The 72,089-nt window shown below is 44.0% G+C and overlaps 2 protein-coding genes and 3 pseudogenes across 2 annotated transcripts; 1 reads left to right on the plus strand and 4 right to left on the minus strand.

The window, feature by feature from the left end:
• The first annotated feature begins 7,922 nt into the window (after positions 1–7,922).
• Positions 7,923–9,206, plus strand: LOC115122950 (cytochrome c oxidase assembly factor 4 homolog, mitochondrial). The gene is made up of 2 exons (XM_065023999.1): positions 7,923–8,012; positions 8,754–9,206. The coding sequence occupies exon 2, from the start codon at positions 8,772–8,774 to the stop codon at positions 9,024–9,026; it is 255 nt and encodes an 84-aa protein (XP_064880071.1). The 5' UTR covers positions 7,923–8,012; positions 8,754–8,771; the 3' UTR covers positions 9,027–9,206.
• A 455-nt stretch (positions 9,207–9,661) lies between these two features.
• Positions 9,662–28,190, minus strand: LOC115122949 (uncharacterized; annotated as a pseudogene).
• On the minus strand, positions 24,937–25,067 carry LOC115122953 (U1 spliceosomal RNA; annotated as a pseudogene).
• Positions 28,191–39,441: 11,251 nt separating the features above from the next.
• Positions 39,442–48,181, minus strand: LOC115122951 (olfactory receptor 8G17-like). The gene is made up of 7 exons (XM_029652230.2): positions 48,155–48,181; positions 47,620–47,805; positions 47,113–47,165; positions 45,287–45,508; positions 44,693–44,809; positions 40,874–41,071; positions 39,442–40,296 (listed from the first exon to the last, which is right to left on the minus strand). The coding sequence occupies exons 2-7, from the start codon at positions 47,761–47,763 to the stop codon at positions 40,041–40,043; spliced, it is 990 nt and encodes a 329-aa protein (XP_029508090.1). The 5' UTR covers positions 47,764–47,805; positions 48,155–48,181; the 3' UTR covers positions 39,442–40,040.
• On the minus strand, positions 44,960–45,090 carry LOC135573824 (U1 spliceosomal RNA; annotated as a pseudogene).
• Positions 48,182–72,089: the final 23,908 nt, after the last annotated feature.

Below are 72,089 nucleotides of genomic sequence, written 5' to 3' on the forward strand. Positions count from 1 at the left end.
CCCCTACACTCTAACCACTAGGCTACCTGACCCCCTACACTCTAGCCACTAGGCTACCTAACCCCTCTACACTCTAACCACTAGGGTACCTAACCCCCTACACTCTAACCACTAGGCTACCTAACCCCCTACACTCTAACCACTAGGCTACCTGCCTCCTCTACACTCTAACCACTAGGCTACCTAACCCCCTACACTCTAACCACTAGGCTACCTAACCCCCTACACTCTAATCACTAGGCTACCTAACCCCCCTACACTCTAACCACCAGGCTACCCTGCCACCTCTACACTCTAACCACTAGGCTACCTAACCCCCCTAAACTCTAACCACTAGGCTACCTAACCCCCTACACTCTAATCACTAGGCTACCTAACCCCTACACTCTAACCACTAGGCTACCTAACCCCTACACTCTAACCACTAGGCTACCTAACCCCCTACACTCTAACCACTAGGCTACCTAACCCCCTACACTCTAACCACTAGGCTACCTAACCCCCTACACTCTAACCACTAGGCTACCTAACCCCTACACTCTAACCACTAGGCTACCTAACCCCCTACACTCTAACACTAGGCTATCTAACCCCCTACACTCTAACCACTAGGCTACCTAACCCCCTACACTCTAACCACTAGGCTACCTAACCCCCTACACTCTAACCACTAGGCTACCTAACCCCTACACTCTAACCACTAGGCTACCTAACCCCCTACACTCTAACCACTAGGCTACCCTAACCCCTACACTCTAACCACTAGGCTACCTAACCCCCTACACTCTAACCACTAGGCTACCTAACCCCCTACACTCTAACCACTAGGCTACCTAACCCCTACACTCTAACCACCAGGCTACCCTGCCACCTCTACACTCTAACCACTAGGCTACCTAACCCCCTACACTCTAACCACTAGGCTACCTAACCCCCTACACTCTAACCACTAGGCTACCTAACCCCTACACTCTAACCACTAGGCTACCTAACCCCTACACTCTAACCACTAGGCTACCTAACCCCCTACACTCTAACCACTAGGCTACCTAACCCCCCTACACTCTAACCACTAGGCTACCTAACCCCCTACACTCTAACCACTAGGCTACCTAACCCCCTACACTCTAACCACTAGCTACCTAACCCCCTAACACTAGGCTACCTAACCCTAAGGCTATCTAACCCCCTACACTCTAACCACTAGGCTACCTGCCCCTCTACACTCTAACCACTAGGCTACCTAACCCCCTACATTCTAACCACTAGGCTACCTAACCCCCTACACTCTAACCACTAGGCTACCTACACTCTAGCCACTAGGCTACCTAACCCCTCTACACTCTAACCACTAGGCTACCTAACCCCTACACTCTAACCACTAGGCTACCTAACCCCCTACACTCTAACCACTAGGCTACCTAACCTCCCTACACTCTAACCACTAGGCTACCTAACCCCCTACACTCTAACCACTAGGCTACCTAACCCCCTACACTCTAACCACTAGGCTACCTAACCCCCTACACTCTAACCACTAGGCTACCTAACCCCCTACACTCTAACCACTAGGCTACCTAACCCCCTACACTCTAACCACTAGGCTACCTAACCCCCTACACTCTAACCACTAGGCTATCTAACCCCTCTACACTCTAACCACTAGGGTACCTGCCCTCTCTACACTCTAACCACTAGGCTACCTAACCCCCTACATTCTAACCACTAGGCTACCTAACCCCCTACACTCTAACCACTAGGCTACCTGACCCCTACACTCTAGCCACTAGGCTACCTAACCCCCTACACTCTAACCACTAGGTACCTAACCCCCTACACTCTAACCACTAGGCTACCTAACCCCCTACACTCTAACCACTAGGCTACCTAACCCCCCCTCTAACCACACTCTAACCACTAGGCTACCTAACCCCTACACTCTAACCACTAGGCTACCTAACCCCCTACACTCTAACCACTAGGCTACCTGACCCCCTACACTCTAACCACTAGGCTACCTAACCCCCTACACTCTAACCACTAGGCTACCTAACCCCCTACACTCTAACCACTAGGCTACCTAACCCCCTACACTCTAACCACTAGGCTATCTAACCCCTCTACACTCTAACCACTAGGTACCTGCCCCTCTACACTCTAACCACTAGGCTACCTAACCCCCTACATTCTAACCACTAGGCTACCTAACCCCCTACACTCTAACCACTAGGCTACCTGACCCCCACACTCTAACCAGCCACTAGGCTACCTAACCCCCCTACACTCTAACCACCAGGCTACCTAACCCCCTACACTCTAACCACTAGGCTAACCCTAACCCCCTACACTCTAACCACTAGGCTACCTGCCTCCTCTACACTCTAACCACTAGGCTACCTAACCCCTACACTCTAACCACTAGGCTACCTGCCCCCTACACTCTAATCACTAGGCTACCTAACCCCCTACACTCTAACCACCAGGCTACCCTGCCACCTCTACACTCTAACCACTAGGCTACCTGCCCCCCTACACTCTAACCACTAGGCTACCTAACCCTCTACACTCTAATCACTAGGCTACCTAACCCCCTACACTCTAACCACTAGGCTACCTAACCCCTACACTCTAATCACTAGGCTACCTAACCCCCTACACTCTAACCACTAGGATACCTAACCCCTACACTCTAACCACTAGGCTACCTAACCCCCTACACTCTAACCACTAGGCTACCTGACCCCCTACACTCTAACCACTAGGCTACCTAACCCCCCCCCCTACACTCTAACCACTAGGCTACCTAACCCCCTACACTCTAACCACTAGGCTACCTAACCCCCCTACACTCTAACCACTAGGCTACCTAACCCCCTACACTCTAACCACTAGGCTATCTAACCCCTCTACACTCTAACCACTAGGTACCTGCCCCCTCTACACTCTAACCACTAGGCTACCTAACCCCCTACATTCTAACCACTAGGCTACCTAACCCCCTACACTCTAATCACTAGGCTACCTAACCCCCTACACTCTAACCACTAGGCTACCTAACCCCTACACTCTAACCACTAGGCTACCTGCCCTCTACACTCTAACCACTAGTCTACCTAACCCCCTACACTCTAACCACTAGTCTACCTAACCCCCTACACTCTAACCACTAGACTACCTAACCCCTCTACACTCTAACCACTAGGCTACCTAACCCCCTACACTCTAACCACTAGACTACCTAACCCCTCTACACTCTAACCACTAGGCTATCTAACCCCTCTACACTCTAACCACTAGGCTATCTAACCCCTCTACACTCTAACCACTAGGCTACCTGCCCCCTACACTCTAACCACCAGGCTACCCTGCCGCCCCTACACTCTAACCACTAGGCTACCTGCCCCCTACACTCTAACCACCAGGCTACCCTGCCGCCCCTACACTCTAACCACTAGGCTACCCTGCCACCCCTACACTCTAACCACCAGGCTACCCTGCCGCCCCTACACTCTAACCACTAGACTACCTGCCACCCCTACACTCTAACCACTAGGCTACCTGCCCCCTACACTCTAACCACTAGTCTACCCTGCCGCCCCTACACTCTAACCACTAGTCTACCTGGCGCCCTACACTCTAACTACTAGGGTACCTGCCCCCTCTACACTCTAACCACTAGTCTACCTGCCCCCTACACTCTAACCACTAGGGTACCTGCCCCCCTACACTCTAACCACTAGACTGCCTGCCCCCTCTACACTCTAACCACTAGGCTACCTAACCCCTCTACACTCTAACCACTAGGCTATCTAACCCCTCTACACTCTAACCACTAGTCTACCTGCCCCCTACACTCTAACCACTAGACTGCCTGCCCCTCTACACTCTAACCACTAGGCTACCTAACCCTCTACACTCTAACCACTAGGCTATCTAACCCCCTACACTCTAACCACTAGACTACCTGCCACCCCTACACTCTAACCACTAGGCTACCTAACCCCCCCTACACTCTAACCACTAGGCTACCTAACCCCCCTACACTCTAACCACTGGGCTATCTAACCCCTCTACACTCTAACCACTAGGCTACCTGCCCCCTCTACACTCTAACCACTAGGCTACCTAACCCCCCTACACTCTAACCACTAGGCTACCTAACCCCTCTACACTCTAACCACTAGGCTACCTAACCCCTCTACACTCTAACCACTAGGCTACCTAACCCCTCTACACTCTAACCACCAGGCTACCCTGCCGCCCCTACACTCTAACCACTAGGCTACCCTGCCACCCCTACACTCTAACCACCAGGCTACCCTGCCGCCCCTACACTCTAACCACTAGACTACCTGCCACCCCTACACTCTAACCACTAGGCTACCTGCCCCCCCTACACTCTAACCACTAGTCTACCCTGCCGCCCCTACACTCTAACCACTAGTCTACCTGGCGCCCCTACACTCTAACCACTAGGGTACCTGCCCCCTCTACACTCTAACCACTAGTCTACCTGCCCCCCCTACACTCTAACCACTAGGGTACCTGCCCCCCCTACACTCTAACCACTAGACTGCCTGCCCCCTCTACACTCTAACCACTAGGCTACCTAACCCCTCTACACTCTAACCACTAGGCTATCTAACCCCTCTACACTCTAACCACTAGTCTACCTGCCCCCCCTACACTCTAACCACTAGACTGCCTGCCCCCTCTACACTCTAACCACTAGGCTACCTAACCCCTCTACACTCTAACCACTAGGCTATCTAACCCCCTACACTCTAACCACTAGACTACCTGCCACCCCTACACTCTAACCACTAGGCTACCTAACCCCCTACACTCTAACCACTAGGCTACCTAACCCCCTACACTCTAACCACTGGGCTATCTAACCCCCCCCTCTAACCACACTCTAACCACTAGGCTACCTGCCCCCTCTACACTCTAACCACTAGGCTACCTAACCCCCTACACTCTAACCACTAGGCTACCTAACCCCTCTACACTCTAACCACTAGGCTACCTAACCCCTCTACACTCTAACCACTAGGCTACCTAACCCCTCTACACTCTAACCACTAGGCTACCTAACCCCTACACCCCCTCTACACTCTAACCACTAGGCTACCTAACCCCCTACACTCTAACCACTAGGCTACCTAACCCCTCTACACTCTAACCACTAGGCTACCTAACCCCTCTACACTCTAACCACTAGGCTACCTAACCCACCTACATTCTAACCACTAGGCTACCTAACCCCCTACACTCTAATCACTAGGCTACCTAACCCCTACACTCTAACCACTAGGCTACCTAACCCCTACACTCTAACCACTAGGCTACCTGCCCCTCTACACTCTAACCACTAGTCTACCTAACCCCTACACTCTAACCACTAGTCTACCTAACCCCTACACTCTAACCACTAGACTACCTAACCCCTCTACACTCTAACCACTAGGCTACCTAACCCCCCTACACTCTAACCACTAGACTACCTAACCCCTCTACACTCTAACCACTAGGCTATCTAACCCCTCTACACTCTAACCACTAGGCTATCTAACCCCTCTACACTCTAACCACTAGGCTACCTGCCCCCCCTACACTCTAACCACCAGGCTACCCTGCCGCCCCTACACTCTAACCACTAGGCTACCTGCCCCCCCTACACTCTAACCACCAGGCTACCCTGCCGCCCCTACACTCTAACCACTAGGCTACCCTGCCACCCCTACACTCTAACCACCAGGCTACCCTGCCGCCCCTACACTCTAACCACTAGACTACCTGCCACCCCTACACTCTAACCACTAGGCTACCTGCCCCCTACACTCTAACCACTAGTCTACCCTGCCGCCCCTACACTCTAACCACTAGTCTACCTGGCGCCCCCTACACTCTAACTACTAGGTACCTGCCCCCTCTACACTCTAACCACTAGTCTACCTGCCCCCTACACTCTAACCACTAGGGTACCTGCCCCCCTACACTCTAACCACTAGACTGCCTGCCCCCTCTACACTCTAACCACTAGGCTACCTAACCCCTCTACACTCTAACCACTAGGCTATCTAACCCCTCTACACTCTAACCACTAGTCTACCTGCCCCCCCTACACTCTAACCACTAGACTGCCTGCCCCCTCTACACTCTAACCACTAGGCTACCTAACCCCTCTACACTCTAACCACTAGGCTATCTAACCCCCTACACTCTAACCACTAGACTACCTGCCACCCCTACACTCTAACCACTAGGCTACCTAACCCCCTACACTCTAACCACTAGGCTACCTAACCCCCTAACACTCTAACCACTGGGCTATCTAACCCCTCTACACTCTAACCACTAGGCTACCTGCCCCTCTACACTCTAACCACTAGGCTACCTAACCCCCTACACTCTAACCACTAGGCTACCTAACCCCTCTACACTCTAACCACTAGGCTACCTAACCCCTCTAACACTCTAACCACTAGGCTACCTAACCCCTCTACACTCTAACCACCAGGCTACCCTGCCGCCCTACACTCTAACCACTAGGCTACCCTGCCACCCCCTACACTCTAACCACCAACCACCAGGCTACCCTAACCCGCCCCTACACTCTAACCACTAGACTACCTGCCACCCCTACACTCTAACCACTAGGCTACCTGCCCCCCTACCCTAACCACTACACTCTAACCACTAGTCTACCCTGCGCCCCCTACACTCTAACCACTACAGTCTAGGCCCCTACACTCTAACCACTAGGTACCTGCCCCCTCTACACTCTAACCACTAGTCTACCTGCCCCCTACACTCTAACCACTAGGTACCTGCCCCCTACACTCTAACCACTAGACTGCCTGCCCCCTCTACACTCTAACCACTAGGCTACCTAACCCCTCTACACTCTAACCACTAGGCTATCTAACCCCTCTACACTCTAACCACTAGGTCTACCTGCCCCCCTACACTCTAACCACTAGACTGCCTGCCCCTCTACACTCTAACCACTAGGCTACCTAACCCCTCTACACTCTAACCACTAGGCTATCTAACCCCCTACACTCTAACCACTAGACTACCTGCCACCCCTACACTCTAACCACTAGGCTACCTAACCCCCTACACTCTAACCACTAGGCTACCTAACCCCCTACACTCTAACCACTGGGCTATCTAACCCCTCTACACTCTAACCACTAGGCTACCTAACCCCTACACTCTAACCACTAGGCTACCTAACCCCTACACTCTAACCACTAGGCTACCTAACCCCTCTACACTCTAACCACTAGGCTACCTAACCCCCCTACACTCTAACCACTAGGCTACCTAACCCCTCTACACTCTAACCACTAGGCTACCTAACCCCTCTACACTCTAACCACTAGGCTACCTAACCCCTCTACACTCTAACCACTAGGCTATCTAACCCCTCTACACTCTAACCACTAGTCTACCTGCCGAATAGAGCTAATATTATTGTCAGTTCTTCCTGGCAGACAATACTATATTTTTTAAATAACACATTTATTTAGTTTTTTCATGTAAAAACATTGTGTTTTTAAACTAGTGTTTCTGAGTACAGGGACTGGAACATTCTTATTGAGCCTACTTTGCTTTACCTTGTGTTTATGGATATTAGTTGAGAATCACATTAGATTGCACTTCACTGCCCTCAAGTGCTTATAGGCCTATATTTCACACTTTGTTTGAAAAAATACCTCAGAATATGACAATTGCATGTTTTTTATCCACACAGAAATAAAATATATAATTTATATTTTACAAAGTTAATTCATTTATTTCCACAAACGAGACACAGTGTAGGTCTCGTGAGCAGTAGGTAGGTGTAGGTCTTCTACGCGGAACAGAAATGATGCTCGTCCTAAGTAGGCCGTGCACATTTAAATGTAACCCTTTCCTGTCCGTTCTTTACATACGTCCCCCATGTTATGAAATTCACGGGGGTAATGTGAATGTATTCAACTCTAGGAAAAACATTCCAGGTACTGCTTTCAAGAGAGACAACGATTATGATTATATATTATATATTATGTCTGAATGTTTAACTTCAGGCTAATATTGGCTGTTGCTTGTGATCTTTGCGTTAGCTTTCCGATTTTGTTTAGTGATTTGCTTCAATATACTTTCGTTACTCACCGAAGTATAGATGTGACTCGTGTGATGACGGAACTTTTCTCCGTTTGTGTAAACAGTCGTCGTTTCTCCAAAATACGAAAGACACGACTTTTGAGTATTTTATCTACGAAATGCGTATCCAAAAGAGGGGAATATAGACCAGACGCAGACTTTTTTTTATCTTCTTGGTTTAGAAACATATCAGTGAGAAATAATTACAAATCAATTACTACACACCTTTACAGGCACAGGGTTAGTGTTCCCCCACACACCATGTTACAGCGCTTGTTTACCAGTGAAGCTGGGGGGGGCGATTGTTAATTATCGTGATATTGTTTTTGATTATATATTGTTTTGGTAATATTGAAGTATTTTTTTTTGCGCGAGATCTGTCATGATGTGCTGGTGTGTTTCCGTTGCACAGTAATGAGTCTATTGCCCAAATTCAGTTAGGTCCACCCCCTGTTTGTTCCATCTGCTAAACACGTGTATGTGACAAATACAATTTGACTTTGGTTCCTAGTAAATACACCCCTGATCTCTTTCAAGACAGCCTCTGTCTCTAATCCCATTAACCCCTCTATGCTCTATCCCCTACACCCTCCCAGACAGAACTGCCTTAGGCAATGGCCTCCCCTTCACCCCACGACCGGAGTCATCGCCCCAGCGAGGACCAGGATGAGGAGGACCCAGTGGACCAGATGATCAGCAGGACAGGATGTGGGGAGCTGCACTACGCCGTACAGGAGTGTATGGCCGAGCACCAGGACTGGAGGAAGTGTCAGACTCAGGTCCAGACCTTTAAAGAATGTATGATGACCTTCCAGAAGGCCCGGAAGGAACAGCTGAGGAAGCAGAGGTCGTCTACAGAGTCGGCCTAGAAGAGCATCGGGTGGTTTGGGTGTTTTCTTATCTGGACTGATAACTGAGATATCAACGTTTTAGTTTCGCCGCTGACATTATAATTGGTTAACGTGTCTAAAACAAATGGTGGATCGCAACTGAGATTTTTTGGGCTACAGCCCAAGACTGGATCCGTGCTGACTGGGTCCCGTGCTGACTGGGTGCTGACTGGGTCCGTGCTGACTGGTGGTTCATAAGATCACACATAAAGCTGTAGGTCTCAACTCATCAAGTTGTGGGAAAAGAGAACGTTAAAACACCGTCACACTGCTTAGAGCACAGACTGTTTGTCACAGTATTTGGTATGACAGCAGAACCTTTTCTCAGACTGTTTTCCCTCTGGGCTTTCCTGATGCGTCAAGATTAATAACTGACGATTCTCTTCTCTAAATCAATCATGTGGTTTAGGGCTGTGTGTGTGTATGTGTTGAAAAGCTACAACATTCACAGCTTATCATTGGTTAAAGGGTGGATGGGTGTGTTCTTGCCCTAGAGAGAGAGATCAGTTTCTGTAGTGGCAGAGTTAAGAGGCACATTTTAATGTGCTTGTATTCATTTTGACATTAAAAAAAAAGTATATGTCCCCATCGTTGGTTTTCTTCGTCTTATTTTTATTTATTTGTACTTTTTTTTAAACTTCCATCACATTCAACCTTGTAGTTCAACACTGGGCCTTTTGTTTACAGTACCGCGTGTTACAGACTTTAACCACCGGGTGGCAGTATAACCTTTATTTTCCTTTTGTTTACAGTACCACATGTTACAGATTTTAACCACCGGGTGGCAGTATAACCTTTATTTTCCTTTTGTTTACAGTACCACATGTTACAGACTTTAACCACCGGGTGGCAGTATAACCTTTATTTTCCTTTTGTTTACAGTACCACGTGTTACAGACTTTAACCACAGGGTGGCAGTATAACCTCAATGTTCCTCTCTAAATTGAAGGAAACTCATCAATCGCAGCCACAGTAAAATGAGACTAGGATTGAAAGGAGGGGGGGGATGTAAATTAAATGAGATATATTTTCAGACTAGAAACTATTTACACACTTAAGTGATTTATTCATTTGTATTTTTTTTATTGTGACAGGTCAACTTCTTATTGTGCTCCGTTTGTATAGTTTTCTGATGGCGTCCATGACCTCCTCTGTCCTCAGTGAGTATATGATGGGGTTCAACATAGAAGGCAAGGTCTGGGTCAATGAGTTGTTGATGATCCTGGCATTAGGATGTATGTAGCTGACTACTGCAGCTATGTTATTACCCACCATGGGCAGATAGAAGATGGCCACCAGAATTAGGTGAGAGGTGCATGTTCTCATGGCTTTACCCCTCTCCTCCCCCGTGGCAATCCTGATCAACGCGATGGCAATGCAGAAATACGTGAGGACTATCAGTACGATGGGGACACACATTACCACCAGGAAACAGACCCAAGCCATGATGTTGTTGAGAGAGTTGTTGTTGCAGGACAGTGTATAGGTTGGGCCGTGGTCGCAGAAGAAGCTCTTTATCGCCAGAGAGCCACAGAAGGAGAGGCGAGTTATGAGGCTAACAGTGAAGGATATCAAAGCCAGTGTGAACAGCCACAGTACTACTAGGATCACCAACATGGCCGTTCTGGTCACAATAACATGGTACCTGAGAGAAGAAAAATTAAATAATATATGTCATTTGGTAGAAGCTTGTATCCGAAGCAACTTACAACAGTGATGGGTGGCCCCAGTGGGGAATCGAACTCACAACCCTGTCATCGCTAGCGCCAATGATAAAAATACGAATTTAAAAAATGAAGAAAGCTTTGTCTTTTGAAACATTTATGCTTACCTGAGAGGAAAGACGATGGCAACGAACCTGTCATAGGCCAGGGTGAGGAGAGAGAGAGACTGCATGGTCATGAAGACATAGACAAAGAACATGCTGCTGAGACAGGCCTCGTAGGAGATGTACTGCTTCTCAAACAGAAAAGTCTCTATGAGCTTAGGGATGAGAGCCGTGCTCCCACACAGGTCTGTCACAGCCAGGTTGAAGACTACGACGTACCTAGGTTAAAGATGGGGGGGAGGGGTGGTTAGGAAAATGTCCAATTCTTGTGCGATGCTCAGGCTTTCGAATGTAAACAGATTGCTAAGATGTTGCCAAGATAGAATCACTGGTCCCTTTGTTTATAAAATCAAATGCAAAGATGTATGTGATATTAGAATACTCTTGACCAAACCTTGTGTTGGAGCTAACAACATACTTGGCCGTGTGGAGGTTCCTGGCCAGGTAGATAACTGTCATGATGAAGGAGTTAGCCAGGACTGTCACGGCGTAGACCAGACCCAGGAACACATAGTAGTATTTGATGTGAGGGATGTTCTCAAAACCATTAATGTAGAAATATGACGGACGGACGAATGTGGCATTGGAAGAGACAAGGACTGACTGCTTGTGAGCCATGCTGCAGGAATCAGGATGAACGGTCCTGGTCTGCTGTCTTAACTTGGGCTGTTTGCAGGAACATGCAGAGAGAACAATGAAAGGTCTGTTTGCAGGAACATGCAGAGAGAACATGTAGAGAAAACAATGAAAGGTCTGTTTGCAGGAACATGCAGAGAGAACAATGAAAGGTCTGTTTGCAGGAACATGCAGAGAGAACAATGAAAGGTCTGTTTGCAGGAACATGCAGAGAGAACAATGAAAGGTCTGTTTGCAGGAACATGCAGAGAGAACAATGAAAGGTCTGTTTGCAGGAACATGCAGAGAAAACAATGAAAGGTCTGTTTGCAGGAACATGCAGAGAGAACAATGAAAGGTCTGTTTGCAGGAACATGCAGAGAAAACATGTAGAGAAAACAATGAAAGGTCTGTTTGCAGGAACATGCAGAGAGAACAATGAAAGGTCTGTTTGCAGGAACATGCAGAGAGAACAATGAAAGGTCTGTTTGCAGGAACATGCAGAGAGAACATGTAGAGAAAACAATGAAAGGTCTGTTTGCAGGAACATGCAGAGAGAACAATGAAAGGTCTGTTTGCAGGAACATGCAGAGAGAACAATGAAATGTCTGTTTGCAGGAACATGCAGAGAGAACAATGAAAGGTCTGTTTGCAGGAACATGCAGAGAGAACAATGAAAGGTCTGTTTGCAGGAACATGCAGAGAGAACAATGAAAGGTCTGTTTGCAGGAACATGCAGAGAAAACAATGAAAGGTCTGTTTGCAGGAACATGCAGAGAGAACAATGAAAGAAGAATGTGCAAATGGTGTCGTAGTAAAATAACTCCCTATATCAAGATCCAGGGAGAGATGAACGAGTGTAAATTAAGAATACAACAACTAAACAAGTTACGACTACAAAAGACAAGTAAATTAATAACGCTAATTTATTTTAAGGCATTTTTTCTTTTACATAATGTAGCATAAAACTTCTGATAGAGTAAGCTTCAGCCAGCAAGATCTTGAATCAACAAGCCAACAAAGTCCTCTTCATACTGTGATGCTGCTGACACAACTGACAACACCGAGGAAGACAGTAGCATCATCATCGTCAACCAGTCATTATTCAAATAGTAAAATAAATGGAACCTAACTAATTATTCATTTTCAAGATAAAGAAGTGGGAGAAGCGTAAAACACATAAAATTCATTTTATATATTTTATATATTTATTACTAGAAGAAATTCTCCCCAACATCAGACATCAAACTAAATACCAGAATGTTAACACCTCCATCAACTACTAAAGCCACTGTTTATCATGTAAATGGAAAGTTGAACCCACCTCCTCAGGTGATATGGTGGACCTGACAGCCCAGGTCTAGTGTGAGTACCTGGGCAGAGACAACAGGCTTATATACTGTATCATCATTACCTGCTGGTTATTAGTACAACACATAGAGTTACATCACTGGTTCCCAATCCTGGTCCTGGGAACCCAAAGGGATTCACATTTTAGTTACTGCACCAACACACCTGATTCAGCTAATCGACTCATCATCAAGCCTTTGATTAGATGACAACAACCTAAATGTGGGAAACACTGAAACACTGAATGACACGAATAATAATGTATAACTATAGAATCTAATACTAGGATCTCCATGGTGATCATGGAGGTGTGGATTAACATTCAGCTGTCCATGTCCAGATGTAGGATCTTCATTTGATCACCCTGGAGAACTTTCCTGCAACTCAGGAAATGTAAAACTTGTAGTGTTTTTGAGGTTAAAAAAAGGCTTCTGAAGTTTGATATTTTCAAATTCATATTTCGTACTTCCCTGAAGAGAAATGTATCAACTGCATCCCAAAAAAATCCATTAGTTATATTATAATCCACAAAATGATTTTCCTGCTGTAGGGGACTAGCTCAAATTAGAATCCTACATCTGTAGTAGCATTCCCCAGGCGCTCTCTTTTGATGACTTCTGTAACCGTAATAGCCTTGGTTTTATGCATGTTAACATTAGAAGCCTCCTCCCTAAGTTTGTTCTATTCACTGCTTTAGCACACTCTGCCAACCCAGATGTTCTAGCTGTGTATGAATCCTGGTTAAGGAAGACCACCAAAAATTCTGAAATTATCATCCCTAACTACAACATTTTCAGACACGATAGAACTGCCAAAGGGGGCGGTGTTGCAATCTACTGCAAAGATAGCTTGCAGAGTTCTGTCCTACTATCCAGGTCTGTACCCAAACAATTTGAACTTCTACTTTAAAAAATCCACCTCTCTAAAAACAAGTCTCTCACCGTTGCCGCCTGCTATAGACCACCCTCTGCCCCCAGCTGGACACCAAATGTGAACTGACTAACTTACCCTAGTAAAACTGACTATCCTACCGATCCTCGACTTCGGCGATGTCATCTACAAAATTGCTTCCAACACTCTACTCAGCAAACTGGATGCAGTTTATCACAGTGCCATCCGTTTTGTCACTAAAGCACCTTATACCACCCACCACTGCAACTTGTATGCTCTAGTCGGCTGGCCCTCGCTACATATTAGTCGCCAGACCCACTGGCTCCAGGTCATCTACAAGTCCATGCTAGGTAAAGCTCCGCCTTATCTCAGTTCATGTTATGTTTCTGTGTTATTGACTTGTTAACTGTTTACTCCATGTGTAACTCTGTGTTGTTGTTTGTTCACACTGCTATGCTTTATCTTGGCCAGGTCGCAGTTGCAAATGAGAACTTGTTCTCAACTAGCCTACCTGGTTAAATAAAGGTGTTCTCAACTAGCCTACCTGGTTAAATAAAGGTGTTCTCAACTAGCCTACCTGGTTAAATAAAGGTGTTCTCAACTAGCCTACCTGGTTAAATAAAGGTGTTCTCAACTAGCCTACCTGGTTAAATAAAGGTGTTCTCAACTGGCCTACCTGGTTAAATAAAGGTGTTCTCTACTAGCCTACCTGGTTAAATAAAGGTGTTCTCAACTAGCCTACCTGGTTAAATAAAGGTGTTCTCAACTAGCCTACCTGGTTAAATAAAGGTGTTCTCAACTAGCCTACCTGGTTAAATAAAGGTGTTCTCAACTAGCCTACCTGGTTAAATAAAGGTGTTCTCAACTAGCCTACCTGGTTAAATAAAGGTGTTCTCAACTAGCCTACCTGGTTAAATAAAGGTGTTCTCAACTGGCCTACCTGGTTAAATAAAGGTGTTCTCAACTAGCCTACCTGGTTAAATAAAGGTGTTCTCAACTAGCCTACCTGGTTAAATAAAGGTGTTCTCAACTAGCCTACCTGGTTAAATAAAGGTGTTCTCAACTAGCCTACCTGGTTAAATAAAGGTGTTCTCAACTAGCCTACCTGGTTAAATAAAGGTGTTCTCAACTAGCCTACCTGGTTAAATAAAGGTGTTCTCAACTAGCCTACCTGGTTAAATAAAGGTGTTCTCAACTAGCCTACCTGGTTAAATAAAGGTGTTCTCAACTAGCCTACCTGGTTAAATAAAGGTGTTCTCAACTAGCCTACCTGGTTAAATAAAGGTGTTCTCAACTAGCCTACCTGGTTAAATAAAGGTGTTCTCAACTAGCCTACCTGGTTAAATAAAGGTGTTCTCAACTAGCCTACCTGGTTAAATAAAGGTGTTCTCAACTATCCTACCTGGTTAAATAAAGGTGTTCTCAACTATCCTACCTGGTTAAATAAAGGTGTTCTCAACTAGCCTACCTGGTTAAATAAAGGTGTTCTCAACTAGCCTACCTGGTTAAATAAAGGTGTTCTCTACTAGCCTACCTGGTTAAATAAAGGTGTTCTCAACTAGCCTACCTGGTTAAATAAAGGTGTTCTCAACTAGCCTACCTGGTTAAATAAAGGTGTTCTCAACTAGCCTACCTGGTTAAATAAAGGTGTTCTCAACTGGCCAACCTGGTTAAATAAAGGTGTTCTCAACTAGCCTACCTGGTTAAATAAAGGTGTTCTCAACTAGCCTACCTGGTTAAATAAAGGTGTTCTCAACTAGCCTACCTGGTTAAATAAAGGTGTTCTCAACTAGCCTACCTGGTTAAATAAAGGTGTTCTCAACTAGCCTACCTGGTTAAATAAAGGTTTTCTCAACTAGCCTACCTGGTTAAATAAAGGTGTTCTCAACTAGCCTACCTGGTTAAATAAAGGTGTTCTCAACTAGCCTACCTGGTTAAATAAAGGTGTTCTCAACTAGCCTACCTGGTTAAATAAAGGTGTTCTCAACTAGCCTACCTGGTTAAATAAAGGTGTTCTCAACTAGCCTACCTGGTTAAATAAAGGTGTTCTCAACTAGCCTACCTGGTTAAATAAAAGGTGTTCTCAACTAGCCTACCTGGTTAAATAAAGGTGTTCTCAACTAGCCTACCTGGTTAAATAAAGGTGTTCTCAACTAGCCTACCTGGTTAAATAAAGGTGTTCTCAACTAGCCTACCTGGTTAAATAAAGGTGTTCTCAACTAGCCTACCTGGTTAAATAAAAGGTGTTCTCAACTAGCCTACCTGGTTAAATAAAGGTGTTCTCAACTAGCCTACCTGGTTAAATAAAGGTGTTCTCAACTAGCCTACCTGGTTAAATAAAGGTGTTCTCTACTAGCCTACCTGGTTAAATAAAGGTGTTCTCAACTAGCCTACCTGGTTAAATAAAGGTGTTCTCAACTAGCCTACCTGGTTAAATAAAGGTGTTCTCAACTAGCCTACCTGGTTAAATAAAGGTGTTCTCAACTAGCCTACCTGGTTAAATAAAGGTGTTCTCTACTAGCCTACCTGGTTAAATAAAGGTGTTCTCAACTAGCCTACCTGGTTAAATAAAGGTGTTCTCAACTAGCCTACCTGGTTAAATAAAGGTGTTCTCTACTAGCCTACCTGGTTAAATAAAGGTGTTCTCAACTAGCCTACCTGGTTAAATAAAGGTGTTCTCTACTAGCCTACCTGGTTAAATAAAGGTGTTCTCAACTAGCCTACCTGGTTAAATAAAGGTGTTCTCTACTAGCCTACCTGGTTAAATAAAGGTGTTCTCAACTAGCCTACCTGGTTAAATAAAGGTGTTCTCAACTAGCCTACCTGGTTAAATAAAGGTGTTCTCAACTAGCCTACCTGGTTAAATAAAGGTGTTCTCAACTAGCCTACCTGGTTAAATAAAGGTGAAAAATAAAAATAAAAATACATTTAAAAACCCCATAGAGAGTGCCAGAGGTCCGGACAACAGACCCTCCGATTTGACACACTGAACTCTATCAGAGAAGTAGTTGGTGAACCAGGCAAGGCAATCATTTGAGAAACCAAGGTTGTCGATTCTGCCGATGAGGATGTGGTGATTGACAGAGTCGAAAGCCTTGGCCAGATCAATGAATACGGCTGCACAGTAATGTTTCTTATCAATGGCGGTTAAGATATTGTTTAGGACCTTGAGAGTGGCTGAGGTGCACCCATGACCAGCTCTAAAACCAGATTGCATAGCAGAGAGGGTATGGTGAGATTCGAAATGGTCGGTAATCTGTTTGTTGACTTGGCTTTCGAAGAACTTAGAAAGGCATGTTAGGATAGATATAGGTCTGTAGCAGTTTGGGTCAAGAGTGTCCCCCCCTTTGAAGAGGGGGATAACCACAGCTGCTTTCCAATCTTTGGGAATCTCAGACGACACGAAACAGAGGTTGAACAGGCTAGTAATAGGGGTTGCAACAATGTTGGCAGATAATTTTAGAAAGAGAGGGTTCAGATTGTCTAGCCCGGCTGATTTGTAGGGGTCCAGATTTTTCAGCTCTTTCAGAACATCAGCTGACTGGATTTGGGAGAAGGAGAAATGGGGAAGGCTTGGGCGAGTTGCTGTGGGGGGTGCAGTGCTGTTGACCGGGGTAGGAGTAGCCAGGTGGAAGCATAGCCAGCTGTAGAAAAATGCTTATTGAAATTCTCAATTATAGTGGATTTATCGGTGGTGACAGTGTTTCCTATCTTCAGTGCAAATTTCTGCTTGAAAAAGCTAGCCTTGGCTTTTCAAAATGCCTGTGTATAATGGTTTCTAGCTTGAACAGCTGCATATCACGGGGGCTGTTCGATGCTAATGCAGAACGCCATAGGATGTTTTTGTGTTGGTTAAGGGCAGTCAGGTCTGGGGAGAACCAAGGGCTATATCTGTTCCTGGTTCTACATTTCTTGAATGGGGCATGCTTATTTTAAGATGGTTAGGAAGGCATTTAAAAAAAACAGGCATCCTCTACTGACGGGATGAGGTCAATGTCCTTCCAGGATACCCGGGCCAGGTCGATTAGAAAGGCCTGCTCACAGAAGTGTTTTAGGGAGCGTTTGACAGTGATGAGGGGTGGTCGTTTGACTGCGGCTCTGTAGCGGATACAGGCAATGAGGCAGTGATCGCTGAGATCCTGGTTGAAGACAGCGGAGGTGTATTTGGAGGGCCAGTTGGTCAGGATGACGTCTATGACGGTGCCCTTGCTTACAGAGTTAGGGTTGTACCTGGTGGGTTCCTTGATGATTTGTGTGAGATTGAGGGCATCTAGCTTAGATTGTAGGACTGCCAGGGTGTTAAGCATATCCCAGTTTAGGTCACCTAACAGAACAAACTCTGAAGCTAGATGGGGGGCGATCAATTCACAAATGGTGTCCAGGGCACAGCTGGGAGCTGAGGGGGGTCGGTAGCAGGCGGCAACAGTGAGAGACTTATTTCTGGAGAGAGTAATTTTCAAAATTAGTAGTTCGAACTGTTTGGGTATGGACCTGGAAAGTATGACATTACTTTGCAGGCTATCTTTGCAGTAGACTGCAACTCCTCCCCCTTTGGCAGTTCTATCTTGACGGAAGATGGTATAGTTGGGTATGGAAATCTCAGAATTTTTGGTGGCCTTCCTGAGCCAGGATTCAGACACGGCAAGGACATCAGGGTTAGCAGTGAGTAAAACAAACTTAGGGAGGAGGCTTCTAATGTTGACATGCATGAAACCAAGGCTTTTTCGATCACAGAAGTCAACAAATGAGGGTGCCTGGGGACATGCAGGGCCTGGGTTTACATCCACATCACCCGCGGAACCGAGGAGGAGTAGTATGAGGGTGCAGCTAAAGGCTATCAAAAATGGTCGCCTAGAGCGTTGGGGACAGAGAATAAAAGGAGCAGATTTCTGGGCATGGTAGAATATATTCAGGGCATAATGCGCAGACAGGGGTATGGTGGGGTGCGGGTACAGCGGAGGTAAGCCCAGGCACTGGGTGATGATGAGAGAGGTTGTATCTCTGGACATGCTGGTTGTAATGGGTGAGGTCACCGCATGTGTGGGAGGTGGGACAAAGGAGGTATCAGGGGTATGAAGAGTGGAACTAGGGGATCCATTGTAAACTAAAACAATGATAACTAACCTGAACAACAGTATACAAGGCATATTGACATTTGAGAGAGGCATACAGCGAGGCATACAGTAATCACAGGTGTTGAATCGGGAGAGCTAGCTAAAACAGTAGGTGAGACAACAACAGCTAATCAGCTAGCACAACAACAGCAGGTAAAATGGCGTTGACTAGGCAGGGAGGGTCGGATTAACTACACACAGAGCCTGAGTGTGGCTGGGGCCGACAGATAAAACATAAACAAGCAGAATGGAGTACCGTGATTAATGGACAGTCCAGCATGCATCAGCTATGTAGCCAAGTGATCAGTGTCCAGGGGGGAGCGGTGGATGGGGCAGGGAAGCTGGACTGGCGAGTGTTATCCAGTTTTTTTTTTAAACTGTCTGGCTGTGCAAAAGGTAAAAGCCGCTAGCAGTGGCTAACAATGACTAAATAGCTTGTACCTAGTTAGCTGGTTAGCTTCTGAAATAATATCGATTCCGTATCACATTGGGTGAGGCAGGTTACCGGAAGGTATAAACAAAATAAAAATCAAAAAGAGATAGAAAGTAAATATGGGGTCCAGTGAGTGTTTGGGACGCGGAGATTCAGACGGTTAGCAGGCCTGTGCTAACAAGCTAACAGTTAGTAGGCCGGGGCTAAACAAGGTAGCAGTTAGCGGACCGGGGCTAAACAAGGTAGCAGTTAGCGGACCGGGGCTAAACAAGGTAGCAGTTAGCAGGCCGAATTAGCAAGCAAGGAGATAGCAAGGGCTAGAAAGTTAGCCTTTGGGGGACGTCGCGATGGGGTGAGTCTGTTTATTCCTCTTCATGCGGTGACATCGATAGACCGGTCGTGGGTCCGGATATTGTAGCCCAGGAGTATGCTTTGGTGGTAGCACAGGAGCTCTGGCCGGGCTAGCTTCAAGCTAAGTGGGTGGAAACGCTAGCCAGGAGTAATCATCCGTTAGCTAGATAGCTAGTTGTGAAGATCCAGCTGAAAATGTTCCGTTTGCGGTGGGAATCCGGTGGGAATCCGGGGATAAAAAATAATAGGTCCGTTATGCTCTGGTTAGAGTCGCGTTGTTTGAACTGGCGAGAGCTTTCCGAGCTAAAGGTTAGCTGATGACCGGTTAGCTGAAGACCGCTAGGAATGTTTTGCTTACTGATAGCTGGTAGCTAGCTGGCTAGCTTCAGTTGAGGGGTTCCGGATCCAAAGTAGATATAAATACTTTAGAAGAAGATAGCTACATTTGGGTGAGGAGGTGAGGCGGGTTGCAGGAGAGTATTTACAAGTTGAGGTTTAGCAAAATGTTTTAAAAGATATGCGAAGAAAAATATGTTAAAAAAACAAACAATATATACAAGGGACACGACACGACGTCTGACTGCTACGCCATCTTGGATTAGGGGTTCAATTCTTGGACCGACTCTCTTCTCTGTATACATCAATGATGTCACTCTTACTGCTGGTGAGTCTCTGATCCACCTCTACGCAGATGACACCATTCTGTATACTTCTGGCCCTTCTTTGGACACTGTGTTAACAACCCTCTAGGCAAGCTTCAATGCCATACAACTCTCCTTCCATGTCCTCCAATTGTTCTTAAATACCTACCCGCCTGTCCAACATCACTACTCTGGACGGCTCTGACTTATACGTGGACAACTACAAATACCTAGGTGTCTGGTTAGACTGTAAACTCTCCTTCCAGACCCACATCAAACATCTCCAATCCAAAGTTAAATCTAGAATTGGCGTCCTATTTCGCAACAAAGCATCCTTCACTCATGCTGCCAAACATACCCTTGTAAAACTGACCATCCTACCAATCCCGGACTTCGGCGATGTCATTTACAAAATAGCCTCCAACACTCTACAGGTAATGAGTGGAGAACAGGAGGGCTTCTTAAACTAACAGGTCTGTGAGAGCCGGAATTCTTACTGGTTGGTAGGTGATCAAATACTTATGTCATGCAATAAAATGCAAATGTATTACTCAAAAATCATACAATGTGATTGTCTGGATTGTTGTTTTAGATTCCGTCTCTCACAGTTGAAGTGTACCTATGATAAAAATTACAGACCTCCACATGCTTTGTAAGTAGGAAAACCTGAAAAATCAGCAGTGTATCAAATACTTGTTCTCCCCATTGTATTTTATTTAACTAGGCAAGTCAGTTAAGAACAAATTCTTATTTACAATGACGGCCTACCGGGGAACAGTGGGGTAAACCGCCTTGTTTAGAGGCAGAACCTCAGATTTTTACCTTGTCAGCTCAGGGATTCGATCCGGCAACCTTTCAGGCCCAATGCTCTAACCACTAGGCTACCTGCCAACCCCAATTGCTAATAGAGTCGTTTATTAGTAGCATATGGCTGTACGGACATAAAGAATATGTTTAATGTCATTGTAGTATGATAAACACCCAAACAACAACCCTGGGCCTCCATTCTGAGCCTGGTATCTCTATAGGTTAGGGAATTGTTACAGTGTTCATGTTTCTGCTCTTTGGGGTCTAGGTCAGGTTACTGGAAAAGTCGTTTTTTTTAACAAATGCTGATTATAAATAAATGTAGTAGGTTTTATGCTTTTTAACTATGACATTTTCTGTAAAAGTTTAAAAAGGGAAAGTGAACCCCCCCCAAAAAAATATATAATTCCAGTGCCAAAATTGACTAAAAAACTTTTAAGTAGGATAATTTTTTATTGAAATTTCCAGTATATTGCCAGTATATTCCAAAACAGAGATTTTAAAGATTTGTTTAACTGAGGTCGTGGCGATTTTACATGAGGGTTGGGTTTATAATGCCTAGGGAGAATTGTCATGCTCGGAGAAACAGCTGCGCTGATTGCGCTCTATCCAATCATAGCAGGGAACCGTCAGACAATGAGACAGACATATACATTAAATACATTAAACCGTGATATCACACTGATATATGTTATTTATTGAATGGCTATAAAGGCTTATAGACATAATATACAGAGCCTTCAGAATGTATTCACACCTCTTGAATTACCACACAGGTTGTTGTGTTACAGCCTGAATTTCAAATGGATTCCAATTCAGAGGTTTGGGTCACTGGCCTCCACACAATACCCCATAATGTCAACGTGGAATTATGTTTTTAGAAATGTTTACAAATGAATTCAAAATTAAAAGCTGAAATGTCTTGAGTTAAATAAGTATTCAACTCCTTTATAATGGCAAGTCCAAATACGTTCAGGAGGGAAAATGTGCTTAACTTCTTAAGGTGTAGGGGGCAGCATTTTCACTTTTGGATAAATAGCCCAATTTGAACTTTCAACGTGGAGATACAGTAATACCAAATCTCTCTACCGACATGGTAAGGTTCGTTAGTCGAGCAGTGCATTTCAAACACAGACTCAACCACTAAGACCAGGGAGGTTTTCCAATGCCTTGCAGAAAAAAAGGCCACCTATTAGTTGATGGGTAAAATCAATAACAAAAAAAAAAGCAGACATTGAATATTCATATATATCCAATTACACTTTGGATGGTGTATCAATACACCCAGTCACTACAAAGATACAGGCGTCCTTCCTAACTCAGTGTATCAATACACCCAGTCACTACAAAGATACAGGCGTCCTTCCTGACTCAGTGTATCAATACACCCAGTCACTACAAAGATACAGCTGTTCTTCCTAACTCAGTGTATCAATACACCCAGTCACTACAAAGATACAGCTGTTCTTCCTAACTCAGTTGCCGGAGAGGAAGGAAACTGCTCAGGGATTTCACCATGAGGCCAATGGTGACTTTAAAACAGTTAGAGTTTAATAGCTGTGATAGGAGACAACTGAGGATGGATAAAAACCTGTGTAGTTACACCACAATACAACCTAAATGACAGAGAGAAAAGAAGGAAGTACAGAATTCAAATATACCCAAACATGCATCCTGTTTTCAATAAGGCACTAAAGTAAAACTACTAAAAAAGTGGCAAAGAAATACAAATACAAAGAAATACAAAGCATTATGGTTGAGGCAAATCCAACACAACACTCTTCCTATTTCCAACATGGTGGTGGCTGCAACACGTTATGGGTATGCTTGTCATCGCCAAGGACTAGAGAGTTTTTAGGATAAAGATGAAGCGGCATAAAACTAAGTAAAATCCTAGAGGACCCTGCTTCAGTCTGACTTCCAACACTGGGAGACAAATTCACCTTTCAGCTGGACAATAAAACACAAGATCAAATATACACTGGGTGGCAGGTAGCCTAGTGGTTAGAGTGTAGTGGGGTTAGGTAGCCTAGTGGTTAGAGTGTAGGGGGGTAGGTAGCCTAGTGGTTAGAGTGTAGGGGGGTTAGGTAGTCTTCAGTCTGACTTCCAACAGACACTGGGAGACAAATTCACCTTTCAACAATATCCATAAAACACAAGTTCAAATATACACTGGCATTGCTTATCAAAATGACATTGAATGTTCCTGAGTGGCTTAGTTACAGTTTTGACTTAAATAGCCTTGAAAATCTATGCCAAGACTTGAAAATGGCTGTTAGGTGTGAATACTTTCAGAAGGCACTGGAAATATATGATTTTTAAGATAAATAATTCAAGAACTTTATGTTGGTTTGACCTGCGTCACAGCTCTTTGGGCCCCTCTTCTGAGCATCTTCTTGACCGATACCTTAAACTCCTCCGTCTTCAGAACGTATACGATGGGATTGAGCATTGGTGGCAGTATCGAGGTCAGGGAGAGGTTGATGATCCGGGCGTTGGTTGGTATGAGGGATTGGAGGAGGTATGTTAAAATAACAGGCAGGTAGAATATGGCCACCAGTATTAGGTGTGAGGTACATGTCTTAATGGCTCTGAGTCTGAGAGAGAGAGAGAGAGAGAGACAGAGAGAGACAGAGAGAGAGAGAGAGAGAGAGAAAGACAGAGAGAGAGAGAGAGAGAGAGACAGAGAGAGAGAGAGAGAGAGAGATAGAGAGACACAGAGAGAGAGAGAGACAGAGAGAGAGAGAGAGAGAGAGAGAGAGAGAGAGAGAGAGAATTTATCCAGTTGAATTGCATTCTCAATATTTCCCAGCATTTATCATTCCTGTAACAAGCCCATAACTAAAAACATATTTCTGAGGCCTCACACCAATCAGCATATGGGCCGTTCTGGCTTGGACAAGTCTACTTACTGACTTGACTTGACTTACTTATTCCAATCAGTATTACTTCTCACCTGTCCTGGGGCAGTGTGATGGTGAACAGGGCGTGTGTTATACAGATGTATGATGATATGATGAAGATCATTGGGAGATAGAGAACCATACAGGGGTTGAGATACGCCATCATCTGATTGGGGACCACGTTAGAACAGGGGACCGCCAGACGGAACAGGGGACCGTGGTCACAGAAGTAGCTGTTGATCACCAGAGACCTACAATACAATACATTATATACCAGAGAGCTACAATACAATACATTATATACCATTGTCTTCTATTCCAGGGTTTTTAGAAACCTTTTTAGAGACGCTATACCTCCTTATCTGTTGGAGTTAGTTAGTTAGTTAGTTAGTTAATTAGTTAGTCAGTAAGTTAGAATTAGTTACTGTTGAATTAGCATTCAAGAGGAACTGAGTTCATGACAACATTGAGCTTTTACAAGAACCTGACAGATGACAACGACAACGTAACATTCTGTTTGTTTATCTCCTTTGTGTTATTGGTTTACTGTAAAGTAAAATTTGAAATGCCCTTAATGAATTAATTAAACCAATAGTTTGACGTGATTTAATTAACAGATAAATCTATACTTCACAGAAGCTAAGCTTTTGCGGTGTAGTCGGTGCACTACAACACGATACATACTAACCTACAGAAAGAGAGCCGGGTGATGAGACACACAGAGATCAACACCATCAACACAGCAAACGCCCAGGCGGCCCCCGTCAGCTGGAGCATGGACCTGTGAGTGATCATCATGTGGTACCTGGAAAGAACATTACAATGGAACTTTGAGAGTTGATGACACAGCACCTCTGGTCATTTAATAGCATCTCTGTGGGGGGAAAAGATGTTCAACTTTATCGTGTTATTATCGCCAATGTTTTAATTGATTTGTCTTTATATGTTTTTCATATATATAATTATTCAGTCGAGTTTCCCACATTTGGAGAACTTGCAGGGGTCAGCACGACCAGAGTGCATTGGCCGAACCTCACCCTGGAAATCCTCCTTTGTGATCAAGGTGTTTCCCCTGTCAGGTAACTATATCCTTATATATGATTTTTAAAGAAGTTAAATCTTATTTTTTATATATAATACATTTAATAAATACATTTTAATAAATTGTCAAATCAAATTATTCAATTCAACATTTTTATAAATTATCCCAGAAGGGTCAAATTAAATAGGGTTTCTGAAGGTTGTTTTAATTGAGTTAATAATATGATATATTATCTGAGACCTGAGCGGGTAGCAGATGGCCACCAGTCTGTCATAGGACAGGATGGTGAGGTTGAAGGACTGCATGGTGATGAAGAGGAAGACGAAGAAGAGGCTCGTGAGACACTGGTCGTAGGAGATGAGCTGTCTGCTGAACAGAAACATGTCCAGCAGCTTTGGGACCAGGGCCGTGCTTTCACACACGTCTGTGAAGGCCAGGTTGAACACAGCGATGTACTTGGGGCTGCAAGGTCAGAACATAGATATCTTTTAATATTAATGTAAATATCACGTAACAGAGATCGGGGAGCAGGGCAGGCTCCCAGACACATGTCTCTGAGGTCCAGGTTGAACACAGCAATGTACCCTTCACGTGCTGGGCGTCACTAATTTAAGTAATATAATAATAATATAAGTATTATGTAATGGAGGGGCCCCACAAGGGTGTTCTGAGCCCTCTCCTGTACTCCCTGTTCATGACTGCGTGGCCACGCACGCCTCCAACTCAATTTCAAGTTTGCGGACGACACAACAGTGGTAGGCTTGATTACCAACAACGACGAGACGGCCTACAGGGAGGAGGTGAGGGCCCTCGGAGTGTGGTGTCAGGAAAATAACCTCACACTCAACGTCAACAAAACTATGGAGATGATTGGGACTTCAGGAAACAGCAGAGGGAACACCCCTATCCACATCGATGGAACAGTAGTGGAGAGGGTGGTAAGTTTTAAGTTCCTCACACACACATCACAGACAAACTGAATTGGTCCACCCACACAGACAGCATCGTGAAGGCGCAGCAGCGCCTCTTCAACCTCAGGAGGCTGAAGAAATTTGGCTTGTCACCAAAAGCACTCACAGATGCACAATCGAGAGCATCCTGTCGGGCTGTATCACCGCCTGGTACGGCAACTGCTCCGCCCACAACCGTAAGGCTCTCCAGAGGGTAGTGAGGTCTGCACAACGCATCACCGAGGGGCAAACTACCTGCCCTCCAGGACACCTACACCACCCGATGTCACAGGAAGGCCATAAAGATCATCAAGGACAACAACCACCCGAGCTACTGCCTGTTCACCCCGCTATCATCCAGAAGGCGAGGTCAGTACAGGTGCATCAAAGCTGGGACCGAGAGACTGAAAAACAGATTCTATCTCAAGGCCATCAGACTGTTAAACAGCCACCACTAACATTGAGTGGCTGCTGCCAACACACTGACTCTACTCCAGCCACTTTAATTATGGGAATTGATGGGAAATGATGTAAAATATATCACTAGCCACTTTAAACAATGCTACCTAATATAATGTTTACATACCCTATATTATTCATCTCATATGTATATGTATATACTGTACTCTATACCATCTACTGCATCTTTATGTAATACATGTATCACTAGCCACTTTGAACTATGCCACTTTGTTTACATACTCATCTCATATGTATATACTGTACACAGATACCATCTACTGTATCTCGCCTATGCCGCTCTGTACCATCACTCATTCATATATCTTCATGTACATATTCTTTATCCCCTTACACTGTGTATAAGACAGTAGTTTTGGAATTGTTAGCTAGATTACTTGTTGGTTATTACTGCATTGTCGGAACTAGAAGCACAAGCATTTCGCTACACTCGCATTAACATCTGCTAACCATGTGTATGTGACAAATAAAATTTGATTTGGAGATCGGGGAGCAGCGCAGGCTCCCACACACATGTCTGTGAGGTCCAGGGGAATGGGGAGCAGGGCAGGCTCCCACACACATGTCTATGAGGTCCAGGGGAACTGGGACTTCAACAAGATAAACTGTCCAATCAAGGCTGTTATACACTGTTATACACTGTATTGTGTGAATGAGATTAAAGAGGTCTGATTACCTGTGGAGACTGCGGTCCACGTAGATGCCAGTCATGACGAAGGTGTTGCCCACCTAGACCACACACACACACACACACAGACACACACACACACACACACACACACACACACACACACACACACACACACACACACACACAGAATTGATGGAAGTTGGAAGTTGAAAACAAAATGGAACCATTAGCACAGTTAGTAACACCCTTGACCAGAGCTGGTTAGTTGAACACCCTGGACCAGAAGTTAACACCCTTATTAACCCTTAGTAACACCCTGGACCAGAGTAGTTAGTAACACCCTGGACCAGAGCTAGTTAGTAACACCCTGGACCAGAGCTAGTTAGTAACACCCTGGACCAGAACTAGTTAGTAACACCCTGGACCAGAAGTAGTTGGTAACACCCTGGACCAGAGCTAGTTAGTAACACCCTGGACCAGAAGTAGTTAGTAACACCCTGGAACAGAAGTAGTTAGTAACACCCTGGATCAGAGCTACAGCCTTACCAGAGAGATGATGTAAACAAAACAGAGGAAGATGTAGTAGTATTTCATGTGGGGGATGGCTCTGAAACCACTGATGAAGAAGTAAGGGGGTCGGATGATGGTGTTGACGTCTGTCTGGTTAGGGTCAGAGGTCAGGGAACTCATCCTGACTGGAGGTGTTAACGTCTCCCTCTGGCTGGTGATAATCTGTGGAAATACATTATCCATGAGTACATTATTACAAATAAAGATATATTCAAAACTGTACATTACTTCACCTGTTGACAAAAACATAATTGAAGCATCGTTAGTGGAAAGGAAATTATCCAAGTTCATCAAAATTGTAAATTGCAAACAATTTATAATAATTAATTAATTAATATTATATTTAAATTGTATTTATTTATGTATTCAATGTTACTGCATTTGATACCAGTTGCTAAAAAATAGTTAATTAAACCTCTCACTTCAGACATCAAACTAAATACCAGAATGTCAACTTCTCCATCAACTACTAAAGCCACTGTTTATCATGTAAATGTAAAGTTGAACCCACCTCCTCAGGTGATATGGTGGACCTGACAGCCCAGGTCTAGTGTGAGTACCTGGGCAGAGACAACAGGCTTATATACTGTATCATCATTACCTGTTGGTCATTAGTACAACACATAGAGTTACATCACCGGTTCCCAATCCTGGTCCTGGGAACCCAAAGGGATTCACGTTTTAGTTACTGCACCAACACACCTGATTCAGCTAATCAACTCATCATCAAGCCTTTGATTAGATGTATCAGGATAACATAGGACACAGATAATAAAGGACACAGATAATAAAGGACACAGATAATAAAGGACACAGATAATAAAGGACACAGATAATATAGGACACAGATAATAAAGGACACAGATAATAAAGGACACAGATAATAAAGGACACAGATAATATAGGACAAAGATAATATAGGACACAGATAATATAGGACAGAGATAATATAGGACACAGAAAAATAGGACACAGATAATATAGGACAAAGATAATATAGGACACAGATAATATAGGACAAAGATAATATAGGACACAGATAATATAGGACAGAGATAATATAGGACACAGATAATATAGGACAAAGATAATATAGGACACAGATAATATAGGACACAGATAATATAGGACAAAGATAATATAGGACACAGATAATATAGGACAGAGATAATATAGGACACAGAAAAATAGGACACAGATAATATAGGACAAAGATAATATAGGACACAGATAATATAGGACAGAGATAATATAGGACACAGAAAAATAGGACACAGATAATATAGGACACATATAATATATCAAGCCTTTGATTAGATGTATCAGGACAACAACCTAAATGTTGTTGACCCTTTGGGAAACACTGAAACACTGAATGACACAAATAATAATGTATAACTATAGAATCTAATACTAGGATCTCCATGGTGATCATGGAGGTGCGGGATAACATTCAGCTGTCCATGTCCAGATGTAGGATCTTCATTTGATCACCCTGGAGAACTTTCCTGCAACTCAGGAAATGTAAAACTTGTAGTGTTTTTGAGGTTAAAAAAAGGCTTCTGAAGTTTGATATTTTCAAATTCATATTTCGTATTTCCCTGAAGAAAAATGTATCAACTGCATCAAAAAAAGTTTTATTATAATCCACACAATGATTTTCCTGCTGTGGGGGACTTGCTCAAATTAGAATCTTACATCTGTAGTAGCATTTCCCTTGTAGTCCACAGCATCACTCCCTGCAGTGCCTAGCTCCACTCCTATTCCCCAGGTGCTCTCTTTTGATGACTTCTGTAACCGTAAAAGCCTTGGTTTCATGCATGTTAACATTAGAAGCCTCCTCCCTAAGTTTGTTTTATTCACTGATTTAGCACACTCTGCCAACCCGGATGTTCTAGCTGTGTCTGAATCCTGGCTTAGGAAGACCACCAAAAATTCTGAAATTTTCATCCCTAACTACAACATTTTCAGACAAGATAGAACTGCCAAAGGGGGCGGTGTTGCAATCTACTGCAAAGATAGCCTGCAGAGTTCTGTCCTACTATCCAGGTCTGTACCCAAACAATTTGAACTTCTACTTTTAAAAACCCACCTCTCTAAAAACAAGTCTCTCACTGTTGCCGCCTGCTATAGACCACCCTCTGCCCCCAGCTGTGCTCTGGACACCATATGTGAACTGATTGCCCCCCATCTATCTTCAGAGCTCGTGCTGCTAGGCGACCTAAACTGGAACATGCTTAACACCCCAGCCATCCTACAATCTAAGCTTGATATCCTCAATCTCACACAAATTATCAATGAACCTACCAGGTACCTCCCCAAAGCCGTAAATACGGGCACCCTCATAGATATCATCCTAACCAACTTGCCCTCTAAATACACCTCTGCTGTCTTCAACCAAGATCTCAGCGATCGCTGCCTCATTGCCTGCATCCTTAATGGGTCAGCGGTCAAACAACCTGCACTCATCACTGTCAAACGCTCCCTGAAACACTTCAGCGAGCAGGCCTTTCTAATCGACCTGGCTGGGGTATCCTGGAAGGATATTGATCTCATCCCGTCAGTAGAGGATGCCTGGTAATTTTTTTTAAATGCCTTCCTAACCATCTGAAAATAAGCATGCCCCATTCAAGAAATTTAGAACCAGGAATAGATATAGCCCTTGGTTCTCCCCAGACCTGACTGCCCTTAACCAACACAAAAACATCCTATGGCGTTCTGCATTAGCATCGAACAGCCCCCGTGATATGCGGCTTTTCAGGGAAGCTAGAAACCAATACACACAGGCAGTTAGAAAAGCCAAGGCTAGCTTTTTCAAGCGGAAATTTGCTTCCTGCAACACTAACTCAAAAAAGTTCTGGGACACTGTAAAGTCCATGGAGAATAAGAGCACCTCCTCCCAGCTGCCCACTGCACTGAAGATAGGAAACACTGTCACCACTGATAAATCCACTATAATTGAGAATTTCAATAAACATTTTTCTACAGCTGGCCATGCTTTCCACCTGGCTACTCCTACCCCAGTCAACAGTACTGCACCCCCCACAGCAACTCACCCAAGTCTTCCCCATTTCTCCTTCTCCCAAATCCGTTCAGCTGATGTTCTGAAAGAGCTGCAAAATCTGGACCCCTACAAATCAGCCGGGCTAGACAATCTGGACCATTTCTTTCTAAAATTATCTGCCGAAATTGTTGCCACCCCTATTTACTAGCCTGTTCAACCTCTCTTTCGTGTCGTCTGAGATTCCCAAAGATTGGAAAGCAGCTGCGGTCATCCCCCTCTTCAAAGGGGGGGACACTCTTGACCCAAACTGCTAAAGACCTATATCTATCCTATCATGCCTTTCTAAGGTCTTTGAAAGCCAAGTCAACAAACAGATTACCGACCATTTCGAATCTCACCATACCCTCTCTGCTATGCAATCTGGTTTCAGAGCTGGTCATGGGTGCACCTCAGCCACGCTCAAGGTCCTAAACGATATCTTAACCGCCATCGATAAGAAACATTACTGTGCAGCCGTATTCATTGATCTGGCCAAGGCTTTCGACTCTGTCAATCACCACATCCTCATCGGCAGACTCGACAACCTTGGTTTCTCAAATGATTGTCTCGCCTGGTTCACCAACTACTTCTCTGATAGAGTTCAGTGTGTCAAATCGGAGGGTCTGTTGTCCGGACCTCTGGCACTCTCTATGGGGGTGCCACAGGGTTCAATTCTCGAACCGACTCTCTTCTCTGTATACATCAATGTATACATCACTCTTGCAGCTGGTGAGTCTCTGATCCACCTCTATGCAGACGACACCATTCTGTATACTTCTGGCCCTTCTTTGGACACTGTGTTAACAACCCTCCAGGCAAGCTTCAATGCAATACAACTCTCCTTCCGTGGCCTCCAATTGCTCTTAAATACAAGTAAAACTAAATGCATGCTCTTCAACCGATCGCTGCCTGCACCTGCCCGCCTGTCCAACATCACTACTCTGGACGGCTCTGACTTAGAATACGTGGACAACTACAAATACCTAGGTGTCTGGTTAGACTGTAAACTCTCCTTCCAGACCCACATCAAACATCTCCAATCCAAAGTTAAATCTAGAATTGGCGTTCTATTTCGCAACAAAGCATCCTTCACTCATGCTGCCAAACATACCCTTGTAAAACTGACCATCCTACCAATACTCGACTTCGGCGATGTCATTTACAAAATAGACTCCAATACCCTCCTCAACAAATTGGATGCAGTCTGTCACAGTGCCATCCGTTTTGTCACCAAAGCACCAGATACTACCCACCATTGCGACCTGTACGCTCTCGTTGGCTGGCCCTCGCTTCATACTCGTCGCCAAACCCACTGGCTCCATGTCATCTACAAGACTCTGCTAGGTAAAGTACCCCCTTATCTCAGCTCGCTGGTCACCATAGCATCTCCCACCTGTAGCACACGCTCCAGCAGGTATATCTCTCTAGTCACCCCCAAAACCAATTCTTTCTTTGGCCGCCTCTCCTTCCAGTTCTCTGCTGCCAATGACTGGAACGAACTACAAAAATCTCTGAAACTGGAAACACTTATCTCCCTCACTAGCTTTAAGCACCAGCTGTCAGAGCAGCTCACAGATTACTGCACCTGTACATAGCCCACCTATAATTTAGCCCAAACAACTACCTCTTTCCCTACTGTATTTATTTTATTTTATTTATTTATTTTGCTCCTTTGCACCCCATTATTTTTATTTCTACTTTGCACATTCTTCCATTGCAAATCTACCATTCCAGTGTTTTACTTGCTATATTGTATTTACTTTGCCACCATGGCCTTTTTTTGCCTTTACCTCCCTTATCTCACCTCATTTGCTCAGATTGTATATAGACTTGTTTATACTGTATTATTGACTGTATGTTTGTTTTACTCCATGTGTAACTCTGTTGTATGTGTCGAACTGTTTTGCTTTATCTTGGCCAGGTCGCAATTGTAAATGGCCTACAGGGAGGAGGTGAGGGCCCTCGGAGTGTGGTGTCAGGAAAATAACCTCACACTCAACGTCAACAAAACTAAGGAGATGATTGTGGACTTCAGGAAACAGCAGAGGGAACACCCCCCTATCCACATCGATGGAACAGTAGTGGAGAGGGTAGTAAGTTTTAAGTTCCTCGGCGTACACATCACAGACAAACTGAATTGGTCCACCCACACAGACAGCATCGTGAAGAAGGCGCAGCAGCGCCTCTTCAACCTCAGGAGGCTGAAGAAATTCGGCTTGTCACCAAAAGCACTCACAAACTTCTACAGATGCACAATCGAGAGCATCCTGTCGGGCTGTATCACCGCCTGGTACGGCAACTGCTCCGCCCACAACCGTAAGGCTCTCCAGAGGGTAGTGAGGTCTGCACAACGCATCACCGGGGGGCAAACTACCTGCCCTCCAGGACACCTACACCACCCGATGTCACAGGAAGGCCATAAAGATCATCAAGGACAACAACCACCCGAGCTACTGCCTGTTCACCCCGCTATCATCCAGAATGCGAGGTCAGTACAGGTGCATCAAAGCTGGGACCGAGAGACTGAAAAACAGCTTCTATCTCAAGGCCATCAGACTGTTAAACAGCCACCACTAACATTGAGTTGCTGCTGCCAACACACTGACTCAACTCCAGCCACTTTAATAATGGGAATTGATGGGAAATGATGTAAAATATATCACTAGCCACTTTAAACAATGCTACCTAATATAATGTTTACATACCCTACATTATTCATCTCATATGTATACGTATATACTGTACTCTATATCATCTACTGCATCTTTATGTAATACATGTATCACTAGCCACTTTAACTATGCCACTTTGTTTACATACTCATCTCATATGTATATACTGTACTCAATACCATCTACTGTATCTTGCCTATGCCGTTCTGTACCATCACTCACTCATATATCTTCATGTACATATTCTTATCCCCTTACACTTGTGTCTATAAGGTAGTAGTTTTGGAATTGTTAGCTAGATTACTTGTTGGTTATTACTGCATTGTCGGAACTAGAAGCACAAGCATTTCAGGTACCTGACATGATGACTCCTTGCTGTCCCCAGTCCACCTGGCCGTGCTGCTGCTCCAGTTTCAATTGTTCTGCCTTATTATTATTCGGCCATGCTGGTCATTTATGAACATTTGAACATCTTGGCCATGTTCTGTTATAATCTCCACCCGGCACAGCCAGAAGAGGACTGGCCACCCCACATATGCTCTCTCTAATTCTCTCTTCTTTCTCTCTCTCGGAGGACCTGAGCCCTAGGACCGTGCCCCAGGACTACCTGACATGATGACTCCTTGCGGTCCCCAGTCCACCTAACTGTGCTGCTGCTCCAGTTTCAACTGTTCTGCCTTATTATTATTCGACCATGCTGGTCATTTATGAATATTTGAACATCTTGGCCATGTTCTGTTATAATCTCTACCCGGCACAGCCAGAAGAGGACTGGCCACCCCACATAGCCTGGTTCCTCTCTAGGTTTCTTCCTAGGTTTTGGCCTTTCTAGGGAGTTTTTCCTAGCCACCGTGCTTCTACACCTGCATTGCTTGCTGTTTGGGGTTTTAGGCTGGGTTTCTGTACAGCACTTTGAGATATCAGCTGATGTACGAAGGGCTATATAAATAAATTTGATTTGATTTGATTTCGCTACACTCTCATTAACATCTGCTAACCATGTGTATGTGACAAATAACATTTGATTTGATTGTAAATGAGATCTTGTTCTCAACTTGCCTACCTGGTTAAATAAAGGTGAAATAAATAAAAAATAAATGAGCCAAAAACTCAATGGGCCAAACAAAAAATCTCACCTGAGCCAAAAACCTCACAGGGATGGACTCACCTGAGCCAAAAACTCAACTGGGCCAAACACCCCAAGGGCCCAAAGACTCACCTGAGCCAAAAACTCAACTGGGCCAAACACCCCAAGGGCCCAAATACTCACCTGAGCCAAAAACTCAACTGGGCCAAACACCCCAAGGGCCCAAAGACTCACCTGAGCCAAAAACTCAACTGGGCCAAACACCCCAAGGGCCCAAATACTCACCTGAGCCAAAAACTCAACTCAAAACTCAACTGGGCCAAACACAAAACCTGGGCCAAAGGGCCCAAATTCACCTGAGCCAAAAACTCAACTGGGCCAAACACCAAATGGGCCAACAGACTCACCTGAGCCAAAACTCAACCTGGGCCAAACACCTCCAAGGGCCCAACCACTCTCCTGGGCCAAACACAAACCTGAGCCAACCACTCTCCTGGGCCAACCACTCTCCTGGGCCAACCAACCACTCTCCTGGACCAACCACTCTCCAAACACTCTCCTGGGCCAACCACTCTCCTGGGCCAACCACTCAACATGAATAACACGGGTTAGCCCTAGAACTGCTTAGAATGACGTCATTGTTTGGTTTATGGAATCATCAAGATAACTCATAGTAATAATAACGAGCACAAAAGCAATCCAAAACACAGAGAGCATAGAACACAGAGAACACAGAACACAGAGAACATAGAACACACAGAACACAGAACACATAGAACACAGAAAAAATAGGACACAGAGAACATAGAACACACAGAACACAGAGAACATAGAACACAGTATAAATAGGACACAGAGAACATAGAACACAGAGAACATAGAACACAGTAAAAAATAGGACATAGAACACAGAGAACATAGAATACACAGAACACAGAGAACATAGAACACAGTAAAATTAGGACACAGAGAACCTAGAACACAGAGAACATAGAACACAGAGGACAAACAAAGCTATATACAGGTGTCGTCAGATCAGGAGAACTTGAGTACTGATTTAATAAAGGTCATTTTCTGAACAGCACAGTCTTGAGCCGGGCCTTAAAGACATGCTCCGGAACTTTGGCGATTACTAAGTATTTTTTAATTCTCACATTTTGGGCCAATGTGTAGTTCATACATGCATAATCAATGAACAGAATTACTGTCTTAGCCACCCAGGCCCTAGTTTGAAAGCAAATGTTTTCTTGAAGCTGTGCTGTTCCATTTTGTCTATATTTTCCCCCATTTGGGCGCCCTAGCAATTGGAGTTCAACTCTCCATATGAGTGACAACTAGCAAGAGGCACATCATGCACCCACAGCAGATTGAGAGAGAAAGACCAATGACGTGGTGCACATATCTGCACATATGCGACATAGTGCGCAATTTTAGGGGACCACTTTTAGCTCGTGAGCAGTACTTTCTGAACTACTGTATAAAAATTACACAAAAGTACCGGCAAATCTCTTTAAAACGAGGACAGACACTTTGCAGCCCTGACAGTATCTGAAAGAGTTTTTAGTTTAACTTATTATCAGGTTTATTTGAGCAGGGACAATGTACAACAAAAACAGATGTGTTGTACCAGATTTAACTAGCAGCTCATTTCTGTCTGGAGTCTGCTGAAGGGAGATGGACCAGAAGGAGAGTATACACAGTGGGGAGAACACATATTTGATACACTGCCGATTTTGCAGGTTTTCCTACTTACAAAACATGTAGAGGTCTGTAATTTTTTATCATAGGTACACTTCAACTGTGAAAGACGGAATCTAAAACAAAAATCCAGAAAATCACATTGTAAACAGAGAAACAGAGATTTTAAAGATTTGTTAAACTGAGGTCGTGGCGATTTACATGAGGGTAGGGTTTAGATTACAATCATGCCCACGGGATTATAACGCCTAGGGAGAATTGTCATGCTCGGAGAAACAGCTGCGCTGATTGCGCTCTATCCAATCATAGCAGGGAACCCTCAGACAATGAGACAGACCTGCCCATCACACAGCGCCTCGGACTTGTTATTAACTTAACAACACCAATGTTATGTTGAAAGAACAGTTAGCCCGTTCATGAAGTGGTGTTTTGGATCACTCCAGTCTGCCTGTTTTGGGCAAAATGAGACATGAGACGATGGGTCTTTGTTCCTGCTGCTAGTAACATTATGAAACACTGACAGACACATTCTGGTAATAGATAGTGAAAAAGTTGTAAAAACAAAACGGCACCACACACTTCACCAGTGACTTGATAAGCCAATTGAGCTAACGTGGCTTGCCGGCTCAATGTGCACGCTAGCTACATGTACTAGCTAGCATTATTGACAAACACAGAGACGGAACTTAGCTAGCTAGTGTGTAGCAGCTTGTGCTTTATTTACGATAGTTTGACAGCTTTGTTGATGATGTAAAATTGAGCGACAAAGAATATGAATGTATATATCCTTGGCAAACCACTTCCTCAACATATAATTAATTTAAAATGAATTAAAGATTAAAGAAGTGAAGGGGCAGCAGAAAAACAGAATCGATGAATTCAGCAGCTCTTAAAACAAATCGTGTAAATATCGTACTTTATTTGTTTGTTCGTACCACTTCACTTCATTGAGTGAAGCAACAATACAGTCATTCACTATGCCAGATACACTGTAGTTACACATAGCTTTCTTCCAATCAAAAAATGAAATATATATAAGTTGCAACCGAGATAGCAAAAGAGAGATATAAATGCATTTGAGACTTCAAGTACTTCTAAATATAAGTATATCTAAATATACATTAAATACATTAAACCGTGATATCACACTGATATATGTTATTTATTGAATGGCTATAAAGGCTTATAGACATAATATACAGAGCCTTCAGAATGTATTCACACCTCTTGAATTACCACACATGTTGTTGTGTTACAGCCTGAATTTAAAATGGATTCCAATTCAGAGGTTTGGGTCACTGGCCTCCACACAATACCCCATAATGTCAACGTGGAATTATGTTTTTAGAAATGTTTACAAATGAATTCAAAATTAAAAGCTGAAATGTCTTGAGTTAAATAAGTATTCAACTCCTTTATAATGGCAAGTCCAAATAATAATGTTTAAAATTATTTTTGAATGCCTACTTAACCTGTGTATCTTACACATACAATTATCTGAAAGGTCCTCAGTTGAGCAGTGATTTTCAATCACAGATTCAATCACGAAGACCAGGAGGTCTTCCAATGCCTCGCAAAGAAGAACCTATTTGTTGATCGGTAAAAATCAACAATAACATAAAATAAGACATTGAATATCCCTTTGAGCATGATGAAGTTATTCATTACACTTTGGATGGTGTATCAACACCCCAGTCACTACAAAGATACAGACGTCCTTCCTAACGGTGTATCAACACACCCAGTCACTACAAAGATACAGACGTCCTTCCAATCAACACCCAGTCACTACAAAGATACAGACGTCCTTCCTAACTCGGTGTATCAACACCCCCAGTCACTACAAAGATACAGGCGTCCTTCCTAACTCAGTGTATCAACACCCCCAGTCACTACAAAGATACAGCGTCCTTCCTAACTCGGTGTATCAATACCCCAGTCACTACAGAGATACAGGTGTATCAACACCCCCAGTCACTACAGAGATACAGGTGTATCAACACCCCAGTCACTACAGAGATACAGGTGTATCAACCCCCAGTCACTACAGAGATACAGGTGTATCAACACCCCCAGTCACTACAGAGATACAGACTTACTTACATGCTGCCAGATCTGTTTCACCTGCTCCTTGTGATTGTCTACCCCCCAGTCTGACAGTGTATTTATCCCTGTCTCTCTGTGCCAATTTATCCCTGTGTTTCCTGTCTATCTGTGCCAGTGTATTTATCCCTGTGTTTCCTGTCTCTCTTGCCAGTGTATTTATCCCTGTCTCTCTGTGCCAGTGTATTTATCCCTGTGTTTCCTGTCTCTCTGTGCCAGTGTATTTATCCCTGTGTTTCCTGTCTCTCTGTGCCAGTGTATTTATCCCTGTGTTTCCTGTCTCTCTGTGCCAGTGTATTTATCCCTGTCTCTCTGTGCCAGTGTATTTATCCCTGTGTTTCCTGTCTCTCTGTGCCAGTGCATTTATCCCTGTGTTTCCTGTCTCTCAGTGTATTTATCCCTGTGTTTCCTGTCTCTCTGTGCCAGTGTATTTATCCCTGTGTTTCCTGTCTATCTGTGCCAGTGTATTTATCCCTGTGTTTCCTGTCTCTCTGTGCCAGTGTATTTATCCCTGTGTTTCCTGTCTCTCTGTGCCAGTGTATTTATCCCTGTGTTTCCTGTCTCTCTGTGCCAGTGTATTTATCCCTGTGTTTCCTGTCTCTCTGTGCCAGTGTATTTATCTCTGTGCCATTGTATTTATCCCTGTGTTTCCTGTCTATCTGTGCCAGTGTATTTATAGTCTTGTATATTTTTCCAAGTCAACCAGCGTTTTCCCCTGCTTTTTTTATTCTCCGTTCTCCTGCTTTTTGCTATTCTCCTTTTTCTAGTCCTCCCAGTTTTGACCATTGCCTGTTTCTGACTCTTACCCTGTCTGCCTGACCATTCTGCCTGCCTGACCATTCTGCCTGTCCTGACCATTCTGCCTGTCCTGACCATTCTGCCTGTCCTGACCCCGAGCCTGCCTGACCATTCTGCCTGTCCTGACCCCGTGTCTGTCTGCCACTCTGTACCTCCTGGACTCTGATCTGGTTTTGACCTTTGGCCTGTCCACGACCTCTTGCCTCCTCCTTTTGGATTAATAAACATTGTAAGACTCCAACCAGCTGCCTCCTGTGTCTGCATCTGGGTCTCGCCTTGTGTCATGATACATGCGTTCTTCCTAACTCAGTTGCAGGAGAGGAAGGAAACTGCTCAGGTATTTCACCATAAAACAGTTGCAGATTTTAATGGCTGTAATAGGAGAAAACTGAGGATGGATCAACACCTTTGTAGTTACTCCACAATACTAACCTAAATTACAGCCTGAAAAGAAGGAAACCTGTGCAGAATAAAGATATTCCAAGACAGTCCTGTTTTCAATAAGGCACTAAAGTAAAACTGTAAAAAGAAATGGCTAAGAAATTAACTTTATGTCCTGAATACAAAGTGTTATGGTTGGGGTAAATCCACCTCAACAGATCACTAAGTACCACATATTTCCAAGCATGGTGGTGGCTGCAACATGTTATAGGTATGCTTGTCATCGGCAAGGACTAGAGTTTTTTAGGATAAAAAGAAACTAAGCACCGGCTAAATGCGAGAGGAAAAGCTGGTTCAGTCTGCTTTCCAAAAGACACTGGAAGACAAATTCACCGTTCAGCAAGACAATAACCCAAAACATAAGATCAAATATACACTGGCATTGCTTACCATGGTGACAGTGAATGTTCCTGAGTGGCTTAGTTACAGTTTTGACTTAAATCGCCATGAAAATCTATGCCAAGACTTGAAAATGGCTGTTAGGTGTGAATACTTTCAGAAGGCACTGGAAATATATGATTTTTAAGAGAAATAATTCAAGAACTTCATGTTGGTTTGACCTGCGTCACAGCTCTTTGGGCCCCTCTTCTGAGCATCTTCTTGACCGATACCTTAAACTCCTCCGTCTTCAGAACGTATACGATGGGATTGAGCATTGGTGGCAGTATCGAGGTCAGGGAGAGGTTGATGATCCGGGCGTTGGTTGGTATGATGGTGTAGAGAGAGTACGTGAAAATAATGGGCAGGTAGAATATGGCCACCAGTATTAGGTGTGAGGTACATGTCTTAATGGCTCTGAGTCTGGGAAAGAGAGAGAGAGAGAGAGAGAGGGAGAGGGAGAGGGGAACAGAGAGAGGTGGACAGAGAGAGAGAGAGAGATAAAGAGAGGGAAAGAGAGCGTGAGAGAGGGTAAGAAGGAGAGAGAGAGGGAGACAGAAAGAGGTGGACAGAGAAAGGGTGTGAGAGAAAGAGGGGTAGAGGGAGAGAGACAGAGAGACAGAAAGAGGTGGATGGAGAGGGAGAGAGAGAGAGGTGGAGGGTGAGAGATGGAGAGAGAGAGAAAGAGAGAGGTGGAGGGTGAGAGAGGGAGAGAGAGAGAGAAAGAGGTGGACATAGAGAGAGAAAGAGAGAGTGAGCGAGAGCGAGAGCGAGAGAGAGAGGGGGAGGGAGGGAGAGAATGTGTGTCAGTACACCATGTGATTATCTATACAGTTTAATTGCATTCTCAATATTTCCCAGCATTTATCATTCCTGTAACAAGTCCATAACTAAAAACATATTTCTGAGGCCTCACACCAATCAGCATATGGGCCGTTCTGGCTTGGACAAGTATACTTACTGACTTGACTTACTTATTCCAATCAGTATTACTTCTCACCTGTCCTGGGGCAGTGTGATGGTGAACAGGGCGTGTGTTATACAGATGTATGATGATATGATGAAGATCATTGGGAGATAGAGAACCATACAGGGGTTGATTTCGCTCATCGCTATGTTAGGGACCACATTAGAACAGGGGGCCGCCAGACGGAACAGGGGACCGTGGTCACAGAAGTAGCTGTTGATCACCAGAGACCTACAATACAATACATTATATATCATGTTATTACCCAGATATTAGAGCGAGCAACAGAAATGTGTCAAAAAAATTCTCGACCAGCTATTGGTACACCTCCGCCACTGGAATTCCTCTCACATTCAAGATGAATGTTATTAAAGGAACATAAAAGAACAATTCAATAACTTTTTGGAAATCGAACTGCTTCAGAAATGTGTTTTGCTGGTTGGAACAAAAATAGTGGTTCTGCTCAGAACAAAACATTTGGAAAATAATTTTGGTTTTAATCCCTGATTGTGTGTAGATGGTTGAGAAATTTGAGTTTAACCTCCTTTTGCCCTCAGAACAGCCTCAATTCGTTGGGGCATGGACTCTACAAGGTGTCTAAAGCGTTCCACAGGGATGCTGGCCCATGTTGACTCCAATGTTTCCCACAGTTGTGTCAAGTTGGCTGGATGTCCTTTAGGTGTTGGACCATTCTAGATTCACACTGGAAATTGTTGAGCATGAAAAACTCAGCAGCATTGCAGTTCTTGACACAAACCGGTGCGCCTGGCACCTACTACCATACCCCGTTCAAAGGCACTTAAATATTTTGTTTTTCCCCATTCACCCACTGAATGGCACACATACATAATCCATGTCTTGCTTGTCTCAAGGCTTAAAAAAACATTTGTAACAAGTCTCCTCCCCTTCATCTACACTGATTTAAGTGGATTTAACCTGTTAAGGCTACCCCTGATTACTGCCCCTTCTGGAGGAATTGGGTACCCATATAAAACATGATACATTTTTGTCAAAAGTTGCTAATATATGCATATAAAAATTATTATCGAATAGAAAACACTCTAAAGCTTCTAAAACCGTTTAAATTTTGTCTCTATGTAAAGCAGAAGTCTCAGGGCATGCATTCTCCCAAAGTCTCTCTTGTAATGGAAAAAGTTGGCCCCACTTTGACGTCATCGTATACGCACTTCCCAAGCAGTTACAACTCTGAGAACAGTCTGTACGTGTTCAGCGCGAAGCCTGCTTTCAATGAGGCGTGTCATTGTGAGAATCGCGCGCTCACGAGACTTTGAGCGTGCCGAAAGGTCTCGGTCACGCGAAAAAAAAGTGTACGCCAATGCGCGCTCTGCTCGGGTGCTCTCTTTTCCTCAGGATCGATTAAACGACGTGTGTGTTTCTGTTCGCCCTCACGATTTCTGTGCACCTTTATAACATGTTAAAGCTTAATTATGAACACAGTTTGACATGTTTACTCGACATAAAATATGTACTTTCGACGTTTTGGTGCGCATCCACTTGAAATTTGCCTACATTTCGACCGAAATGTGCCGTTTTTGAGAACCGAAAGACACAGACTTGAAAACTGAACGCTGATTTGGTATAAGTATAATCCCTTCCAGGTCTTCTGATGGAAGAACAGCAAAGGTAAGGGAATATTTATGTGTTAATTTTGGGTTTCTGTCGACTCCAAGATAGAGGAGGGATACTGCTAATGTTGGAGCGCCGACTCCCAGTAATAGCCTAGTGAACGCAACCTGTAACGTTAAAAATAAATGTAACACAGCGATTGCATTTAGAAGAAGTGTATCTTGCCATACATATGTAAAACATGCATATTTAGTCAAAGTTTATGATGTGTATTCCTTGTTAGCTGACGTTATCTGCCGGAGCTATTTCATTTCTCCTGACATTGTAGTAGCATTTTTTGAACGATGCGTCATTGTAAACAGAGATTTATGGATATATATTGCAGATTATTGAAAAAAATGAATGTACTGTGTAACATGTTATATTACTGTCATCTGATGAAGATTTCAAAAGGTTAGTGAAATGATTTTTCTTTTAATCATGCGTTTGTTGATTGCATATTTTTTCCTACTTGGCTATGCTAATGAGGTATGTCTGCAGTGGTGGTTGGACATAAATATGTGCTATGTTTTCGCCGTAAAACATTTTAGAAATCTGACTTGCTGGGTAGATAAACAACTTGTTTATCTTTCATTTGAGCTATTTTTCTTGTTAATGTGTGGAGGTTAAATATTTTTAGGATTATTTCCCCTGCGCCACATTACAGCTGAGGGGGTGGGGGGTTCCTGTTTGGGGGAGGGTCCTGTTTGGGAACGTGTATCCCAAGAAGTGACTTGTCACACCCGCTCTGCCTCACCTGGAGCACGAGGGCCCCAGGATCCCCAGCATTACGCACTCAAGCCCCCATCAGTACCCACACCTCACCTGGAGCTGGAGGGCGCCAGGATCCCCAGCATTACGCACTCAAGCCCCCATCAGTACCCACACCTCACCTGGAGCTGGAGGGCGCCAGGATCCCCAGCATTACGCACTCAAGCCCCCATCAGTACCCACACCTGCCTTCCCCCATTTACGTGGATATAACATTTCTTAGGGAGGCAAGGGGGCAGTATTTTCAAGTCCGGATGAAAAGTGTGCCCAAAGTATACTGCCTGTTACTCAGGCCCAGAAGCTAGGATATGCATATTATTAGTAGATTTGGATAGAAAACAGTAACGTTTCTAAAACTGTTAAAATAATGTCTGTGGGTATAACAGAACTGATTTGGCAGGCAAAACCCAGAGGACAAGCCTTCCAGGGGGAAAACAATTGAGGTCATAGTATTTCCCAATAAGTTTCTATGGGAATCCCTATTTAATAGGAACCTGGTTGCATTTCCTATGGCTTCCACTAGATGGCAACAGTCTTTAGAAATTGTTCAATGTTTTTCTTTTGAGAAAATGAAGAAGTACAGCTTTTCTTTGTTTGTGTCCAGATGGATTCTACTGTTTGGTGCGAGCTTCACGTTGTTTTTATCCGGTATTGGAAACAGTTTATCCGTCTTAAATTTAGTCGATTATTTACGTTTTTAGGATACCTGAGGTTGGATTAGGAACGTTGTTTGAAATGTTTGGACTAAGTTTACAGGTAACTAAATTAGATCCTTTGTGGGCATGTTGGGACCGGTGTATTTCTGAAACAAACGCGTCACATAAACAGAGGATATAAAGAAGGAATTTATCGAACAAAACGACCATCATTGTGTCACTGAGACATTTGAGAAAAAAAAAAGATCTTAATAAGGCTTTTATTATTATTTATTATTCGTTATTTCTGACTTTTGCGTCGCCAGCTGCCTGGTTGAAAATGACTTTCATGTGTTTGTATGCGGTGCGCTGTCCTCAGATAATCACATGGTCTGCTTTTTGAAATCTGACACTGCGCCTGGATGAACAAGAAGTTAAGCTTTATTTTGATGTAATACACTTATATTTTCGGTTATGTTGAAGTTTGAATTTGTCACTCTGCAATTTCACTGGATGTTGTCAAATCGATCCCGCTAAAGGGATTGGCGCGCGAAGGGATCAATATCAGGTTTAAACAAGTGACATCAATAAGGGATCTGGTCAGTCATGGAAAGAGCAGGTGTTGACGTCTTGATCAAGTCTGACAATAAAACAGCGGGAGGATATATTATATTTGACTATATTTATATCTACTATATTTTATCATGAATAGATTTGTCTGAAACAAATAGTTTGATGTGATTTAACAGATAAATCTATACTTCACAGAAGCTAAGCTTTTGCAGTGTAGTCGGTGCACTACAACACGATACATACTAACCTACAGAAAGAGAGCCGGGTGATGAGACACACAGAGATCAACACCATCAACACAGCAAACGCCCAGGCGGCCCCCGTCAGCTGGAGCATGGACCTGTGAGTGATCATCATGTGGTACCTGGAAAGAACATTACAATGGAACTTTGAGAGTTGATGACACAGCACCTCTGGTCATTTAATAGCATCTCTGTGGGGGAAAAGATGTTCAACTTTATCGTGTTATTATCGCCAATGTTTTAATTGATTTGTCTTTATATGTTTTTCATATATATAATTATTCAGTCGAGTTTCCCACATTTGGAGAACTTGCAGGGGTCAGCACGACCAGAGTGCATTGGCCGAACCTCACCCTGGAAATCCTCCTTTGTGATCAAGGTGTTTCCCCTGTCAGGTAACTATATCCTTATATATGATTTTTAAAGAAGTTAAATCTTATTTTTTATATATAATACATTTAATAAATACATTTTAATAAATTGTCAAATCAAATTATTCAATTCAACATTTTTAAAAAATTATCCCAGAAGGGTCAAATTAAATAGGGTTTCTGAAGGTTGTTTTAATTGAGTTAATAATATGATATATTATCTGAGACCTGAGCGGGTAGCAGATGGCCACCAGTCTGTCATAGGACAGGATGGTGAGGTTGAAGGACTGCATGGTGATGAAGAGGAAGACGAAGAAGAGGCTCGTGAGACACTGGTCGTAGGAGATGAGCTGTCTGCTGAACAGAAACATGTCCAGCAGCTTTGGGACCAGGGCCGTGCTTTCACACACGTCTGTGAAGGCCAGGTTGAACACAGCGATGTACTTGGGGCTGCAAGGTCAGAACATAGATATCTTTTAATATTAATGTAAATATCACGTAACAGAGATCGGGGAGCAGGGCAGGCTCCCAGACACATGTCTGTGAGGTCCAGGTTGAACACAGCAATGTACCCTTCACGTGCTGGGCGTCACTAATTTAAGTAATATAATAATAATATAAGTATTATGTAATGGAGGGGCCCCACAAGGGTGCGTTCTGAGCCCTCTCCTGTACTCCCTGTTCACCCACGACTGCGTGGCCACGCACGCCTCCAACTCAATCGTCAAGTTTGCGGACGACACAACAGTGGTAGGCTTGATTACCAACAACGACGAGACGGCCTACAGGGAGGAGGTGAGGGCCCTCGGAGTGTGGTGTCAGGAAAATAACCTCACACTCAACGTCAACAAAACTATGGAGATGATTGTGGACTTCAGGAAACAGCAGAGGGAACACCCCCCTATCCACATCGATGGAACAGTAGTGGAGAGGGTGGTAAGTTTTAAGTTCCTCGGCGTACACATCACAGACAAACTGAATTGGTCCACCCACACAGACAGCATCGTGAAGGCGCAGCAGCGCCTCTTCAACCTCAGGAGGCTGAAGAAATTTGGCTTGTCACCAAAAGCACTCACAGATGCACAATCGAGAGCATCCTGTCGGGCTGTATCACCGCCTGGTACGGCAACTGCTCCGCCCACAACCGTAAGGCTCTCCAGAGGGTAGTGAGGTCTGCACAACGCATCACCGGGGGCAAACTACCTGCCCTCCAGGACACCTACACCACCCGATGTCACAGGAAGGCCATAAAGATCATCAAGGACAACAACCACCCGAGCTACTGCCTGTTCACCCCGCTATCATCCAGAAGGCGAGGTCAGTACAGGTGCATCAAAGCTGGGACCGAGAGACTGAAAAACAGATTCTATCTCAAGGCCATCAGACTGTTAAACAGCCACCACTAACATTGAGTGGCTGCTGCCAACACACTGACTCTACTCCAGCCACTTTAATTATGGGAATTGATGGGAAATGATGTAAAATATATCACTAGCCACTTTAAACAATGCTACCTAATATAATGTTTACATACCCTATATTATTCATCTCATATGTATATGTATATACTGTACTCTATACCATCTACTGCATCTTTATGTAATACATGTATCACTAGCCACTTTGAACTATGCCACTTTGTTTACATACTCATCTCATATGTATATACTGTACTCGATACCATCTACTGTATCTCGCCTATGCCGCTCTGTACCATCACTCATTCATATATCTTCATGTACATATTCTTTATCCCCTTACACTGTGTATAAGACAGTAGTTTTGGAATTGTTAGCTAGATTACTTGTTGGTTATTACTGCATTGTCGGAACTAGAAGCACAAGCATTTCGCTACACTCGCATTAACATCTGCTAACCATGTGTATGTGACAAATAAAATTTGATTTGGAGATCGGGGAGCAGCGCAGGCTCCCACACACATGTCTGTGAGGTCCAGGGGAACTGGGACTTCAACAAGATAAACTGTCCAATCAAGGCTGTTATACACTGTTATACACTGTATTGTGTGAATGAGATTAAAGAGGTCTGATTACCTGTGGAGACTGCGGTCCACGTAGATGCCAGTCATGACGAAGGTGTTGCCCACCTAGACCCAACACACACACACACACACACACACACAGACACACACACACACACACACACACACACACACACACACACACACACACACACACACACACACACAGCAGAAATTGATGGAAGTTGGAAGTTGAAAATGTTGAAAATGGAAGTTCTTAAACTAGTTAGTAACACCCTGGACCAGAATTAGTTAGTAACACCCTGGACCAGAGCTAGTAAGTAACACCCTGGACCAGAGCTAGTTAGTAACACCCTGGACCAGAGTAGGTTAGTAACACCCTGGACCAGAAGTAGTTAGTAACACCCTGGACCAGAAGTAGTTAGTAACACCCTGGACCAGAGCTAGTTAGTAACACCCTGGACCAGAAGTAGTTAGTAACACCCTGGAACAGAAGTAGTTAGTAACACCCTGGAACAGAAGTAGTTAGTAACACCCTGGATCAGAGCTACAGCCTTACCAGAGAGATGATGTAAACAAAACAGAGGAAGATGTAGTAGTATTTCATCTCGGGGATGGCTATGAAACCACTGATGAAGAAGTAAGGGGGTCGGATGATGGTGTTGACGTCTGTCTGGTTAGGGTCAGAGGTCAGGGAACTCATCCTGACTGGAGGTGTTAACGTCTCCCTCTGGCTGGTGATAATCTGTGGAAATACATTATCCATGAGTACATTATTACAAATAAAGATATATTCAAAACTGTACATTACTTCACCTGTTGACAAAAACATAATTGAAGCATCGTTAGTGGAAAGGAAATTATCCAAGTTCATCAAAATTGTAAATTGCAAACAATTTATAATAATTAATTAATTAATATTATATTTAAATTGTATTTATTTATGTATTCAATGTTACTGCATTTGATACCAGTTGCTAAAAAATAGTTAATTAAACCTCTCACTTCAGACATCAAACTAAATACCAGAATGTCAACTTCTCCATCAACTACTAAAGCCACTGTTTATCATGTAAATGTAAAGTTGAACCCACCTCCTCAGGTGATATGGTGGACCTGACAGCCCAGGTCTAGTGTGAGTACCTGGGCAGAGACAACAGGCTTATATACTGTATCATCATTACCTGTTGGTCATTAGTACAACACATAGAGTTACATCACCGGTTCCCAATCCTGGTCCTGGGAACCCAAAGGGATTCACGTTTTAGTTACTGCACCAACACACCTGATTCAGCTAATCGACTCATCATCAAGCCTTTGATTAGATGTATCAGGATAACATAGGACACAGATAATAAAGGACACATATAATATAGGACAAAGATAATATAGGACACATATAATATATCAAGCCTTTGATTAGATGAATCAGGACAAAAACCTAAATGTTGTTGACCTTTTGGGAAACACTGAAAGAGCACGTATAATAATGTATTCTGTTAGTTTTACAATAGCCTACATTATGTTAGTTTTGTAAAATCTAAAATGTGAAATGATACTTGACATAGATTTAGTGAAGTAAAACGGTTGTATTCCCAGAATCATGAATCAACTAATCTTTGGACTGTGTTGTCGGTCACCAGATTGCTATCAAATCAAATGTATTTATAAAGCCCTTCATACATCAGCTGATGTCACAAAGTGCTGTACAGAAACCCAGCCTAAAACCCCAAACAGCAAGCAATGCAGTTGTAGAAGCACAGTGGCTAGGAAAAACTCCCTAGAAAGGCCAAAACCTAGGAAGAAACCTAGAGAGTATCTCTACCGCTCCTGCTGTCTCTAGAGAGTTGAAAACAGCAGGTCTGGGACAGGTAGCACGTCCAGTGAACAGGTCAGAGAACCAGAATATAAATAAGTAAAGAACCAGAATATAAATAAGTAGAGGTCACCAATATAAATAAATCAAATCAAATCAAATGTATTTATATAGCCCTTCGTACATCAGCTGATATCTCAAAGTGCTGTACAGAAATCCAGCCTAAAACCCCAAACAGCAAGCAATGCAGGTGTAGAAGCACGGTGGCTAGGAAAAACTACCTATAAAGGCAAAAACCTAGGAAGAAACCTAGAGAGGAACCAGGCTGTGAGGGGTGGCCAGTCCTCTTCTGGCTGTGCCGGGTGGAGATTATAACAGAACATGGTGTTCAAATGTTCATAAATGACCAGCATGGTCAAATAATAATAATCACAGGCAGAACAGTTGAAACTGGAGCAGCAGCACGGCCAGGTGGACTGGGGACAGTAAGGAGTTCAGGCCAGGTAGTCATGAGGCATGGTCCTAGGGCTCAGGTCCTCCTCCTCCGAGAAAGAGAGAAGGATAGAAAGATAGAAAGAAAGAAAAGAAAGGAGAGAGAAATAGAGAGGGAATTAGAGAGAGCCTACTTAAATTCACACAGGACACCGGATAAGACAAGAGAAATACTCCAGATATAACAAACTGACCCTAGCCCCCTGACACATGAACTACTGCAGCATAAATACTGGAGGCTGAGACAGGAGTGGTCAGGAGACACTGTGGCCCCATCCGATGATACCCCCGGACAGGGCCAAACAGGCAGGATATAACCCCACCCACTTTGCCAAAGCACAGCCCCCACGCCACAAGAGGGATTTCTTCAACCACCAACCTACCATCCTGAGACAAGGCCGAGTATAGCCCACAAAGATCTCCACCATGGCACGAACCCCAAGGGGGGGCGCCAACCCAGACAGGAAGATCACGTCAGTGACTCAACCCTACTCAAGTGAAGCATCCCTCCTAGGGACGGCATGAAAGAGCAACAGTAAGCCAGTGACTCAGCCCCTGTAAAAGGGTTAGAGGCAGAGAATCCCAGTAGAAAGAGGGGAACCAGCCAGGCAGAGACAGCAAGGGTGAGTCGTTGCTCCAGAGCCTTTCCGTTCACCTTCACACTCCTGGGCCAGACTACACTCAATCATAGGACCTACCGAAGAGATGAGTCTTCAATAAAGACTTAAAAGTTGAGACCGAGTCTACGTCTCTCACATGGGTAGGCAGACCATTCCATAAAAATGGAGCTCTATAGGAGAAAGCCCTGCCTCCAGCTGTTTGCTTAGAAATTCTAGGGACAGTTAGGAGGCCTGCATCTTGTGACCGTAGTGTACGTGTAGGTATGTGTGGCAGGACCCAATCGGAAAGATAGGTAGGAGCAAGCCCATGTAATGCTTTGTAGGTTAGCAGTAAAACCTTGAAATCAGCCCTTGCCTTAACAGGAAGCCGGTGTAGAGAGGCTAGCACTGGAGTAATATGATCAATTTATTTGGTTCTAGTCAAGATTCTAGCAGCCGTGTTTAGCACTAACTGAAGTGCTTTTTTCCCGGGTAGCCAGAAAAGTAGAGCATTGCAGTAGTCTAACCCCTGACAAAAAAATCTATAAAGTCCCTTATTTTTGCAGTGTTACGAAGATGGAAAAAAGCTGTCCTTGAAACAGTGTTGATATGTTCGTCAAAAGAGAGATCAGGGTCCAGAGTAACCCTGAGGTCCTTCAGTTTTATTTGAGATGACTGTACAACCATCAAGATGAATTGTCAGATTCAACAGAAGATCTCTTTGTTTCTTGGGACCTAGAACTAGCATCTCTGTTTTGTCCAAGTTTAAAAGTAGAACATTTGCAACCATCCACTTCCTTATGTCTGAAACACAGGCTTCCAGGGAGGGCAATTCTGGGGCTTCACCATGTTTCATCGAAATGTACAGCCGTGTGTCGTCCACATAGCAGTGAAAGTTAACATTATGTTTCCAAATGACATCATCAAGAGGTAAAATATATAGTGACAACAATAGTGGTCCCATAACGGAACCTTGAGGAACACCGAAATTTACAGTTGATTTGTCAGAGGACAACTCATCCACAGAGACAAACTGATATCTTTCCGATAGATAAGATCTAAACCGGGCCAGAACTTGTTCGTGTAGACCAATTTTGGTTTCCAATCTCTCCAAAAGAATGCAGTGATCGATGGTATCAAAAGCAGCAATTAGGAGCACGAGGACAGATGCAGAGCCTCGGTCTGACGCCATTAAAAGGTAATTTACCACCTTCACAAGTGCAGTCTCAGTGCTATGATGGGGTCTGAAACCAGACTGAAGCGTTTTGTATACATTATTTGTCTTCAGGAAGGCAGTGAGTTGCTCCACAACATTTTTTGCTAGCATTTGAGAGGAATGATATAGGCCAATAGTTTTTTAAATATTTTCTGGGTCAAGGTTTGGATTTTTCAAGAGACTTTTAGTGAATTTGGTACATATCCGTTGGATAGAGAGCCGTTTATTATGTTCAACATAGGAGGGCCAAGCACAGGAAGCAGCTCTTTCAGTAGTTCAGTTGGAATAGGGTCCAGTATGCAGCTTGAAGCTTTAGAGGCCATGATTATTTTCATCATTGTGTCAAGAGATATAGTACTAAAACACTTGAGCGTCTCTCTTGATCCTAGGTCCTGGCAGAGTTGTGCAGACTCAGGACAACTGAGCTTTGGAGGAATATGCAGATTTAAAGAGGAGTCCGTAATTTGCTTTCTAATAATCATGATCTTTTCATCAAACGTGACGTGGTTAACTGATGCGTAAAATCCCACAGATGTCAATTCAACATCTATTCCACGTTGGTTCAATGTAAATTCATTGAAATGGTCTGCTGCTGCTGGGTCTACAGGCTTTCTCTCCAACCCTGCTCTAACACACCAGATTCTTCTAATTGGCTCATCATCAGGACCTTGATCCCGACAGCGGATACACTTTCTAAAAATGTATGCGATCACTGTACTATATCGTCTGCTACTTATTTTTGAGAAAAGATTGGACCTAGATCGGATCGTTGGTGGAGAACGTGTCTGGATCGGATCATTGTGGAGATCGGGCCTAGATCAGATCATTGTGGAGAGTGTGCCTAGATCAGATCATTGTGGAGATCGGGCCTAGATCGGATCATTGTGGAGAGTGGGCCTAGATCAGATCATTGTGGAGATCGGGCCTAGATCAGATCATTGTGGAGAGTGGGCCTAGATCAGATCATTGTGGAGATCGGGCCTAGATCAGATCATTGTGGAGAGTGGGCCTAGATCAGATCATTGTGGAGAGTGGGCCTAGATCAGATCATTGTGGAGATCGGGCCTAGATCGGCTCATTGTAGAGATCAGGCCTAGATTTGACTCTTTGTGTTATTCAGTGTTATCATAGAGGATGACTACTAGACCTCTATCTACATGTCAACACATGAGTCTCCTACTGAATACACAGTCAGTCTAATGAGACACCTAATGAGGACCTGTTTGTCCATACTGCTTAGAAACTCTCTCTGCAGATGATGACACAGGGATGGAGGGAGGGAGGCAGGGAGGGGTGTTTGTTGACACTGTGTCTCTAGTCTGCAGAGGATGACACAGGGAGGGAGGAAGGGGGAGAGTCAGGGAGGGGTGTTTGTTGACACTGTCTCCAGTCTGCAGAGGATGACAGATACAGTAAAACTGACCTGTGAGAATACCGCCTTCTCTACAGAATACTAACGTCGACATATCTCATTAGTTCAGTGGTGTAAACAGAAGTCGACGGGAGGGAAGAAAGGAAGGAAGGAAGAAAGGAAGGAAGGAGACAAAGAACAAGTGTGCAGGTAAAATGGGCGAAAAAGACACAGATTTCTTTCCTCAGGGCCGTGGAGTGAGATAGAGATCCAGCCCCGCCCTCTTTATATCAATGAATTGGTCACTAGAACATTCTGCAGCACCCAGCCTCACACTACTGGACTGAATCAAATGTCTACTGTTTGCTGATGATCTGGTGCTTCTGTCCCCAACCAAGGAGGGCCTACAGCTGCACCTAGATATTCTGCACAGATTCTGCCAGACTTGGGCCCTGACAGACCTGGGCCCTGACAGACCTGGGCCCTGACAGAACTGGGCCCTGACAGTAAATCTCAGTAAGGCAAAAATAATGGTGCTCCAAAAAGGTTCAGTATCCAAAACAACAAATACAAATTTTATCTAGACACCACAAAGAATTACTAGAGAAAACAACAAATTACACCTACCTCAGCCTAAACATCAACACCACAGGTAACTTCTACAAGGCTGTGAACGATCTGAGAGAGAAGGCAAGAAGGGCCTTCTGAAGGAACCTAAAACTCAACATCCCAATTAGGATCTGGCTAAAAATAATTCCGTCTGTTATAGAGCCCATTGCCCTTTCTGGTTGTGAAGTCTGGGGTCCACTCACCAACCAAGACTTCACAAAATGGGACCAACACCAAATTGAGACTCTGCAAGCAGAGTTCTGCAAAAAAACACGATACTCTGTGTCCAACGCAAATGTCCAAACAATGAAATATGAAATGATCAAACTCCAGAAAATAGATTCTAAAATTCTACAACCAGCTGAAAGGAAGTGATGCCCACACATTCCATCACAAAGACATCACCTACAGAGAGATGAACCTAGAGTCCCCTCAGCCAGCTGGTTCTGGGGCTCTGTTCACAAACACAGACCCCACAGAGCCCCAGGACAGCAACAGATTTAGACCCAACAAAATCATGAAAAGCAAAAAGTTACTATTTGACACACTGGAAAGAATCAACCCAAAAACAGAGCAAATTGGAACTATCTTGCCCTAAACAGACAGTGCAAAGTGGCAGAATACCTGACCCTTGTGAGTGACCCCAAATTAAGATAATCCTTTACTATGTACAGACTCAGTGAGCATAGCCTTGCTATTGAGAAAGGCCACCAAAAGGCAGACCTGGCTCTCAAGTAAAGACAGGCTATGTGCTCACTGCCCACAAAATGAGGTGGAAACTGAGCTGAACTTCCTAACCTCCTGCCCAATATATGACCATATTAGAGACACATATTTCCCTCAGATTACACAGATCCACAAAGAATTTGAAACCAAATCAAACATTGACAAACTACCATATCCATCAGGTGAAATACCACAATGTGCCATCACATCAGCAAGATTTGTGGACTGTTGCAATGCGATACAGGCAACCAGTGGAACACAAACAACATTGTAAATACTATCTATATATCTGTGTATTTACCTTCCCCTACTATATGTACTACAGCCATTGGCACACACTATACATTGCTAACACATAGCTGATAATATATGATATGTCTTGATCTTTTTCAAACATTCGTGCAAAGTGTTACTGTTCATTTCTTTCTTTTTTTTGTTGATGTTGTTTTGTGTCCTCTAACTTTTGTTTACTGTTTATTTTTACTTGCTTTGGCATTGTCACCAACAACAACAAAAAATCACCTGATGTCACTTTTCAGAGTTAACAAACAGGTGGTCATCCGAGAGCCAATTAAAATATGTTGACACACCTGAAGAGAGTGTTTCCATGTAGACAGCTGGGGACACACACACACACACACACACACACACACACACACACACACACACACACACACACACACACACACACACACACACACACACACACACACACACACACACACACACACACACACACACACACACACACACACACATATGAGGACAACAGCTGCTGTTATGTTACACACTGACTGGTATATGACACTGGGACTATTCCACTTGCATTATCATTACAGCATCAATAAATGGTAACATTGTCATCTTGTCTCAAATAAAGTCCTAGTTTGAAGTTGAGACCATTCATCCTCATTACACATTCAGCTCCATCTTGAAAACGTCACAGCTGACATGGGGTGGGGGGGAGGGGGGTATCACCAATGGACTAATGAACAAAATACTAAATTATATATAAAGGGATCCTTTACAGTTTTTTCCAACTGCTTGCACGCGTTTTCAAAACTGTCTCCTTTTTTCAAAACTCTACACACAATTCCCAAACTGCACACACAAAATGCAAAATGACTCATATCACCTTCAAAATGTAACACTGCATTCAAAATGCCATAAACACATGTCAACACGCTTCATCTCTTCTCCGGCCTGGGTCTGGCCACAATACTTCGTCCACATCACAAGATACGTGTTCTCTTACCAAACATGGAGGGAAGTATCTCCTAGCATGGAGTATCCAACCTTGGACAGAGGCAACCTCTATGTCCCCACATGGAGGGAAGTATCTCCTAGCATGGTGTATCCAACCTCTATGTCCCCACATGGAGGGAAGTATCTCCTAGCATGGTGTATCCAACCTCTATGTCCCCACATGGAGGGAAGTATCTCCTAGCATGGTGTATCCAACCTTGGACAGAGACAACCTCTATGTCCCCACATGGAGGGAAGTATCTCCTAGCATGGTGTATCCAACCTCTATGTCCCCACATGGAGGGAAGTATCTCCTAGCATGGTGTATCCAACCTTGGACAGAGACAACCTCTGTGTCCCCACATGGAGGGAAGTATCTCCTAGCATGGTGTATCCAACCTCTGTGTCCCCACATGGAGGGAAGTATCTCCTAGCATGGTGTATCCAACCTCTGTGTCCCCACATGGAAGGAAGTATCTCCTAGCATGGCGTATCCAACCTTGGACAGAGGCAACCTCTATGTCCGCACATGGAGGGAAGTATCTCCTAGCATGGCGTATCCAACCTTGGACAGAGGCAACCTCTATGTCCGCACATGGAGGGAAGTATCTCCTAGCATGGCGTATCCACTCTGTGTCCCCCTTGAAGTACTAGCAGGCAACCTCTATGTCCGCACATGGAGGGAAGTATCTCCTAGCATGGTGTATCCAACCTCTATGTCCCCACATGGAGGGAAGTATCTCCTAGCATGGTGTATCCAACCTCTATGTCCCCACATGGAGGGAAGTATCTCCTAGCATGGCGTATCCAACCTCTATGTCCCCACATGGAGGGAAGTATCTCCTAGCATGGCGTATCCAACCTCTATGTCCGCACATGGAGGGAAGTATCTCCTAGCATGGCGTATCCAACCTCTATGTCCGCAGCATGGAACCTCTGTGTAGTATCTCCTAGCATGGTGTATCCAACGTCTATGTCCCCACATGGAGGGAAGTATCTCCTAGCATGGTGTATCCAACCTCTATGTCCCCACATGGAGGGAAGTATCTCCTAGCATGGAGTATCCAACCTCTATGTCCCCACATGGAGGGAAGTATCTCCTAGCATGGTGTATCCATTGCCTGGAGAAGCGGCATGCGGGCATAGGGTTGGCGATCATACACTTTCCAGCGCCAGGCTGAGAAGAATTCCTCTATGAAATGGTGAATATGGGGGTAGGTACAAAACTACACATTGTGGATGGGTGGCAAACCTATTTTGGACCAGAACAGCCCGGTGAAAACTTTGTCCCATAAAACCACAAATCTATCAGCATCCAGAAAAGTGAGCGTATGTCCGGTGTTGTACAGACCCAGTGTGGCGTTGTGATGGAGGACCCCGTTTTGAGTGATGGCAGCACACATAGTTATATTAACCCCACGCTGTCCAGGGACAACACATAGTTATATTACCCCCACGCTGTCCAGGGACAACACATAGTTATATTACCCCCACGCTGTCCAGGGACAACACATAGTTATATTACCCCCATGCTGTACATAGTTATATTACCCCCATGCTGTCCATAGTTATATTACCCCCATGCTGTCCACAGTTATATTACCCCACGCTGTCCATAGTTATATTACCCCCATGCTGTCCATAGTTATATTATGTCCCCCATGCTGTCCATAGTTATCCATTGCCCCATGCTGTCCATAGTTACATTACCCCCATGCTGTCCATAGTTATATTACCCCACGCTGTCCATAGTTACATTACCCCATGCTGTCCATAGTTATCATTATCCCCACGCTGTCCATAGTTATATTACCCCCACGCTGTCCATAGTTATATTACCCCATGTCCAGGGTCCATAGTTATATTACCCCCATGCTGTCCATAGTTATATTACCCCATGCTGTCCATAGTTATATTACCCCACGCTGTCCATAGTTATATTACCCCCACGCTGTCCAGGACAACACATAGTTATATTACCCCCATGCTGTCCATAGTTATATTACCCCCACGCTGTCCACAGTTATATTACCCCCACGCTGTCCATAGTTATATTACCCCCACGCTGTCCATAGTTATATTACCCCATGCTGTCCATAGTTATATTACCCCATGCTGTCCATAGTTATATTACCCCCACGCTGTCCAGGGACAACACATAGTTATATTACCCCCACGCTGTCCAGGGACAACACATAGTTATATTACCCCCATGCTGTCCAGGGACAACACATAGTTATATTACCCCACGCTGTCCAGGGACAACACATAGTTATATTACCCCCATGCTGTCCAGGGACAACACATAGTTATATTACCCCACGCTGTCCAGGGACAACACATAGTTATATTACCCCCACGCTGTCCAGGGACAACACATAGTTATATTACCCCCATGCTGTCCATAGTTATATTACCCCCACGCTGTCCAGGGACAACACATAGTTATATTACCCCCACGCTGTCCAGGGACAACACACAGTTATATTACCCCACGCTGTCCATAGTTATATTACCCCACGCTGTCCAGGGACAACACATAGTTATATTACCCCCATGCTGTCCATAGTTATATTACCCCCACGCTGTCCAGGGACAACACACAGTTATATTACCCCACGCTGTCCAGGGACAACACATAGTTATATTACCCCATGCTGTCCATAGTTATATTACCCCCATGCTGTCCAGGGACAACACATAGTTATATTACCCCACGCTGTCCATAGTTATATTACCCCACGCTGTCCATAGTTATATTACCCTCATGCTGTCCATAGTTATATTACCCCCACGCTGTCCATAGTTATATTACCCCACGCTGTCCATAGTTATATTACCCCCATGCTGTCCACAGTTATATTACCCCCACGCTGTCCATAGTTATATTACCCCACGCTGTCCATAGTTATATTACCCCCATGCTGTCCATAGTTATATTACCCCACGCTGTCCATAGTTATATTACCCCCACGCTGTCCAGGGACAACACATAGTTATATTACCCCCATGCTGTCCATAGTTATATTACCCCCATGCTGTCCATAGTTATATTACCCCCATGCTGTCCATAGTTATATTACCCCATGCTGTCCATAGTTATATTACCCCCATGCTGTCCATAGTTATATTACCCCCATGCTGTCCATAGTTATATTACCCCATGCTGTCCATAGTTATATTACCCCCACGCTGTCCATAGTTATATTACCCCCACGCTGTCCATAGTTATATTACCCCCACGCTGTCCAGGGACAACACATAGTTATATTACCCCATGCTGTCCATAGTTATATTACCCCATGCTGTCCATAGTTATATTACCCCCACGCTGTCCAGGGACAACACACAGTTATATTACCCCCACGCTGTCCAGGGACAACACATAGTTATATTACCCCCATGCTGTCCATAGTTATATTACCCCCATCCTGTCCAGGGACAACACATAGTTATATTACCCCCATGCTGTCCATAGTTATATTACCCCCATGCTGTCCATAGTTATATTACCCCCATGCTGTCCATAGTTATATTACCCCCATGCTGTCCATAGTTATATTACCCCACGCTGTCCAGGGACATTACCCCCATGCTGTCCACAGTTATATTACCCCCACGCTGTCCAGGGACAACACATAGTTATATTACCCCCATGCTGTCCATAGTTATATTACCCCCCCCCATCCTGTCCAGGGACAACACATAGTTATATTACCCCCATGCTGTCCATAGTTATATTACCCCCATGCTGTCCATAGTTATATTACCCCCATGCTGTCCATAGTTATATTACCCCCACGCTGTCCACAGTTATATTACCCCACGCTGTCCATAGTTATATTACCCCATGCTGTCCATAGTTATATTACCCCACGCTGTCCACAGTTATATTACCCCCATGCTGTCCATAGTTATATTACCCCCATGCTGTCCATAGTTATATTACCCCATGCTGTCCATAGTTATATTACCCCCATGCTGTCCATAGTTATATTACCCCACGCTGTCCATAGTTATATTACCCCCACGCTGTCCAGGGACAACACATAGTTATATTACCCCCATGCTGTCCATAGTCATATTACCCCCATGCTGTCCATAGTTATATTACCCCCATGCTGTCCATAGTTATATTACCCCATGCTGTCCATAGTTATATTACCCCCATGCTGTCCATAGTTATATTACCCCCATGCTGTCCATAGTTATATTACCCCATGCTGTCCATAGTTATATTACCCCCATGCTGTCCATAGTTATATTACCCCCATGCTGTCCATAGTTATATTACCCCCACGCTGTCCATAGTTATATTACCCCATGCTGTCCATAGTTATATTACCCCCATGCTGTCCATAGTTATATTACCCCCATGCTGTCCATAGTTATATTACCCCCAGCTGTCCACAGTTATATTACCCCATGCTGTCCATAGTTATATTACCCCACGCTGTCCAGGGACAACCATAGTTATATTACCCCCATGCTGTCCATAGTTATATTACCCCCATGCTGTCCATAGTTATATTACCCCCATGCTGTCCATAGTTATATTACCCCCATGCTGTCCATAGTTATATTACCCCCATGCTGTCCATAGTTATATTACCCCCATGCTGTCCATAGTTATATTACCCCACGCTGTCCATAGTTATATTACCCCCATGCTGTCCACAGTTATATTACCCCCATGCTGTCCATAGTTATATTACCCCCATGCTGTCCATAGTTATATTACCCCCACGCTGTCCATAGTTATATTACCCCCTGTCCCCCCATGCTGTCCATAGTTATATTACCCCCATGCTGTCCATAGTTATATTACCCCCATGCTGTCCACAGTTATATTACCCCCACGCTGTCCATAGTTATATTACCCCATGCTGTCCACAGTTATATTACCCCCACGCTGTCCATAGTTATATTACCCCCACGCTGTCCATAGTTATATTACCCCATGCTGTCCATAGTTATATTACCCCCATGCTGTCCATAGTTATATTACCCCCATGCTGTCCACAGTTATATTACCCCCACGCTGTCCATAGTTATATTACCCCCATGCTGTCCATAGTTATATTACCCCCATGCTGTCCAGGGACAACACATAGTTATATTACCCCACGCTGTCCAGGGACAACACATAGTTATATTACCCCCCCTGTCCAGGGACAACACTGTCCATGGACAACACATAGTTATATTACCCCACGCTGTCCAGGGACAACACATAGTTATTTTACCCCACGCTGTCCAGGGACAACACATAGTTATATTACCCCACACTGTCCATAGTTATATTACCCCATGCTGTCCAGGGACAACACATAGTTATATTACCCCCACACTGTCCATAGTTATATTACCCCCACGCTGTCCAGGGACAACACATAGTTATATTACCCCCAAGCTGTCCAGGGACAACACATAGTTATATTACCCCCACGCTGTCCAGGGACAACACATAGTTATATTACCCCCATGCTGTCCAGGGACAACACATAGTTATATTACCCCCACACTGTCCATAGTTATATTACCCCCACGTTGTCCAGGGACAACACATAGTTATATTACCCCCACACTGTCCATAGTTATATTACCCCCACTCTGTCCAGGGACAACACATAGTTATATTACCCCCACGCTGTCCAGGGACAACACATAGTTATATTACCCCCACGCTGTCCAGGGACAACACATAGTTATATTACCCCCACGCTGTCCAGGGACAACACACAGTTATATTACCCCCACGCTGTCCATAGTTATATTACCCCCATGCTGTCCATAGTTATATTACCCCCATGCTGTCCATAGTTATATTACCCCCACTCTGTCCATAGTTATATTACCCCCACGCTGTCCATAGTTATATTACCCCCACGCTGTCCATAGTTATATTACCCCCATGCTGTCCATAGTTATATTACCCCACGCTGTCCATAGTTATATTACCCCCATGCTGTCCACAGTTATATTACCCCATGCTGTCCATAGTTATATTACCCCCACGCTGTCCATAGTTATATTACCCCCATGCTGTCCATAGTTATATTACCCCCACGCTGTCCATAGTTATATTACCCCCATGCTGTCCATAGTTATATTACCCCCATGCTGTCCATAGTTATATTACCCCCATGCTGTCCATAGTTATATTACCCCCCCACGCTGTCCATAGTTATATTACCCCACGCTGTCCATAGTTATATTACCCCCATGCTGTCCATAGTTATATTACCCCCACGCTGTCCATAGTTATATTACCCCCACGCTGTCCAGGGACAACACATAGTTATATTATCCCCATGCTGTCCATAGTTATATTACCCCCATGCTGTCCATAGTTATATTACCCCCATGCTGTCCATAGTTATATTACCCCCATGCTGTCCATAGTTATATTACCCCCATGCTGTCCATAGTTATATTACCCCCACGCTGTCCAGGGACAACACATAGTTATATTACCCCCACGCTGTCCATAGTTATATTACCCCCATGCTGTCCACAGTTATATTACCCCCATGCTGTCCATAGTTATATTACCCCCACGCTGTCCAGGGACAACACACAGTTATATTACCCCCACGCTGTCCAGGGACAACACATAGTTATATTACCCCCATGCTGTCCATAGTTATATTACCCCCACGCTGTCCAGGGACAACACATAGTTATATTACCCCCATGCTGTCCAGGGACAACACATAGTTATATTACCCCCACGCTGTCCAGGGACAACACATAGTTATATTACCCCCACGCTGTCCAGGGACATTGGTAGATGCCCTCTGTCCTATTACATTTCTTCCGCGGTGCCTGGTTTTGGTGAGGTTGAAGCCAACCTCATCCACATGAATAAATGAATGGTGAATTACATGGGCATCCAGCTCCAATACTCCAATATTGTTATCATAGAGGATGACTAATTGCATTGTTGGCCAAAACTGTATTTATAATTGCAGTCTCTTGTACATCTGTAAACAAGTGTCCTCGTCCTCCATGATGTCTTTGCCTTTCCACTCTGTACAGAATTCAAGCACAGTATGTGTTCAGCATAGGAACTGTAAACAATGTACAAAAACATGTAGTACAGCATGATAACCAACCTCATTCATTCAATGCAGTGCAGTAAATGGATGGCTTATGCAATACTATGCAGTCGTACGTATTTTACAGTACATTACTGTAATGCTAAAATAGTCATTAGATAGATGCATACCTGTTCTCATTCCTAAAGGTTCGAATGATGGACGCCACTGTAAATTGACTCAAATTGGGCTGGACTCTCAGTCCAGCCTCTCTCATGGTCAAACCGTGGTTGATCACATGATCAACAAGTGTTGCCCAAATCTCATCAGAGATGGCTCTCCTTCCTTCTCTTCTTTGCCCTCGTCCTCTTCTTCCTCTTCCTCTCCCTCCTGCTCTCTGTCCATTGTTGCATCCATTGTTCAAAACAGGTAATCTGACCTTTGACCTATTTATAGGCTTATACTACAGTAAAGCAGTGATTGGTTAGTGATCAGTTAAGCTATTAGTGTTTGCACATGTGAGGAGTGTGTGTGTGTGACCTGGTGAATAAGTGTAGCATTTTGATTGGTTGTGTTTGGAAAAGGAAAGCAAGTCACTTCCTGTTAGATTTTTGTGTTTTAAGTAGAGAATTGTGTGTAGTGTTTTGAAAAAAGGGCAGTGAAACGGGAAGACAGGCCAATAAAAAGTGTTTTATGCAATTGACAACTGAGTCCAATGCAGAGAAATAGCTCATGGTTTGGATATTTGGTGTGTAGTTTTGCACTTTGAGGGAGAGGTTTCAAAAATCCTGCGACATGAAAAGATTTTGTGTGTAAGCAGTTGGAAAAAACGGTAAGAACCAGATCCTAAACAAGAACCAGGTTCTTGGGCCAGTAACCGGAAGGTTGCTGGTTAAAATCCCTGAACCTACTAGGTGAAAAATCTATCAATGTGCCCTTGAGTCAGATATTTATCTCTAATAGTTCCTGAGAGTCACTCTGATTAAGAGCGTTTGCTAAATGCTGGTGGGGATTTTGACCTTCCAAAGCTGTGTGTAGTATAGTAAAGCTATTCTACTTTAGTAGCCCTAACTTCTTGACTTAATTATCTATCACCTTCTCCAAAGCACTCGGGTACCGATGATAAAGAATTGGGTTACGATCAAGTTCCTCTCTATGGATTTTAATCCATCCAAGTAGCAGCAGCACAAACTGTAGCAACAAAACGACACGTTATCTCCTCACTTCACTTCTTTGTCACTCACACATCTCTCACGTGATTCTCTTGTCATGTGCAGGTGAGTATGGGAAGGTTTTTTTTTTTCAGAATAAGAGCCCCAACATGAATTGTAGATGGTGATGCCATAATAAAAGTCTCTAATTTACATTACGTACAGTGGTTCTGATTACTAAACATATATTTCTGCATACCAAACCATGGCTAGAAATGATGGGTCAGGACCCACTTGGAGGTCACAGTTAATTACTTTTGTATCGTGGTCTAAGTTTTGGTTCTGGTGCTATGCAATGCTACGCAAAGCTATGCAATGCTACGCAACGCTATGCAATGCTACGCAACGCTATGCAATGCTATGGAGCTATGTTTTCCCCCTGGGCTCAACACCTACAGTCCCCTGGTTCAGAGGTCTATTTATTAGACTAATGGTTTTCCCTGAATCCCCCACCTCTCTAATTAAGGTTAATAAATATCATCAGGGACCAGGATTAGTGCTTTCTCATTGAATTGATAATCCTCACGGATCCTCCTAGAGCCCCTCATAGAGCGGTCAACCAATTGGCTCTAAACAGAGCAAGATACAGTTGATGATTTTCAAGGTATGAGCTATCTCTAGATATATATACCCAGGTAATTCCCACGAGAGGGCACAACTTTGAGTGTCTCATCCGCTTCATACTGCAAGAAGGAACTGTGACTATCAGATTCTAATGGTAGAGATGATGGTTGTAATGGTAGAAGATGGTGGTTGTAATGATGGTTGTCATGGTAGAAGATGATGATTGTAATGGTAGGAAATGATGGTTGTAATGGTAGAAGATGATGGTTGTAATGATGGTTGTAATGATGGTTGTCATGGTAGAAGATGATGATTGTAATGGTAGGAAATGATGGTTGTAATGGTAGAAGATGATGGTTGTCATGGTAGAAGATGATGGTTGTCATGGTAGAAGATGATGATTGTAATGGTAGAAGATGATGGTTGTCATGGTAGAAGATGATGGTTGCAATGGTAGAAGATGATGGTTGTAATGGTAGACGATGATGGTTGCAATGGTAGAAGATGATGATTGTAATGGTAGAAGATGGTGGTTGTAATGATGGTTGTCATGGTAGAAGCTGATGATTGTAATGGTAGGAAATGATGTTGTAATGGTAGAAGATGTTGATTGTAATGGTAGAAGATGATGGTTGTCATGGTAGAAGATGATGATTGTAATGGTAGGAAATGATGGTTGTAATGGTAGAAGATGATGGTTGTAATGATGGTTGTAATGGTAGAAGATGATGGTTGTAATGGTAGAAGATGATGGTTGTAATGGTAGAAGATGATGGTTGTAATGGTAGAAGATGATGGTTGTCATGGTAGAAGATGATGGTTGTAATGGTAGAAGATGATGGTTGTAATGGTAGAAGATGAGAAGTAGGAAATGATGGTTGTAATGTTGTAGTAGAAGAAGAAGATGATGGTTGTAATGGTGAAATGATGGTTGTAATGGTAGAAGATGATGGTTGCAATGGTAGAAGATGATGGTTGTAATGGTAGACGATGATGGTTGTCATGGTAGAAGATGATGGTTGTAATGATGGTTGTAATGGTAGAAGATGGTGGTTGTATTGATGGTTGTAATGATGGTTGTAATGGTAGACGATGATGGTTGTCATGGTAGAAGATGATGGTTGTATTGATGGTTGTAATGGTAGAAGATGATGGTTGTCATGGTAGAAGATGATGGTTGTAATGGTAGACGATGATGGTTGCAATGGTAGAAGATGATGGTTGTAATGGTAGAAGACGATGGTTGTAATGGTAGAAGATGATGGTTGTAATGGTAGAAGATGATGGTTGTAATGGTAGACGATGATGGTTGTAATGGTAGAAGATGATGGTTGCAATGGTAGAAGATGATGGTTGTAATGGTAGACAATGATGGTTGTAATGGTAGAAGATGATGATTGTAATGGTAGAAGATGGTGGTTGTAATGATGGTTGTAATGGTAGAAGATGGTGGTTGTATTGATGGTTGTAATGATGGTTGTAATGGTAGAAGATGATGGTTGTAATGATAGAAGATGATGGTTGTCATGGTAGAAGATGATGGTTGTAATTGTAGAAGATGATGGTTGTAATGATGGTTGTAATGGTAGAAGATGATGGTTGTCATGGTAGAAGATGATGGTTGTAATGGTAGAAGATGATGGTTGTCATGGTAGAAGATGATGGTTGTAATGGTAGAAGACGATGATTGTAATGGTAGAAGATGATGGTTGTAATGGTAGAAGATGATGGTTGTAATGGTAGAAGATGATGGTTGTAATGGTAGAAGATGATGGTTGTAATGGTAGAAGATGATGGTTGTAATGGTAGAAGATGATTAATGGTAGAATATGATGGTTGTAATGGTAGAAGATGATGGTTGTAATGGTAGAAGATGATGGTTGTAATGGTAGAAGATGATGGTTGTAATGGTAGAAGATGATGGTTGTAATGGTAGAAGATGATTAATGGTAGAAGATGATGGTTGTAATGGTAGAAGATGATGGTTGTAATGGTAGAAGATGATGGTTGTAATGGTAGAAGATGATTAATGGTAGAAGATGATGGTTGTAATGGTAGAAGATGATGGTTGTAATGGTAGAAGATGATGGTTGTAATGGTAGAAGATGATGGTTGTAATGGTAGAAGATGATGGTTGTAATGGTAGAAGATGATGGTTGTAATGGTAGAAGATGATGGTTGTAATGGTAGAAGATGATGGTTGTAATGGTAGAAGATGATGGTTGTAATGGTAGAAGATGATGGTTGTAATGGTAGAAGATGATTAATGGTAGAAGATGATGGTTGAAATGGTAGAAGATGATGGTTGTAATGGTAGAAGATGATGGTTGTAATGGTAGAAGACGATGGTTGTAATGGTAGAAGATGATGGTTGTAATGGTAGAAGATGATGGTTGTAATGGTAGAAGATGATGGTTGTAATGGTAGAAGATGATGGTTGTAATGGTAGAAGATGATTAATGGTAGAAGATGATGGTTGTAATGGTAGAAGACGATGGTTGTAATGGTAGAAGATGATGGTTGTAATGGTAGAAGACGATGGTTGCAATGGTAGAAGATGATGGTTGTCATGGTAGATGATGATGGTTGTAATGGTAGAAGATGATGGTTGTAATGGTAGAAGATGATGGTTGTAATGGTAGACGATGATGGTTGTCATGGTAGAAGATGATGGTTGTAATGGTAGAAGATGATGGTTGTAATGGTAGAAGATGATGGTTGTAATGATGGTTGTAATGGTAGAAGATGATGGTTGTAATGGTAGAAGATGATGGTTGTCATGGTAGAAGATGATGGTTGTAATGGTAGAAGATGATGGTTGTAATGGTAGAAGATGATGGTTGTAATGGTAGAAGATGATGGTTGTAATGATGGTTGTAATGGTAGAAGATGATGGTTGTAATGGTAGAAGATGATGGTTGTCATGGTAGAAGATGATGGTTGTAATGGTAGAAGATGATGGTTGTAATGGTAGAAGATGATGGTTGTCATGGTAGAAGATGATGGTTGTCATGGTAGAAGATGATGGTTGTCATGGTAGAAGATGATGGTTGTAATGGTAGAAGATGATGGTTGTAATGGTAGAAGATGATGGTTGTCATGGTAGAAGATGATGGTTGTAATGGTAGAAGATGATGGTTGTCATGGTAGAAGATGATGGTTGTAATGGTAGAAGATGATGGTTGTCATGGTTGCAGCTGTCTTACGAGCTCCGGACCAATTTTGCTATTTTTTTGTGTGTTTTTTTAACATAATGTTGGATGCCGAAAACATTGGTAAAAATCCATTAAATTGCTAGGAGTTTATACATGGAGTGTGCCCCCTTTCTTCATTTTGATAGTTTATAGTTTATTGGCTGTTAGTCAGCACCTCCACATTCTGGGTGTGCGCCAGCTCATGTTTTTTTTTATCTACATGTTTCCGCCATCATTTCCAATGACAGAAAACTGGTACCCCGAGTATTTGGCCAATTTATGCTCCAGCTGCTCCAGTTTCAACTGTTCTGCCTTACTATTATTCAACCATGCTGGTCATTTATGAACATTTGAACATCTTGGCCACGTTCTGTTATAATCTCCACCCGGCACAGCCAGAAGAGGACTGGCCACCCCACATATGCTCTCTCTAATTCTCTCTTTCTTTCTCTCTCTCTGAGGACCTGAGCCCTAGGACCGTGCCCCAGGACTACCTGACATGATGACTCCTTGCTGTCCCCAGTCCACCTGACTGTGCTGCTGCTCCAGTTTCAACTGTTCTGCCTTATTATTATTCGACCATGCTGGTCATTTATGAACATTTGAACATCTTGGTCATGTTCTGTTATAATCTCTACCCGGCACAGCCAGAAGAGGACTGGCCACCCCACATAGCCTGGTTCCTCTCTAGGTTTCTTCCTAGGTTTTGGCCTTTCTAGGGAGTTTTTCCTAGCCACCGTGCTTTTACACCTGCATTGTTTGCTGTTTGGGGTTTTAGGCTGGGTTTCTGTACAGCACTTTGAGATATCAGCTGATGTACGAAGGGCTATATAAATACATTTGATTTGATTTTTTTTTTTTTTGATTTATCATTACTCATTGTGTATTTAATCATTATTATTATTATTTTCTTCTTAATATTTTCTCTCTGCATTGTTGGGAAGTAAACATTTCACTGTTAGCCTACAACTGTTTTTCACAAAGAATGTGACAAATTACAATTTTATTTTATTGGAAGTGAAAACATAAAGTGTTGGGGCCAAATTCGTGGCCTAAAGTTTATCTACAACACAGCATGATGTAGCCAACAACAGTTCTATCATCACCTGCATGGCTACATGTAAACAGGTGATTACTCAGCCATCCGAGGTGTACCAACACTCTAATTAGGTCTCTGATGACCACCTGTTCCTTGACGATGAATCTGAGGAATTTGACAGGAACACTAGACCAGGTGGGAATACTGCTCTGCTTGTTACTGAGCACTCATTAGGAGAGAGAGAGAGAGAGAGAGAGAGAGAGAGAGAGAGAGAGAGAGAAGAGATGAGAGAGACGGAGAGAGAGAGAAGAGTTACAACGTTTTAATGTCAAAGGGATAGACAACAAGGCCAATGCAAGTCAGACAGTTTGTTCCAACTTGCAGTTGACTGCAAAGCTCTCTAAATAAACAACTGAAAATGTGGGATTAGACAAGGCTGTCCCTTCTCCCCCATTTTATTAATTACTACTGCACTGTTGGAGCTCAGAACACAAGCATTTCGCAACACTGACAATAACATCTGCTGAATATGTGTATGTGACCAATAAAATTTAATTTGATTTATTGATGAGAACATGAGGGCAGTGAAACGGGAAGACAGACCAATGAGAACATGAGGGCAGTGAAACGGGAAGACAGGCCAATAAGTACATGAGGGCAGTGAAACGGGACGACAGGCCAATGAGAACATGAGGGCAGTGAAACGGGACGACAGGCCAATGAGAACATGAGGGCAGTGAAACGGGAAGACAGACCAATGAGAACATGAGGGCAGTGAAACGAGAAGACAGGCCAATAAGAACATGAGGGCAGTGAAACGGGACGACAGGCCAATGAGAACATGAGGGCAGTGAAATGGGACGACAGGCCAATGAGAACATGAGGGCAGTGAAACGGGACGACAGGCCAATGAGAACATGAGGACAGTGAAACGGGACGACAGGCCAATAAGAACATGAGGACAGTGAAACGGGACGACAAGCCAATGAGAACATGAGGGCAGTGAAACGGGATGACAGGCCAATGAGGACAGTGAAACGGGAAGACAGACCAATGAGAACATGAGGGCAGTGAAACGGGAAGACAGGCCAATAAGAACATGAGGACAGTGAAACGGGACGACAGGCCAATGAGAACATGAGGGCAGTGAAATGGGACGACAGGCCAATGAGAACATGAGGACAGTGAAACGGGACGACAGGCCAATGAGAACATGAGGGCAGTGAAACGGGACGACAGGCCAATAAGAACATGAGGGCAGTGAAACGGGATGACGGGCCAATGAGAACATGAGGGCAGTGAAACGGGATGACAGGCCAATGAGGGCAGTGAAACGGGACGACAGACCAATGAGAACATGAGGGCAGTGAAACGGGACGACAGGCCAATGAGAACATGAGCAAAACGGGAGGACAGGGACCAGAAAGTCCTGACCCATGGTCACTTAAAAATAAAAAAGTGTTTCTCTACATGCTCATAACATAGGCACCTGTGTAGAAGGACAGCTTCTCAGCTGTTAGAGGCTTGTACTGCATCCCTAGAAGTTATCAGAGAGGCCCAATATCCCCCAATGAAAATGTATTTTGTGAAGCCAGGTCAGACAGCCAACCCATCAGCTGAGATTGCACCAATAGTATTCACCACTCCTTCCTTAGCATGGTGGTCTATTTAAGTTGACCAGATCTGATCACACATCCTCTGGTGTTGCACTGCTGGCCCATCACCATGATCTCTGTCCTGCTGGCCCATCACCATGATCTCTGTCCTGCTGGCCCATCACCATGATCTCTGTCCTGCTGGCCCACCATCATGTCCATCTCCAGCACCACCATGATCTCTGTCCTGCTGGCCCACCATCATATCCAGCACCACCACCATGATCTCTGTCCTGCTGGCCCACCCATCCTGTCCATCTTCAGCACCACCACCATGATCTCTGTCCTGCTGGCCCACCATCATGTCCATCTCCAGCACCACCATGATCTCTGTCCTGCTGGCCCACCCATCCTGTCCATTTTCAGCACCACCACCATGATCTCTGTCCTGCTGGCCCACCCATCATGTCCATCTCCAGCACCACCATGATCTCTGTCCTGCTGGCCCACCCATCATGTCCATCTCCAGCACCACCATGATCTCTGTCCTGCTGGCCCACCCATCATGTCCATCTCCAGCACCACCATGATCTCTGTCCTGCTGGCTGAGGTCAAAACCATCTCCTACTACTCCTGCATATCAAGCATGTACATCTACCACCTGGGTGACATCACAGAGTGTCTGTCCCTGTCACTGATGACTTTGGACTGAACCATATCCATCAGCACCCCTCTTAGGTACCACAGCATCCTGACCAATTGATACCAGGCCAGTATGACCCCCCCAGACCCAGTAGATAACACTGATGACTTTGGACTGAACCATATCCATCAGCATCCCTCTTATAAGTACCACAGCATCCTGACCAATTGTTTTAGAATAGCTTCCTGGTTCAGGAACTGAGCTTGACTTGACATACTTTGATAGCCTTCCATACTGGCAGCCAATCATTCAACTCAGGTTCTGTGATTACATAGCTTTAATCAGGGCTGCCTATGTCAACCCTGAACCTTACCTGCCATTCTGGCTCTATGTCAACCCTGAACCTTACCTACCATTCTGGCTCTATGTCAACCCTGAACCTTACCTACCATTCTGGCTCTATGTCAACCCTGAACCTTACCTACCATTCTGGCTCTATGTCAACCCTGTACCTTACCTACCATTCTGGCTCTATGTCAACCCTGAACCTTACCTACCATTCTGGCTCTATGTCAACCCTGAACCTTACCTACCATTCTGGCTCTATGTCAACCCTGAACCTTACCTACCATTCTGGCTCTATGTCAACCCTGAACCTTACCTACCATTCTGGCTCTATGTCAACCCTGAACCTTACCTACCATTCTGGCTCTATGTCAACCCTGAACCTTACCTACCATTCTGGCTCTATGTCAACCCTGAACCTTACCTACCATTCTGGCTCTATGTCAACCCTGAACCTTACCTACCATTCTGGCTCTATGTCAACCCTGAACCTTACCTACCATTCTGGCTCTATGTCAACCCTGAACCTTACCTACCATTCTGGCTCTATGTCAACCCTGAACCTTACCTACCATTCTGGCTCTATGTCAACCCTGAAACTTACCTACCATTCTGGCTCTATGTCAACCCTGAACCTTACCTACCATTCTGGCTCTATGTCAACCCTGAACCTTACCTACCATTCTGGTTCTATGTCAACCCTGAACCTTACCTGCCATTCTGGCTCTATGTCAACCCTGAACCTTACCTGCCATTCTGGCTCTATGTCAACCCTGAACCTTACCTACCATTCTGGCGCTATGTCAACCCTGAACCTTACCTACCATTCTGGCTCTATGTCAACCCTGAACCTTACCTACCATTCTGGCTCTATGTCAATTCTGGCTCTATGTCCCTGAACCTTACCTACCATTCTGGCTCTATGTCAACCCTGAACCTTACCTACCATTCTGGCTCTATGTCAACCCTGAACCTTACCTACCATTCTGGCTCTATGTCAACCCTGAACCTTACCTACCATTCTGGCTCTATGTCAACCCTGAAGCTTACCTACCATTCTGGCTCTATGTCAACCCTGAACCTTACCTACCATTCTGGCTCTATGTCAACCCTGAACCTTACCTACCATTCTGGCTCTATGTCAACCCTGAAGCTTACCTACCATTCTGGCTCTATGTCAACCCTGAACCTTACCTACCATTCTGGCTCTATGTCCACCCTGAACCTACCTACCATTCTGGCTCTATGTCAACCCTGAACCAACCATTCTGGCTCTATGTCAACCCTTACCTACCATTCTGGCTCTATGTCAACCCTGAACCTTACCTACCATTCTGGCTCTAT

Source organism: Oncorhynchus nerka, linkage group LG10 (genome assembly GCF_034236695.1).
Source record: "Oncorhynchus nerka isolate Pitt River linkage group LG10, Oner_Uvic_2.0, whole genome shotgun sequence".
Taxonomy (NCBI): domain Eukaryota; kingdom Metazoa; phylum Chordata; class Actinopteri; order Salmoniformes; family Salmonidae; genus Oncorhynchus; species Oncorhynchus nerka.

What these genes read in the sequence shown, in the direction of transcription:
- LOC115122950 (XM_065023999.1), top strand. Translation starts at nt 8,772, where the DNA reads ATGGCCTCCCCTTCACCCCACGACCGGAGTCATCGCCCCAGCGAGGAC.
- LOC115122951 (XM_029652230.2), bottom strand. Translation starts at nt 47,763, where the DNA reads ATGAGTTCCCTGACCTCTGACCCTAACCAGACAGACGTCAACACCATC. An exon ending in GTGGACCGCAGTCTCCACAG is followed by an intron (nt 45,509 to 47,112) that starts GTAATCAGACCT and finishes CTGACCTTGCAG; the next exon opens with CCCCAAGTACATCGCTGTGT. An exon ending in ATCACACTGCCCCAGGACAG is followed by an intron (nt 40,297 to 40,873) that starts GTGAGAAGTAAT and finishes TCTCTTTCCCAG; the next exon opens with ACTCAGAGCCATTAAGACAT.